The sequence below is a fragment of the Alosa alosa genome, chromosome 10 (assembly GCF_017589495.1).
Source record: "Alosa alosa isolate M-15738 ecotype Scorff River chromosome 10, AALO_Geno_1.1, whole genome shotgun sequence".
Lineage (NCBI taxonomy): Eukaryota > Metazoa > Chordata > Actinopteri > Clupeiformes > Clupeidae > Alosa > Alosa alosa.
The window spans coordinates 16,751,910-16,822,760 of record NC_063198.1 but is presented as its reverse complement, the minus strand read 5'-3'; the positions used below and the strand labels follow the sequence as shown (position 1 = coordinate 16,822,760).

Genomic DNA, 70,851 nt, shown 5'->3' with positions numbered 1-70,851 from the left:
GTTTTAGACATATCGGGTACCCCCTTAGCGCTAAATGTTAGCTTGAATGCTAACATTCAAGCTTCCTATTCAAGATTCCTACTCCTACACTGCGTTACTTTAAGGATTATGCTGGAGTAAGAATGAACATCAGCTATTAGGTACTCAAGGTCATGGTCATATGGGTTAATATATCATAATGCTCTCCATTAGCGTTTTATCTATAGCATTATGACATTTCCAGTCCTGTAGCACCTGACCTACTTGACCGTTTAGGCTCTTGCATTAGTTACTTTTTTTTCAGCTTTCGGACATGAAGGAAAAAGAGAAAAGTTGGATCTGACTTTTAAATTGGCTACCTACAATGTAGCATACTATTGCAACAAAAAGTAAAATGGGTTTGCATTTTATGCTGTCCTTCCAAGACAGCCATACAATTGGTGTTTTTACAGAAAAATCACTATTCAGGTCAACTTTAAGAGCTTAAAGCTTTTAAATAAGAGCGGTTTTGAGATTGTAAGTGCTTCACATTTAAAATCACTTCAGAACAAAAATATGCTTTTTCCAGTTGCTGTAAAAAATGTATCTGGGTTTGTTTCAATCAGTAGGACATCACTGGTGGGTAGGACACTAATTCCAATGTTAAATTCAGAGCCGGACAGTAACGGAGTACATTTACTTAAGTACAGTACTTGAGTACAGTTTTGAGGGATCTGTACTTTACTCGAGTATCATTTTTGGGGAGTACTCATGACTTTACTCAAGTACATTTGAGAGGCAAATATTGTACTCTTTACTCCACTACATTTCTATTCATAACCGTGAGTACCCGTTACTTCTAAAAAAAAAAAAGGAAAAAAGAAAAATCTCGGAAACCCTCAATTTGTTGTTTCCCTCTTAAACGTGATTGGACTGTGCAGGCGCCACTGATTGGGACAGCCTATCAGCAATCACCTTCAGCTTTCCGCCAAAGTCAACTCCATGGTCAGATTTAGATAAGAGACGAAACCATGGACGAAACAATGGATGAAGACGCAGCAGGTCCATCCCGGGAATGTGCCAATCTGTGGCCCCATCTCACCAGACTATTTCAATTTTCTGAACAAGTTAATGATAGTTTTCGCTTCAAGTGTTTCAATTACAAAGTAGTATTTTGTATTTGAAATATGTATTTTAAATACATGTATTAGAAATACTGCCCATCCCTGGCAACATGGTAAAAAGATCAAAATGACTTGATTTTACTTTCAATTCCTTTTACATTCTCCAAGGTATTAACATGAACATTTTTCATAATTCCATGTAGGACGTTTCTGTACATAAATGTAAGCACTCTGGCAGTAGTAATGCAATATTTAGAAAATGTAGGCTACTCTTGTACTCTTGATACTCAAGTACTTTTAAAAACAAGTACTTCAGTACTTTTACTTAAGTAGACATCTGACTGTTGTACTTTTACTTGTACTTGAGTAAAATTTAGCAAAGGGTATCTGTACTTTTACTCAAGTAATGAAGCTGTTTACTCTGTCCGCCTCTGGTTAAATTAGAAATCTACAAGCAGAGAGTAAAGTATTGGCAAAAAATATGATTTCGTTGAGAGGAATATTTAAAAAAGTGGTACACATAAAATACTGGCATTTGGTGCAGTTTTCTATATGCCATGTCAATCTGTAGTTGAAAATGCATATCTCCGTAGCGAAATAAGATGCCAGGCTGAGAGGTTTCTGAATAGCTATCACACAGGAAACTCTAATTTAGTACATTTTATTGGAATTGATTTGCATTTGATATGAGTACTCATCTTGAAATTAGAGGTATTACCTTTTTTTTTTCATGATTTTGGCACATAGGGCTTTAAGGGTTAATATATGAAATTGCTGAAGGGATATCACAGGCACCCTCCTAAATCTGAAAGAGCAGCTACCCCTAGTCTACAAGATTGAGCAAAAAAAAAAAAAAACATTAACCATCAAAACCAGGTCTGACCCCATGACCAGACTATAAGTCCTTAGATTTAATGTTCCCAAAAGTCTCGGTCGGATCCCCTTACATATCCATTTAATATCTTGTATTTAAACCTTCCTTTGCCTTTAAATCTGCCTTTGACTTGTAGCAACATACCGTCTACTGTTGCAGCTGCATGCTTTGGTCAGTTATGACATGGGAGGCATTTTTCAATCATTCCACAGGAAGTAATTAAACCGCATCCAGCGAGAGATTACAGGCGGACAGAAGCTTAGGGGGGGCCTCCAGTTTTGGCACCCCATGTATGCTCACAGAAGGTGTGAAGTTCAGCAGAGGGCAGGGAAAAGGGGAGTGCGGGTTTATCTGGGAGAGTTAGTCTGAACGGTCGTGAGACCCCCAGTGAATATGAGTGTGGCTGAATCATCCACCAGAAGTAGGTCACAGCACGAGGGTGCTGGATTACCCCTCGGCTATAAATCCCTCTCTCACTCTCTCTGTCTCTCTTGCGCTTTATCTCACTTCTCTCTCTCTCTCCCCCTCCTTTTTCTCTCTCGACTTCTTTTTCTTCCTTTTTCTTTCATTCTTCCTCTTCTCGTCAGTATCGGTATGTAGGGGGAGGGCTTTCTCAGACGTTGCCAGCTGTAATGACGCAAAGAGAAGACTGATTCTCGCTGGAGGGAGTTTATTTTTGAGGTTGTACTGTAAAGACAGTGACTAGCTTCTGATTGAGAGTTGAGCTGTGATGAAGTTTTGTGGCCGGGGTTTTGGACTACTGCTTGGGATTCCTGCTGTTATTAAGCTGATTGAAATGTGTGCCTCTTAGGAAGATTTCCTCCAAAAGACTCTCTTAGTGATGTCTACATAGCGCAACAAAATCCTCACCAACTTGTCAAAACTGTCTGTTTTGTAAAGCCTGCAAGCACATGAAGCGGCTGAACTGTCCAAACACATTATCAAGTGTGTGTGCTTTTTGGCCTCGCAAGATGAGGAAAAAAAATGCCTCAATGGTGGAAAGCTGCAGGGGGCGTTCACTCCTGTGGTTAGATTTACAGGAGGCCCATTCACAAGAGGTCAATTGATTCCACTGTCAAAGGACCTCGCAACAGTGGTCATCTCTCTTTGAGATGCTTGGGCTTTGGCATTTTTCCAGGTGCACTCAGGACTGTCTCTCTCTGTCTGCCTCACTCTCTCTCTCTCTCTCTCTCTCTCTCTCTCTCTCTCTCTCTCTCTCTGTCTCTCTCTCTCTCTCTCTCTCTCTCTCTCTCTCCCTCTCTCCCTCTCTCTCGGGCACAGGGATGTCCCAGCTATTATAAACAGGCACACAGCAACTGGCAAATGCCATGGCCCATGGATAGAGCAAGAGAAACTTTGTCTGTCATTTGTTCAATCTGTCATTTGCTTCCCGACAGCTGGAATGTTGGCCTACGTAATCCTTAAGTCAAATACTAAACATTCCTTAAACTATGTGTGCACTTAAGGCCTCCATTGAATCAGTGAAAGAATAATGTATTGATTGTTTTGTAGCCATGTGTTTGATAAATCACTTTAATAGGTCCTGTTTCTCTTCCAACTGGTGCTTCCAATTGCTGCATTTGTTGTTGGGTTTGTATGGAGCTGCCAATGCAGCCTGTAGATGAGCGGCTGAGTGTGTGTGTGTGTGTGTGTGTGTGTGTGTGTGTACACCTCCAATACTGCCAGTGGAGTAAATTTGCCCCTTCCCTCCCTCCTTTTTTCCAGGGGCCTACTGCCTGTCTGTGATGGACTACGACAACACCAAAGGCCTGAATGTAAAACACTACAAGATCAGGAAGCTGGACAGTGGCGGCTTCTACATCACCTCGCGCACTCAGTTCACCAGCCTGCAACAGCTGGTGATGCACTATCGCAGTGAGTCTCTGCCCACTTCACTTAATCTCAAAGTGCAATGCTTCTGTTGGTCTCACATTATATTCAGAGCAAGAATACAGAAGTTTGTACATAATCTCCCAAGGGAACTATGTCATATTCATATAATTTTAAAGGATGCTTCATTTGCACCACCTCAGCATACCACAGTCTTCATATTTTAGTCACCTAGTTTTAAATAACTGCAGGCCATCTTCATTTCAAAGTCAAAGTCAAAGTCAGCTTTATTGTCAATTTCTTCACATGTTCCAGACATACAAAGAGATCGAAATTACGTTTCTCACTATCCCACGGTGAAGACAAGACATATTTTACCAATTTAGGTCCACAGACAAACATAACATTCAAGTAAACAAAAAAGTAAGTAAATAAGTAAATAAGAGGACACATATAATAATGAAAAAATAAGAGCAGCAAAATGTGGTTGAAATTGTGCATAGACAGTCAATAAAAATACTAGTGCAAAGTCAGGCCAATAAAAGGCTTGGGTAGTTCTGTTTGACCTAAGTAAGAAGAAAGTGGCATAGTGGTGCAAGTGGTGCATAGTGGTGCATAGTGGTGCATAGTGGTGCATAGTGGTGCATAGTGGTGCATAGTGGTGCATAGTGGTGCATAGTGGTGCATAGTGGTGCATAGTGGTGCAAGTGGTGCATAGTGGTGCATAGTGGTGCATAGTGGTGCATAGTGGTGCATAGTGGTGCATAGTGGTGTTTTTATTTGTAGTCCCCAACAACAAACAATGGGGTCTTCAAACATTATGTGCATGCTCTTAGTTAAGTATACAGATCTTAAAAACTTAAAAACCACCAAGCCAGTGAGGCAACTCAAGAAGGCCCACTCTTGTAGCCATACACTGGGCTGTAAAATATGAATTTAGCAGCATCTTTAGGTTTGATTGCTGTCTTTGCTAAATTAAGGTGATTAATGTTAACTGTGCAATGCAGACTAAGGCTCTTAGTCCATTTTGAACATGGTATATGCATAAAGCAACTGTGTATTTATTTGGTGAAAATCTCACACACAAATGTATCTCACAACACATTGTGTGTGAGATATTCACCAAATAAATACACAGTTGCTTTGCATTTGTATCTCACACACAAATGTATCTCACAATCCATGATGTATTTCAAATAATCCAAGCATAAACCACGGCTCTGAGTGGTGGTGCCAGCTCCTCTCACAAACCCAAATGCTTCCCCCACAGAGCACGCCGATGGTCTGTGCCACATCCTCACCGATGTGTGTCCGACGCTGAAGCCCCAGACACAGAGCCTGGCACGGGACGCCTGGGAGATCCCACGGCAGTCTCTTCGCCTCGACGTCAAACTCGGACAGGGCTGCTTTGGGGAAGTATGGATGGGTAAGTGCATATCTATGTGAAGTACATGCTGCACATTTTTACTTTCATTGCAAGTTAATAATGTGGTGTACAGATTCAGTAGTGCATAGTATAGTATTTTGGGCATTTTATGTGTGAGATGCAGATGAATGCTGACCTCATCAGACTATTTTAACCAACAGCAATCAATAACAACATTCTTGTTGACATGAATCAGTGATATAATTAGTACTTGTGCAAATTGGTCCTAATAAATCTATCAAATAATGCTTTTTTAACCCACATGGCTATTTATTTGTGCTGAGGTAGGTTCATTGGGATGTTATCCTTAGAATGATTAGAATAACTTGTTTTAAGGAACATCACAGTGGCAGACTAATTACATTTGCAAAACCATTTCATTAAAATGTGATTAGCATCCTGGGAAAATGGTAAAACTGAATGGCCTAAAACTGTTTGACTTCTATGAGTTCATGGTGTTTTGGACATGGTGTTTTGCAGACTATCACACCCACCCTTTACCCTATTAAATATGTCTTTCTGTTTACTGAGGTTTTCATGGTTTTATGTGTAAACAAATGGCCTTGCATATATTCATGATTAACGGTTGCAGCCTTTACTGAGTATTGCGGTTGCAGCCTTTACATGAGGATTCAAATGTCAGTTAATGGATTTAATGCCTCTAACTGTGACCCCTGGATTTAACCTTTGACCCCAGGCACATGGAATGGCACGACACGGGTAGCCATAAAGACGCTGAAGCCGGGGACCATGTCGCCTGAGGCGTTCCTAGAGGAGGCGCAAGTCATGAAGAAGCTGCGCCACGAGAAGCTGGTGATGCTCTATGCTGTGGTGTCTGAAGAGCCCATCTACATTGTCACCGAGTACATGAGCCAAGGTCTGGGAAATACAAATATGTTAATTTTTATGGTTCTTAGCAGATGCTTTTGTCCAGTTACTTACAAAGACATCATTAAACACTACAGCACATTAATGTTAAAAAGTTTATAGTAAAGTAAAGTGTAAATAATAATAATAATAATAATTTAAAAAAAAAACAATCATTAATAGGCTAAATAGAATTAACTGAATCATTCTATCAAATATCATTCACTAAACATGTTTTAGTGAAGCAATATTTCATTTTATTCATAAACTAGTTTCCCTCTTTATTTGGCTTTTCTTTTTCTATCTGCTGTCCTTGTCTATTGTGGTCCAATTCTCTGTCCTCTTCCCCTCCTCAGGGAGCCTCTTAGACTTCCTCAAAGGTGATGCAGGGAAGCTCTTGCGTTTGCCACAACTGGTGGACATGGCTGCACAGGTATGTGCGATTTTGCGCAGTAATGTTGCTTATTGTCATTAGAAGCTAGAAAGGCTGACCTGTCACCTGGCAGACTCATTTTTGTTCACCCCACACCTTTGTCTACTTTGGGTAGATTGCTGCTGGAATGGCCTATGTGGAGAGAATGAACTATGTGCACAGAGACCTCAGAGCTGCCAATATCCTGGTTGGTGACAGCCTGGTGTGTAAGGTAGCGGACTTTGGCCTTGCCCGTCTGATTGAAGACAATGAGTACACAGCCAGACAAGGTGAGGAATCCCAGTGTGTTAATTGTGCGAATATAAACAAACCTGCCATTCTTAGGTTAATGCTAAGCTAACACAACATACTTGTAACTATACACAAGGCCTGGACTGTGATTTTTAAGAATTGTTTTGAATATTAGGTGCCAAGTTTCCCATTAAGTGGACAGCACCAGAGGCAGCACTTTATGGACGCTTTACCATCAAGTCAGATGTGTGGTCGTTTGGCATACTTCTCACTGAACTAGCCACCAAAGGCAGAGTTCCATATCCAGGTACCACTGTCTATGTCTAACTTAAATCTGCTGCATCATGTAATATCCGTCTTTGTATCTAAACATACAAAGACCTAGAATGTTTTACGTGGTGTGAAGCAGTGTGGTTACTGAACAGGAACTGTCCGGTCTGTGCTCTCTCTTCAGGCATGGTGAACCGGGAGGTTCTGGACCAAGTGGAGCGGGGCTACAGGATGCCCTGTCCCCTCGACTGCCCGAGCTCCCTGCACGAGCTGATGCTTAACTGCTGGCGACGGGAGCCAGAGGAGAGGCCCACTTTCGAGTACTTGCAAGGCTTCTTGGAGGACTACTTCACCTCCACTGAACCTCAGTATCAACCAGGGGACAACCTTTAGGGTTTCCCGCAGGCTTGAGTGTGTGTGTGTGTGTGTTTGTACATGTGCGTGCACACACAGGACGCAGGCGGGAGGCACTTCCAGTTAGGGAAAGCGTGTGTGTTTGTGTGTGTGTGAGAGAGAGAGAGAGAGAGAGAGAGAGAGAGAGAGAGAGAGAGAGAGAGAGAGAGAATGAGTGGATTTGGCAGATAAACCTGAAGAAAAAAAATCACGCCTGTAGTCTTGATGGATTGGGAATCAGAGTTGGTTTAGGAGGAGAGGGAATTGGCTTACATATCCCCCTCTATCATCCACAGTTGTGGTGGTAGAACTGTAATCCACCTCAGACAGAGCACCTGGATGTGCCAAAAGACTGATGATTACTGATCTGGCCCCTCTCCCCTTGCCAGTATCTACAGGGCCCTTTGCATAAGCAGCCAGCAATCTGACTCAAACTGAGAGTGATGTTATTTGTTTATTTATCTTTTTTTTTCTCCTGACATTGGAAATGGAATGGACCTAAAGTGTGGGGCTTCTTTCTTATTGACTTTGATGTAGCCGCTGCTACTTCTTGTCTCTCTTTTCATTTCTCTCTCTCTCCTTCGCCAATGCCCGCCCGCTGTGCTGTGAGCTACTTGCTTTCATGGCAAACATGCAGGGCAGATGGTCCTCTGATGAGAAGTGTCACTACAGGTTCTGTGCCATACCCAAATAGTAGCTGGCTGTAGGCCAGATTCGGCTCATAATCCAGGAACAGGTTCAGGGCCAGTCCGTCTGCCTGTTCTCTGGGTACTGATCTCCCACTTCTCACATCCCATCTACAGGGTGTGGCCTGTCCTCTTTTCAAAATTTTTGTAGGATGTATTTTGTACTTTTCCGAAACTTGAAGCACCGACTTAGGGGTGTTTAGTGCTGCCATGCATTGTCGTTGTATTGTGTTTCTGATGCCTGAACCCTAAATAGGAACAGAGAGAGACATGCAATTTAGTGTTCAGAAGGAAAAGTTGATGGATTCATTTGAAGTGGTCTATGGGGAAAGTAAAAATATTGTTGATATTGTAAATGGGATGGACAGAATATGTAAAAGTATGTGTCAAATGGATCATGTGCCCCAAACAAGCATTTATGTTTTGTTTTTTGTCTTGTTTTATTTCATTTTGTTTGTTTTGGAATTTCCCTATGTTTGTTTTCAACTCCCCTCTCCTAGCAGTGGGACACTCAGCAGTTACCTCACGGTCACTGGGAGAAAAATGGCCACACTGCCAAAGGTTGTTCACTGCCTTGCTCTTCGCCTTCACTGCCCACTCACCTGTCCAGAGTCTTACATAAAACAAAACACAAGCCAGTCTTCTCTGAGAGTAGTGTTATTTGAAGACTCATATTTTTTAGACGACAGTATCATTAATTAGTGCCCTTGGCAACAAGTACATAAGAACAAAAAACAGGCATGAAGAGTCAAATAAACAAGATGTTAATAATGATTTGTTTCTTTTCTAAAGCCTGTGAGGTGTTCTCTACATTACTCCTTGTTCAGTGTGGTGCCTCTTCTTTTTTCATTTGTCTATTGTATGTTTTGCATCTGCCTTTCTACAGCCTGTATCAGCTGGTGTTAAAATCTGATTGGACAAATTGACACTTTGTGCATTACATCTGTAATGGCAGCTCTGCATGGGACACAAGATAGCAGCCTGGTAGAGCAGAGTCCTTTATGGTCAAGTAATGGATCTCCACCTCCAAAATTCAGACATAAATTGAAATAAAACTACTGTCAATAACTACTTCATTCTAGTGTGTCAGTGAAAGCCATTTGTATTTTATACTCCTGTCTGCATATATAATCTTGTGCTTACATGTACCTTCAGAATTTGTCTGCCCGTATCATAGAAAACATTACAACCATATCTGAACCTGACCAGTGTCCATAGACCTGTCTCACCATGAACCCAAACTGGCCCTTGTTTGACTCTGCACTCTATCTGCTGCTGGGTTCTGTACAGGAAACAGTACTGGTGCAGTCCAGTATTTCATGATGTAAGAAGTGCATTCTGGGATGTTCTAGCGTGTGTTGTGATTTTTACTGTATTGTGCCTGATGTTGTCAGGTTCTGTCCACTTCCAACCTGACATAATGGACAGCATGAGCTGATGTTCTTGAGACAATATCCTTTTGCTTTCCCTGACAAAAATGTAGGTTTAAACCGTGTGTGAGAGTGAGAGAGAGAGAGTGCGTGAGATGTTGGATGAATTTTTCTGATTTGATTTTTACTGTTCTGCATGTTTTGTTTTTTCACACCTTATGATTTTGTTTTTGTTGTTTTTTTTATCATGTGAAATATACATTTGTTATGCTGTATCTAGTGAAGACCAGTTTGTACTTCCCTGCTTTGGTATCTTTGGACAGGAAGCAAAATTAGGACATGCGACTGCTTCTGCTGGCTTTGTGTCCTTTTGACAAAATATGGCACTAGTCTACTGTGAGTTCTGAAAGCCAAACGAGTGATCTTTAACATCTGTTCATGGTACCAAATCTATTGCCTTCTTTATGAAATAACTTGTGCCTGCTATTCCATTAAAGGTACAGGGTTGAAGGATAGAAATACCCTTGGGCCCATTTATCTGTGAACGTTCACTTCTCAATCCATCTTGTAGATGGTTGCCATGCTCACCAGCTCAACAGTGTAAAGAGATCTGGCCTTGTACATTCTTGAGAAACAGAGTACAATGATTTAGATCATATCATTGATGCAGACATGCTAATATAAAAAATAATTAAATTTCACACTAAAAATAGCCAGATAAGAAATAGTGCCAAATGCGTATCATATCATAACTGACCCTTGAATGGTCAACAATATTTTTTCAACATGGTGCGTCTTGTGGCAAAGGATATACCAAAATTATTTTCCCCCTCCTTTTAACAATTCTGCAGTAGCTGTCTCCATAGAAAAGCTGATTCCAGTCGCACACAGATATCTCGTTTGTGCCTTTTTCAGATGACTTGACTCAAAAGAATATCTGGATTTAATACATTGTATTTTGTGTTGCATGAAAATTGACAGCAGGAAAATTACTGATTGGTTTGGTGATTAAAGGGATTTTCTGCATGGATAAAGTAATGCTTTTATACAATCAGGAAGATTAAAATGCCTTCAAATTATATGTATGAACTGTGTATGTCTGCCTCAATGTGTATATATTAGACAGGAGTGTGTATGTACTGTATTATTTTTATATGTCTGTGTCTAACTTGTGTTACATATAAGCTGCTATCATTTATTCTCTGGAGACAGCTTCTTAAATCACAAATTGGTTGTGAAGGACATTCAAAATCGGAAAAAAAAAGATGAATTAGTGGCTAACATAAGATGCTAAATGAGACATCCTCCATTTTAGCCTGATGTTTGGAGCGTGTGGCTACTTTTTTTTATGTAGTTTGAGGTTTAATTGAATTTTAGTAGCCTACATTTCTGTGTTTTCACATACATTACTATAGAAAATGCATTGATGATACAATACCACATTTGTTGTTGAACAACAGAAATTGAGAATCTGTCCATTTCCTGTTGGCTATACACTTCAACAATTGGTTAATTCTCTTGCAGTGTTGCAATGGCAACGATAGCAATAAAATAACATGCCTGTAAGTGCAAAAATAAGATTCTTCCATAGCTGTTCCAAAAAGCTTGCAGGAGATATGGAAGCCTGCTGAAATGAGATGTTGGTCTTCAAACACATTTTGGCATTCTTTTTCCTCTGTACATAAATGTAGTCACTTTTGATCCTCTATAACTTTTTTTCTGTAAAAAAAAAAAAAAAAACCCTTGTAGATTTTCTTACCAACAATTATAGCGGTGTGGAATTAGTCTTTCTTCTCCTAAGAACCTGATGAAATTGTAATTGTTGATGCTTAAAACTGACCAGGAGGGAAGGACTTCCCACATAGTTGAAACCAAGACAATTTGTTTTTGTTTCAGCTGAGAAAACATGTTTATTAAATTGGTCTTGTCAGTTCAGAAAATTAACTGACCAAGAAGAGATTAAATCTGTTTTTTTTTTTTTTGTCCATGTAGTGCTGCAGTAACAGCTTAGTTACAGGACCTGTATTATGTTTTAGATTTTTGTTTATTTGTTGTTTTGTACAGTTCAACAATCCAACTTCAATATTTTTTTCTAAACCTATGCAGTTTCTGGTCTGCTGTTTCTGTTTTCTGTAGCCCTTCTGAGGGGACAAACAAATCAGAGAAGAATGACGATTTTGTAACAATCTTTTTGTGCACCCAGGTTGGTTTGAATCATTGTGGAGCTCTGTTATCTGTAAATGTGCAATAAATTATATTTCAAGAGTGTTCTCTTTAATACAACATTTTGTGCTCGTGTTTTGGTGGCATCAGCATCCTGCTCTGTTTCCCAGTTTGGTAGGCCCACTGACAGCTTTGGCAGACAGTATTGGCAGACTTTAAAATATATATATTTTGGAAAGGCATTTTTGCATTTATTATTATTATTTGTATTTTTTTTACCAAGAAAACATGTATATAAAACATAACGTATAAATCAATGGACACTTGCAGGACCAGCTCTAATAACAGATGCAGCTTGAGTTACCTTATTCTTCTGTGTTGTAACATTGAAGGGACATTGATGCAGAGGACTCTGGGCCAGTGGATGTGCATATTGTTGATCAGCTGTTCGCTTTGTCAGTTTAGTGCTGGCTTTGTTGTATTTGTTTGCCCCTGACAGATCAGACACACGCAAATGATAGGCTATACTTAACCATCTGCCACCACATGAGGGCAGTAACAGGGCACTTTTTTGCTATTTCATTTGCACATTGTTTTTAATATGATTCATGTAGGTCCTGATCCTGACCATAATATGTAGCCTAGGCTAAACTTGACACCAAATAGGATACAAGATACTGTGTCGTAAAAGCATTGTCATACTGAATGTGTTGTTGTTTAGGCCATCATACCCTCCTCAAAGAGCTCACCTCACAGGAATGGTGTAGGAGCAGAGGCTTGGGCAAAAACATGATAGGCTATGTCCTGTCAGATGAGCCAAACCTTAGGCCTAGGGGCGGCTACCTACCACAGTTAAAGCTCTACACCCTAATCAGAATCAGACTTTGTCCTCTCACTTTCAATTAGCCTACCTTTGTAGGGTACAGGGCAGGCCTAGGCTACTGCAGCTCATTCCTGTCCTTTAACTCTTTTTTATATGTATTTCCATGACATTTTACAATCGCTAATCCGGCAAGGACGTGTAGGCCTAGGCTACTTCTTTGAAAATGAGTGAACAACTGCATAAAACTATTTACAATATTGCTACACTGAAATGATTTGGTAAGAACGCACCAATTAAAGTTTAATTTCACTGCTAGGCCTAGTTGCGCGCCTCTGCTGGAAGTCAATGAACCTTTTCCACTAAATTCAGAAGGGTCTGGTGTCATCGAGGCTACAGTTACCCATGACTGCTTACGAAAAGTTCGTTTGCAGAAGCTGCATTTCAGTAGGCTACGCCTACTACTTGTTCAATTGAGCCTTGCAATCACTGGATGTACGTGCGCGCCCCCGCTCTACAGCGACAAGATGGCGGGTGCCGCCGGATCAGGTTAACGAATATCAATTTTTCTTTAAATATTGTTGTGTCCGTAGAATCATATTGCATTCGAACTGATTGGACATCATTTCGTCTAGTTGTTGGTGCATTGATATAAGAAGCACATGTATTTGTCCAGAAAAGCCCGGAATATATCCCAGTCGTTTCACAATGTGGGTGGGTTGCTTGCCTCCGAACTTGCCTTGCTGCTGCCGGGTGTCTTGCGGCACCAACAAGCTGTTGGCGGTGTGCAAGTGAAACGCTCGCAGCTGGGCGTTAACATGTGTTGCTATTTGCAGGTGGTTTGTTTGATATAACGTTGACGTGATATTGTGTTATTTATGGTTAAAATACTGTTGTTCAGATTGTGGTCATCCTTATATGTACTGGAAAGCTAGCTAGCAGCTAAATAGTTAGCTTATTCAACTGCAGCGTCATGACAGACCGACACAACCTGCAGAGCGAGTTGCTTAGAAATGCATTAATTCTCAAATGCGTGTCTTGCACTCAATGAAAATGACTGTTACAAAATAATCAATGCGTTCCATTAAGTTATAATAATCGGTCTGGTGTTCGAATGAGCCGCACTGTGCGGTGTCGAATGTAGTTCTGTGTACTTCATGGGAATCCAAGGTTTTGTAGTTAATTTGAATCGGTAATTTATATGAAATTATTTTAAATTGAATTGAATACGTCTTGTCAGTTCGCTTTTCGGCACTGATTAGTCTGGGATCAGCTTTTTAGTGTTGTGCATTCCTCTGGAGGGGATAATGTGAACGATTTGAGTTAAATGTTAGTTCATGGACCAGGACATGCAAATGAGAATCTTGCACGTTTGTATTGCTTTGTTTCGTTTAATTGCTGAATAGAGACCTGCTGTTCATTGTAATGCATGGCTGTAGTCTGTGAACTGAGGAGTCACATGGACAGGCAAAACACCTCGAGTCAGGTGGCAGAAACAAGGAACTGAAGGAAGACTCAGCAGTTTTCAGTCTCTGTAATATAACCTGTAAACGAACAAAAAATGTTTCATATGTTAAATGAATTTATAATCTCTTGCTGTATCGCTAGGCCAAATCCTCTTTCATCTGAAAAGAGAGAAAAGAGGCCAAACAGTACACCCTGACTGCAGTATTCTTATCGGTATGCCCTGTGTTCCATTTTGGATATGCCTGGATTCCAAATCCTCTTTCATCTGAAAAGAGAGAAAAGAGGCCAAACAGTACACCCTGACTGCAGTATTCTTATCGGTATGCCCTGTGTTCCATTTTGGATATGCCTGGATTCTCTCCAGGAGGTTCCCCCTCCCCTCTGCAGAGATGTCCAGTTCACAGTTGAACAATTTAAGTGTCTATGTTCTCCCCAGGCATCAAAGTTCCACGAAACTTTCGGCTTCTTGAGGAGCTGGAGGAGGGCCAGAAGGGTATTGGTGATGGGACTGTCAGTTGGGGTCTGGAGGACGACGAGGACATGACGCTCACACGCTGGAATGGAACCATTATAGGCCCCCCCAGGGTAAGGCAGGCCCTCACTAAACTCACTCTCAGTCGCTCATGTTAGTCACATCTCTGGATCAGAGTGGTGAGCCATCACTTGACCCATGGCAGTGTGGTCTGCATTTACTTTAGCGTTGGTGTTCATTAAACTGTTCTTTCTCTGCCTTTCCTAGACAATTTATGAGAACAGGATTTACAGTCTGAAAGTGGAATGTGGACCGAGATACCCGGAGATACCCCCGTTTGTCCGATTCCTAACCAAGATAAATCTGAATGGCGTGCACAACTCCAATGGAGTGGTGAGTTCTCCTTATGTTGTAAATTCCAGTGATTGTGGGTTTGTTAACTAGGCCTACCCATCACATAACCTTTTTGTCATTAGTAATCTCTTACTAGACCCTCTTAATTCACCCTTTTAAGAACCCACTCGGCATACTAACTAATCTGAATTGTGCATTGGATCATCTCAGCCCTCGATGGTCTTCCTACAGTGTGCATACTTGTTTATGTTGTTTGCTATATTGGCTGCACTGTAGGAATTAGTCACTCTTCCCTCCTTGAGCAACTCTGAAAAATGGCCAGCGATAGACTGTGGCTTTCACAGAGAGTATAGAGGTCCTTTTGTCTATGGTTGGTTGTTTTGCATGTCAGTCAAAGAGGTCCTTCTTGTCAACGCAGACAGCTCCTCCTGAATAACTTAATTTACATAGTGCACCAGAACATTTACTGAAGTGTGTGTATAGAGAGAGATTTTAGATAGATATACTGTATATGGCTACTCTTTAGGGTGCTTCTTTTGATAAGAACAAATTGGGATTGCTGTCTTTCTTAAGAGCATCCTTGGTTTGTGTTGAAATTCAGCTTTTAGATTCTTTTTTTGTCCTGACTCGGGTAGGTTGACATACGTGCGGTGTCCTCGCTGTCCAAGTGGCAGAACTCGTACAGCATCCGCGTGGTTCTGCAGGAGCTGCGGAGACTGATGATGTGCAAGGAAAACATGAAGCTGCCGCAGCCCCCCGAGGGACAACTCTACAGCAACTGACCCCTCGTCCCCTGCCCCCTGCTCTTCGTCCAGACCCCCTAATCTACAGGCACCTTCCTTCCATACTGTTCAGCTCACTTCTACAACACATACACACATACGCACACACACTCGCACACAAAAACATATTGCATGACCCCACTCATGCACACAGACACATGACGTCCCACCGGCATATGTATGCACAGACTCTTCCAATTTTTTGCAAGACTCTTGAAAAATTAAAACAGATCCATCCTCAATACCCTTGCCCTGCTTCCATGCTATGCCCACTTCCTTTTTGCTGCAGCAGCCACTGAGCGCTACCCCCAGCAGGAGACTTCACTGGACAGAAGAGATGGATGCACAGGCGGGCAACACCCCCCCCATGCAGACCAGACATTATAATACGGAAAAAAAAGAAAAGCAAATACTGTACATCTTACTATTTTCTTTTTTCTTTTTTTTAATCTTTATTTGTTATACATGCAGATTGTGAAAATAACATAAATGGTCTTATTAAGTGTGCTTGTGTGTGCTGTGTTCTTTGTAGTGGTGAAGGTGGTTTCAGATGAGCAGGCAGCCTCAGCAGAAAGTTAATGACATTTTTATTCACTGTCAAAGATCCAGCTGACCCATTTAGGTCTCTTGAAAAGTCATCAGAATTTGGTCAGAGCCCTGCAGTTCATGTGCCTCGATCACTTCTGAATGCGGACATTTTACTTAGAGACCTGTGCTTTTCAGACTATTCTTAGCCTAATCTGGCTCCTCATATAGAACCTGAGATCAGGATCAGAGGTCAGCTGTTCCACAGCTGAAGTTACACACAGTTTAGTGTACCGAGATCACTGTTGGTCACTACTAATACCGTCTGACATAATAATCCTATGTCCTACAGAAAAGACATTACATTCATACATTTTGCTTTTGGTGATTTTTTTAGATGGACATTTTGGACGTTTTTATAAGTTGTCTATACCTGAACAAGACAGACCATAGTGTTGTAGAGGAAAATCCATATACGTAAATACAGTGATGAATTATTTATGTGTATGATTTATGAGATCTTTATCGCATAGGAAACATCCAAGGTTTAGGTTATGGCCACCTTACACCAAACAACTTTGACAAGATTTGGGAAAGACTCTTGAAGGATTGTAGTCTTTTAACTAATGCCCCCCATTCAAGCTTTACTGAAAAGACTCCAATCTTTCAATAATCTTTCCCAAATCTTGTCAAAGTTGTTTGGTGTAAGGTGGCCATTAGTTAAAATTCAAATAAAAGGGCATTCTCCTTTGTATAATATAGAACTATTCTACAGGAGACACAATTGAAATGCTTCATTTATTACAGTGCATGTATGTGTATCTGCTTTTCAATATGACCTAGAGATAGCATGTTTCAATGCTGGGAGACTTGAATTTGAATTCGGCTACAGGGATGAGATGGTACACGGACCAGTTTTCCCATGTGAGACCTCTGTCACTGTCTTGACTGTCCATGCAGTGGCTGGCATGCACATTTTAAATAAATCCAGTCCAGTGATTGCACTGTCTCCTTGATTATATGTGAACAAAATTATGAGAAACTTTGATGCAGCAATATGGATGATTAAACCTTTAGGCATGGATTGGAAGTACAGACTGGCTGTCCCCCCTGTGGAGAAAAATAGAATGGCAGCTTCTGCTGATACAGGCCAGTAATTGCATATACAGTCATGGGCTCAAATGGACCTCCAACCCTTTGCCTGTGCAAGAATGTCTGGAAGGACCTATTGGTGAAGTTGACATTTGACCTCCTCAAGGAGGTAAAACACATTTAGCACATTTGTTTGTAAACATATGGAGTGTAATTTGTGTGACAATTAATGCAGCCAATAATATAAAAGAGTCTGCTAAATGAATAAATGTAAATCTAGTGTAGCAATATGAACACCGTTCACACAATAGGGGGAGTCCCTGTAGTATTGGATTTGGATGCGTAGATCATGCAGTAATTGAGTATATCAGCTTATGAACGTCATAACGTTCATGTGTGGGCAGCCGTGGCCTACTAGTTAGCACTTCGGACCTGTAACTGGAGGGTTGCCGGTTCGAACCCCGACCAGTAGGCAAGGCTGAAGAGCAAGGCACCTAACCCCTCACTGCTCCCCAAGCGCCGCTGTTGATGCAGGCAGCTCACTGCGCCGGGATTAGTGTGTGCTTCACCTCACTGTGTGTACACTGTGTGCTGTGTGTGTTTCACTAATTCACGGATTGGGATAAATGCAGAGACCAAATTTCCCTCACGGGATCAAAAGAGTATATACTTATACTTATATAACCCAATAACTTGTGGATAACAGGTAGATGCCTGTCTGCTGACTGAAATGTTATACACACCATACTCTCAGAAATAAACTGTGTCCTTTTCAATCATAATGAGTTGAATCATGTTGACGATCATTGTAGCTGAACATTTTTGAAAGAGGTTACACTTAGTACCTTTGGCCTCCATTTATCTATGTGGCAACATTGCTCCCTACTTCATCACTGAGTAAAGCACATTGACAGATTGAATAGTAAGATTGCCAAATATATCAAATGTTTTTTGATCGCTTTGATGCATTTCTCAAATCAACATGGGCACAACAGTGAGTGTATTTCCTGAAACAGTTTGAACAAACTACACTAAATTACCTAAGACTTAGCTTAGTTTATGTCTCAAAAGCAAGGATTTGAGCCAATCTCAAAAGCCATTATAAGGACAAGTTCTTGCACCTTCCTTATACGAACAGGATCATCAAAATGCTTAGCCATGCTATCAATATAACTGTTTACTCAGCAACCATTTTCTTATGTAATGTTCGTACTGTAGTTTGTTGCCAGATCTGGCATGTCATTCATTGTCGAGCAGTAAAAAATACCTTTTTTGCAGAACAGCAATCCTTTCCGAAAAAGTGAAACAGTCGAAAATATACTTGACAGATTACAACTTTTGCATGTAATGACTCAAGCAATGAACTAATGCCTAATTTTTTTGGAGGTAGGACTAGAGAACCTGTATACATTCTGACTGTCATGACTGATATGACATATGATAGCAATTGATGATGTAAAAAACAGGCGACAATTGTGCACAAAATTGCATATGTGACAGAATTTGCTGTTCGATGTACTGAGAAATTCCTTTTATGATATGCACAAGTGACTGTGACTAGTTTAGAAAATTTTAATTCTAATTCACCAAAGTGACTGAGAAAAACTGTAGAACATACCTGGAGGGACTGGAGGGACAAAAGGGACACGGTGGGAATCTTATTGAGTTGGGAATGTTGCCTTCCCGATGCAGTGTTTCAAGTCAAAAGTAAGAGCACAAAATTTAGTGTGAGAGAATACAAAAGTATTGCAAGAGGACGCAAGATGCAAAAGGAGCTCTAACATTTCCTTCTCTAAAACATAATTCCTACCATGGCCCTTTGGGGGCTCCGTAGTACAATACTTGAGGCACAATGGGATTTAATTTGGGAGACAGAAAATGATACATCAATGAATATCCCAGAAATCAGGCATAAGGACTACAAGCATGTCGTTTGTAAACAGTCCCACAAACAATGAATTCTGCCGCATTTTTAATTACATATTTGTCTATAACAAAAATGGCCAAAAAATATCAGCAACCTTTTCACAGAGATAGATAAAGATAATTATTAATATTGCTGCCACCAACACTCAAAGATTTTTATTGCACAGGGTTGGAATGTTCACCAGAATACCCTGTGCAGTGGTGGTGTATTATTTGGTCTGATCTAGAATTTGGGTGAAGTGTTTCAAGGTAGATAATGGAGCTATTTTGACAACAGACACTGCGCCAAATTTTCCCACATGCCTGGAGGAGGGCGTAATTACACTGTACTTCCGGAGACATTTCAGAACCTTTCCCCCAACAACAGGAAGACTTCTGACACGCAACCATTCTTCTTCTACACCCCTCTATCGGTGCTCTCACCCAGCCAGGTGATTGGTTCCTGTGGCCCAGATTAGCACGTCTTCCTCCCTTAACCCCCAGGAGAGCCCCTTACTCCTGATCCAGACCTTCAGGACCTCACTACTGCAGTACAATACACCTCCGACCGGTCTTAGACAAATACACCCCCACAATCAGGGCTTGTTGTTGGCATGGCTTGTTGCTCACTGGAAATGAGTTGCTCATACTCTTCATTTGTGAAGTTTTCTGAATGAAAATGAGTGACTTCATAAAATCCTGTATGCAGTGACGGTATTTTCTCATTTAAGATTGAGATGTTGTAACCCTGTAAGTCAGGCCTAATGTGTTATTGTGTGCTCTCTCCCTGATGCAACGTTATTACAGACGCCTCAGAAATAAACCAAGCAACAAAAAATATTATTTTATATTTTAACAAAAAATATTATACCCCAAAACAGAAAAAGTTGGGACATTGTGTAAAATGTAAAATATAAACAGAATGTAATAATCTGCAAATCTCTTAAACTCATATTTAGTTGCAAAAAGGACACAGACAACATGTCAAATGTTGAAAATGACAAATTTGACTATTTCATGGAAAGTATATGTTAATTTTGAATTTGATACCAGCAACATGTTTTAAAAAAGGTTGGGACAGGCATAAAAAAGTTGTGTAATGATAAAGAAAACAAAAGGAGAAATGTTCGATAACTAATTAGGGTAACATGATTGGGTATTGGGAAGATGTAGGGGTATTAGTCACTCTGTGTAAACCTGTGTGCACAAATGATGAAACAGTGTAATGCTTCTTAACATGAAATTGTGAAGTATTTGGGGAGCTTCTCATCTACAGGACATAATATTATTGAAACATTCAGAGAATCCAGAGAAATCTTTGTAAACAAGGAAAAGAGCTGAAAAACAAATTGGCCATGGTATTTTGGACCTCAGATGGCACTGCATCAAAACCAGACCTGTTTCCAGACCTGTCATTGTATGGACTCAGGAAAACCTCTGATAACCATTGTCTATGTGCACAGTTTGATACTCAATTCAAAACTGCAGCCAAAATTGTAACAGACAAAATTGTATTGAGACTTGATACAGAAATATCTGGGCCTGAGCTTGTTTAAAATGGACTGAGGTAACATGGAAAAAGGTCCTGTGGTTAGACCAATCAAAATTCGCCATGCTTTTTGGAATCATGGACTCATCTGGGCTAAAGAGGAGAGGACCTGAAGTATCCAACCTTTACAACTTGTTTCAGTGCTCAGTTCCAAACCCAACATGATGGTGTTGGAGGTGCATTAGTGCCTACAACATGGGCATATTGCTCATTTGGCAAAGTACAATCAATTCTGAATAATGTACATATTTTGAGCAACATATACTACCATCCAGCCAATGTCTATTCCAGGGCAGACCTTGAATATTTTAGGAACCAATGCCAAAATGAATTCTGCACATATTTAAATAGTATTCCTCCATAGGAAGAGTCCAGGTGCTAAAATGGCCTGTCTGCAGTCCAGATTTGGTTAGAATTAGGTGCATAATGGAATGAAAAACATGACTAAGAATACCCCATACTGTTGAGCAACTGAAATCCTGTATCGAGGAGTAATGGGACAACATTTCATTCTCAAAACTCTAGCAAATGGTCTCCTCAGTTCCTAAATTTACAGATTTTTGTTAAATGAAGAGGTGAAGCAGCACAGTGCTAAATATGCACCCAACTGTTTTTGAAACATGTTGCTGGCATCAAATTCAAAATTAACATATATTTTCCAATAGTCCAATTTCAACATTTGAAATGTTGCCTATGTCTTTTTGTGGCTAAATATTTAAGGGACTTGTATATCACATTCTTTTTTTATTTGCATTTTACACAATGTCCCAACTTTTCCTGTTTTGGGGTTGTATTATATTTTTTGTAGCTGCTGGACTGAAACCTCCAAATGAGCTCAGGACCTAGTGAAACCAATATAAAAAGTGTGTGTGTGTGTGTGTGTGTGTGTGTGTGTGTGTGTGTGTGTGTGTGTGCGCGCGGGCATGCTTGTGCATGCTTGGTTTGTTTTTGTTGGAGTTTTATTGGAGGCTGCAGGTCAGGTCAGCATTGTTGGTGCAGCTGAGCCCTTACAGAGAGTTTAGATGTGGCAGGGGGGTGTTTGTGAAAGTGTCTGCTTTGATGGCACCAGCTCTGGGAAGCCTCCGCAAACATGCAGACCATTTGGTTTCCCCACAGAAAGTGTCACTCAATCACACTCAGCATCTGCAAACTGTTTGTTTAAAGATAAACCCATTACCCCACTAACTTACTTTTAGAACACCACTGGGTCAGCCCTGCTACTGAGAAAAATCAACCACAAATATTTAGGTCACTTTCATGAGAGAATAAACATTTGTTTTTATATAGTAGCCCACAGGGGACCAGGATATAATGGCTTCAATAGTCATTAACTGAGTAATAGGCGTATAATGGATCTCTTGGCCAAAGTGAAAGTGTGAAAAGTGAATGCCTCTTTTTGTGACCCTTACAGTACAACAAACTCCAGTAGTCTTTATCTTAAATGGGATCTGATGCAAACCTTATGATGAACAGAAATTAAAGTGAATGGTAACTCTGGACACACCAAACAGACAGACAGACAAAAAGATAAATAGATAGATAGATAGATAGATAGATAGATAGATAGATAGATACAGAAGATAGATAGATAGATAGATAGAAACCACAAACGCTGTGAGTGACCATATCTAATGATAAGCTGCAGGCTATCTGAGGGAAGAGACCTCATGTAGAGAGACCTAGCAGCTCCTCCCCTCAGAAGGGTCAAATAAAAAAGCCACCTCCTCAGACTCTGTTGTCATACTTTGTGCCAAGACACGTGGAATAACTTGAGTAACATTTTATGGTAAATTATTTGAAACTTTGGGACATTTTTTATGTCGAATATAGTTGAACAGACACGTTATAGCTAAGACATTCTTTGCGTTTTGCTTTTTTTTGCAAGAATCGCAGTCATAATGGCTTTCACGATGCTGAGGACAATCGCGTCCCACTACTCTTATGCGGACTTAAGTTTAATGTCAGATGATGATGAGAACCACAGTGGAAGCGACAGCAGTTCAGACCAAATGTATGGATGCTACGCTGTTGCTGAGAAGAAGCGGGGAGCTGCGCTGATGCCAGGCACTGGGGGGATAGTAGTGGTCAGGCAACGCAACTCGGCCAACGCACGGGAACGCGAACGGACACAAAGCGTCAACACAGCCTTCACCGCCCTCCGAACCCTAATTCCAACGGAACCTGTGGACCGAAAGCTCTCCAAAATCGAGACGCTTCGCTTAGCGTCAAGCTACATCTCTCACCTCGCCAATTGTCTGGTTACTGAAAGTGGGCATCTGGAGGGCCAGCCATGTCTCAGTGCGCCCGTGATTGAGGGAAAGCAGCCTCGGACCATCTGCACCTTTTGCCTGAGAAACCAACGCAAAGGGGTAAGAAGCCCACCAATTTTTCTTTACAGCACAAATACAATGTAGGCTACTTACAGTGCGCACACCCAAGCGTACCCAAGGTGTGCGGCAAGTTTGGAAAGGGCATTGACTCAAGGCCAGGCCTAATTCAAATGTGTCTTAGCGCTCATATTTGCTATATGTTAACACAAATGACATGGACAAGCCCAGAAAAAAAATTATTGGTGTTGTGTTTCAACCAATTATTTCCTCTTCTAGGGGAAGGATGGAAAAAACTGTCAGAAGCTACACTGCAAGACGCGTATCAGTCAACGGTAGACTAAAGAGAAGTTCAAGTCTACAACCTACTTTATGTCTTAAGCGTGGCATCAGCTCTTCAGGTGGACATCATGGAGGATCTCATCGGATACAGTCCACCAGCTCTTCCACAGAACTGAATAAAGCTGCATCTCACTGGATTTAGTCAGCCCATGAGCTGTCTGGACCTCTAAATGAAGGGACTATCTGTGACTATTTGAATGCAATCCTATTTGTTGTGATTTCAAGGATTAATCATTATGTTTTTATTAAATATATATATATATTTTTACATGAGGATCATTGTCATTTAATGTTGCTTTCCAATGTTGCTATGGTCAAAAACATTAACATGAGATCATCTTTTTAAAATGAATGAGTTTTAAAGAAATCGAACTGAAGCTCAAAGACTCATTTACAAAGTGTAAACACCTTGTGCTTCTGTGGTTAAAAAAAAAAGGTTGGCCATATTGTTGTTTCCATGTGTTCATCATGTGATGTTTAGGGAAATGGCGGATTGAATTCTATTTTCTGAGCATTTAAGACGGTTTAAGAAGACATGAAAGTTGTATGAACCATTTTCTGCTTTTCATGTGTCACAGGCAAGAAAACATGAGCAACCGTTTTAATGAGTTACAATGAAGTCACAAGACAGATTTATGCCGGTCTGCTTTTGATTAGTCACAGCCAATAATACCTGTACTTTTCAGCCTGAACCCACAGCTGCTGTTGTGTCAAAGGTGTGAGTCACTGATCACTCTGAGAGAAAACATGTGGAGGGAAAGGAGTGAGAATCAAGAGACCATGGAGTATGTGTGAGTGCATGTGTGCCTGGTTTGATTTGAGAACCCCCATGGACATATTGTCTCCTGTGTATGAGGTAAACTGATGAAATCGTCCAATCGAATAGCAGATCACTGCATGAATCAAGACTCAGTCAAAAGTTATTCACCGTGTCCAGACCTTTGCAAATGCATTTGTTTGTGTGCATTTTAGCAGTGTGTATAAACAGAAAACGTATGAACGCAGTTTGTCTCCAGCTCAATTACTTGAGGTGTCAAAGTGTCCTAAAAGTCATGTCACCTTTCCATGGACCATTTGACCCCGCAGCTGCCATGGATGGTTAGGGTCTCAACCTATCGCCTTGGCCCTTCGCCCACAGCAAATTGCTCCCAGGGGTCCCCGCCACCGGAGGATGTTGTAGAGCTGCAGGAAGGAAAGCATTTGTGTGGACGAGCCCTGAGGGACAACTCCTGAGGTGTCTGGGTCCTGGCCAGTTCTGACATCATGTTGAGCCCTGTTCACTAGTGCATGCCTGCCCCATTTAAATCTGGAGTGGGAATTCTGTTTTCCAAAGGGGACCAAAACACAACAGAGCAGATAAGTTAACTGAAATTACTGGGGTTAAAGGATATACACACGGCTATGGTTTGTATGGTGTATGTTTACAACCCCACTCTCACTCCTTTCATATTTCTTAAACATAGATGTGACAGTATGGAACAAGTCTATCAAGTTTATTCTAAAGTGTTCTTGTCACATTATTCCCTGACTTTATTCTTCCTAAAGGGTCAGCAACATGAGGCACACTCTTCCTCCATCGAACATGGTAATTATCATAATACGTGATTGTAAGCTTATCTTGCTGCAAGCAATGCACCATAATGACCATAGTGCACCATGTAGCTTCTGAGTGTAACAATTATTCCAATCACCAAATCAGATGCATATAGGCTATGCATAATAAATCTGCTTCTGGACCACACAATGGCTTGACAAATCTTGGAAAATATTGGATGGAACAAACACCACTGTTCTGAATATTGGGATGTATCCACCCATCCCATGAATAATGGCTATGCTTATAGACAAACCTCTGCCATTCATTCTTCAGAGGAACTAACACTAACATTTACTCAACATAGAAATGAGCATGTAAAGCACATAAAATGAACAACATCCAGTGGCTATAGCCTATTGTTACTGTTAGGCATTGTTTCCCTGTGGTTGTAGGTGCAACAGAATTTTTAATGACAGCATGAGCCAGTGTCAGTGAGGTTTATCTGATTGCAGGGCATTTCTGGACTTCCCTCTTTTTTCGTCCGTGAAAATGAGAGGTTGTCAGGGATCCATTGGGCTAAGATGGGGGGGCAGAGGTGAAAATTCCCAGATCCGGTGATCCCTCCCATTCTGTTCAAATAATAAAACAATACCCCGGGGCAAGTTCATGTCTCATGGGAGGATCAGCAGCAGCTACCTTCCTAAAAAACGGAAACAGGAGCATTGTCACTGTTCTCAGTTTGAGCATAGGGGTCATGAAGTTGAGGGGAAATTGCCAAGTAACACAAATTAGTGAGAAGATCCTTCAGAGTGAGTTATTTCTTATAGCTGCAAAGTTATACTCCATCCAAAGACAACTGACCTAATGAAAAACTGTTAATGAAAAAAAAGAAAGCGAGAAAAAATAAAAGAATGATTTATGCAGATATATGAATAGAAGAGGTAAACTGTTTCAAGTAGGTATATGCTGGATATATTTTAGTTGGAACACATGTGAAATCCTCAAATCTAATAAATTGTGAGACCATTTGAAACATTAAACACCGTTGAATGTCTACAGCTCAGGTTTTGCTCCTTGTCTGCCACTTTACTGCCACTACAGACATTGGCACTGCTGAAGAAATTCTATATTTCTACTGTAACAGCAGTGGGAGATAGCCTATCCTTAATCAAAGGCCCAGAAAGCCAGTCAGCTATCAGTGCAGAGCAGACACACAACTTGAAATATGAAAGACATAAGCCTAGTTGTTTTATTTAGTTTGATTCATTTTGCTAATTTAGGCCTATCTCAATGTCCTGTATCTGTTTATAGTACAGCTTATTAAGCCATGTTTAATATCCTAGTGTATTTGCACGTTCTTGGATACCATCTTCCTAGGTAAACACTATTCATCTGTATCCTAGGCCTACATAACGTAGGTCTATAGGCTACTTATAGGTTGTTCAGAATTCACTATTTGCAAATCCATGTCAAATTCAAACTGAAGCTTTCCCGTGGTGACTGACTATGGTTATCTTGTAAAATAATAACACATTTGTGTGTGTGTGTTGCTGGTTTCTTAATGTAACATAGGTTACATTAATGTAACATAGGTTACATTAATTGTGACAGTAGCGAATGGGACTGAGAACGCATTTTCGCGGATCTTGATGGCGGAATTTAGATGATTGCGTTAAACCAATCATATCACAAATAACAAATCCCCAAGGCGGGAAGTCCCGTAAGGTGTCATTTCATTGGACATTAGATTCGGGGGAGTGTTTCGATACGTCGGCCATATTGTGTCTGAGACAGCAGAATAATCTTACTACACTACCGAAAAGGAGGAAGATTTCAACGACTCTTTTAATTAAGAGTGGTTTGCCTCGCAGGTTTCATCAAAGGTATATGCAACTAAAGCGCTGTGTCGCTTTTAAATATTTACCTTGAGCAGCTCGCGACTTTTAATACAGCATCAGTAACGAGCCAGCCAACTGCTACCGAGAGTGGAACCGGCTTCAGGCAGCTTGCTAGCGATAGCATGTTGCAGCCATTCGCATATTGGTTTAACGCTAGTTAGCTAGCTAGCATGTTGGGTGCCCTCAGGCAATGGGCGAGGTGGGAAACACACTCCAGTCATCATAGCGGGAGCTTTAACGTTACCTGCCAGATCTTCACAGAAATCTGTGCTGTGTTCCTAGTCAGAGTAACGTGACTTGACAAATGTGTCATATCCCTGTTTCACATTTGTCTTATGTACTAGACGTAAATAGCTTGAAGTCGGGATGTAATAACGGCTAACGTATGAGCAGTGGGAATGATGACTTGGCTTGGTTTTTGTAACGCTAACGTTAGCTTTGTGTGGCTACTGCTGGTTTGGTGGCCAGATAGCTAACACACCGTAAGCTCAAATCCTTCATTTGAAACTGGCCAACTGCTTACTAGTGCTTTCTGGTGGGACTGGCCCACGTTACTAGCAATATAATAGCCGATTAAACTAACCAAATATTATGGGGTTTCAGCTTTGATGCATTACTAACGTCAGCTATAGAGTATTTCCTCGCTCGTTCGCCAAGACCGAGAGCATCACGCGTGCTCCTGTGACCCTAGCATCAAGCCTTCATCGCCTTTCTTTCGAGGCCGGTTGGAATCAGTGGTTTTACATGACCGTTCCTTTATTCTGGACCAATTATTGCTGGTCTCATTACTACTGAACCTGTCGATGCGTTTTGTGAATCACCATGCTCAAGTTAGGAGGATACAATTGATGATGCAAACGCTTGCAAGCCATGGTGAACTTTGTCCATGCCCATTGCCGATTTTGTCGTCATAAGGTTGAGGAATTGCAGGTGTTACAGGACGGACAGATCCACAGTGTCATTAGTTCGAGCTAGAATTGTGTTGATTTGCTGGAATTATACCCCTTTCAACGCATGTTAGTGAGAGTGGGATGGGATTTTTTTTCAATGCAAACCTGTGTCCGAGATGTCAACGCTGCTCAGTGATATAATTGTGCTGCTGGGTGTTGATTACTGCATTCATATCGGAGATCTCAAGACTTTTGGGATCATAGATGAATGTGTCCTTATGTGCATTCTCCATCCATGGTTTTGGTACAGCCACTGGTATCAAAGCTTTGCTGTGTCGGAACTTGTAATGTAGAAGGCTACGAGGTTGGAGGTGGATGTGTTTTCCCTGAGATTAACCTCAACAGTTGATGTGTGGATCCCACAGAATCGGCTTGTACCATGTCAGAATGACCCAGGCAAAATGGTATAGCGATTAGAAACCATATGAATGGCTGTTGTGAATGATGAATTGTATTTCTAAGCAGGAGCATTTGTGTTTAAGATGCCCTGGCAAGCAGGATGACTAAATCAATTACATTTGTGTTTCAAGCATATATGTGTCCATTTTATGCTTATGGGCCTGTTGGGTGAATGGATATGTAAAACATTTGCTGGATTAAATGCACATGAAACGTCAATGTTCTCTTCCTGTCTCTTTGTGATTCAGTAACGGTACAGAGGTGCCACAACTCCCTCGCCGGTGGCCCCCTGCCCTCCACAACCCTACCCCTGCACTCCAGTCCTACCCAGCTGCAGTAAAGTCCCACTCCTTACCTTGCCAAGCTGTCGGACATGTCTGGTCCGGTTCCGAGTCGGGCGCGGGTCTACACAGAGGTCAACACACACCGGCCCCGCGAGTACTGGGACTACGAGTCCCACGTGGTGGAGTGGGGGTACGCAAAATGCTTTCCATTTTAAAATAAACTTTTTGAAATTGCATTTTGAAGGGTTCTAGTATGTAGTTTGAGTATATGTTTAGAGTCAGTCAGAATAGGGGAATCTCAAAATATGTGAGGCCAAGAAAAGCATGACCATTCAAACAGTAAAACTTATGCACTAGTGATAGTGATGTGGGAATTTGCCTTGGATGTAATTTAGACCAGTTGCACATTGCCGTTATTAGTGGGCCAAAGTATATTGGGTGGCAGAGCCGGACAGTAACGGAGTACATTTACTTGAGTATAGTACTTGAGTATAATTTTGAGGGATCTGTACTTTACTCGAGTATCATTTTTGGGGAGTACTCATGACTTTACTCAAGTACATTTGAGAGGCAAATATTGTACTCTTTACTCCACTACATTTCTATCCATAACCGTGAGTACCCGTTACTACTTCTTCTAAAAAAAGAAAAATCTCGGAAACCCTCAATTTGTTGTTTCCCTCTCAAACGTGATTGCATTGTGCAGGCACCACTGATTGGGACAGCCTATCAGCAATCACCTTCAGCTTTCCGCTAAAGTCAACTCCATGGTCAGATTTAGATAAGAGACGAAACCATGGACGAAACAATGGATGAGGCGCAGCAGGTCCATCCCGGGAATGTGCCAACCTGTGGCCTCACCTCGCCAGACTATTTCAATTTTCTGAACAAGTTAATGATAGTTTTCGCTTCAAGTGTTTCAATTACAAAGTAGTATTTTGTATTTGAAATACGTATTTTAAATACATGTATTAGAAATACTGCCCATCCCTGGCAACATGGTAAAAAGATGAATGACTTGATTTTACTTTCAATTCCTTTTATATTCTCCAAGGTATTAACATTAACATTTTTCATAACTCCATCTAGGACGTTTCTGTACATGAATGTAAGCACTGTGGCAGTAGTAATGCAATATTTAGAAAATGTAGGCTACTCTTGTACTCTTGATACTCAAGTACTTTTAAAAACAAGTACTTCAGTACTTTTACTTAAGTAGACATCTGACTGTTGTACTTTTACTTGTACTTGAGTAAAATTTAGCAAAGGGTATCTGTACTTTTACTCAAGTAATGAAGCTGTGTACTCTGTCCGTCTCTGTTGGGTGGAAAAAGCAGATGAAAGTTTTGTATAAAACCAGGAAAGAGCTTAGAGTGCTCAACATTCTTTGCTGTTTAACATTCCAAACGGGTGCTATTGCTACTTTGTGTCATGGTAGAAGGGCTATGGCCAAGAACACATCAAGACATTGTCAATATTGTTAGACCATTAACTGCGGAAGAAAGCACTTTTTTGTTTTATGATAAGTTGAGATGAGCAGTTATATTGAGACTATTACCCTGTTTGACAGCAGTGTTTGGCAAATTTGGCGCATTATGAAATTCAATAACTCAATAACTAAAACATTCAATAATTCAGCAACTCAACAAAAAGGCAAAGCATTGTGCACTGCTTGGGATTTGATACCATTCTGTTTTCACCTCATAAAAATACTTGTTTTTGTTATTTCTGTGACTACTGACACCAGGTGGCATTTGTAGCCAGCTGAAGTAGGAATTCACAAGTTCTTTTGCATTTGGCAGGTATCTTAGTTCCATTTGTGACGACCTTCACAAGACGTTGTCTGTTGAACTCTGAAAGGCTTTGTGTCTGAATTCATTAGCTTGTTTGGATACCTTTTGATGAATGACCGTTCTTGGAACAGGATGCCAAATGTTACATACTGTAATTGTGTACCAGTTTTGTAATGCAAATTCAAAATCCACATGAACAAGCACTTTTTAGTTGAGTGCCTTGCTTTGGCTATAACTGGTCACTTTTATTCTTTATTCTCTGGTATGCATGTACTATAACAGAGAATACAACCCATGCTGATTCGTTAGTGGTGTGTAATGTATTCTTCCCTCCGACAGAACAGTCCTGCTTAAGGCAAATGTTTATCATATTACGCTGGACTAACCTGGTGTGGTGTGGGGGGGCATGGGGGAGAAAATCCAACAGATAAATCTGCAAATTGTCACAGAAAGAGAATAAGACCCCAGTGATGACCTTATCATCTGTCCCACAGGTGATTGTGTGCTGTGATTTGAAAGTGGTGTTGTATCCACAGAAACCAAGATGACTTTCAGCTGGTGCGGAAACTGGGGAGGGGAAAATATAGCGAAGTGTTTGAGGCCATCAACATCACCAACAACGAGAAGGTTGTTGTCAAAATCCTTAAGGTAAGACGGCTCTGACTCCATGACTCCATGCGTCTGTTACTTTATGCTCAATAGCATACTTTTTTGTCAATAACTGATGTTTCAGGAGGATATGGTGGTTATACTGTGGTTTTAAAGTTCATTACATTGAGTTGTTCCTAATTTAAACACCACTCCTAATTCCAACACCACTTGGCAGCTTGTTTTCATATGGTACCTACCTGCCTAAAAAAAAAAGATGTGCCTCTTACTACCTTACTACTTGCATTCCTACGACAGAGTATTAGGGCCACACATGAAGAGAAAAAATATTTTTGCCATGGCGAGATTAAACTTGACATGTTGACTTTAAAGTCGACATATCGACATTAAACTTGACATTTCGAGAATAAAGTTGAAATATCATATCTACTTTAATCTCGACATGCCGACATTAAACTCGAAATACAGTTTAAACATAGCCTACAGTTTAAGCTATGTAGCCTACACTAACACACAATATGTGACATGAATAATATCCCTACTTCAAATAGGTGTTATTTCAGATAGATTGCAGATAGATTCAGATAGATTACCACTTGTCTGTTAACTACTCATTGGCGTCATCGTGAAGCGCTGTATCTCGCGGTTATGGAAATACCATGCACTAAGCCATTTATATAGCTAGAATAATACATGTTTTCAATGATATAATGTTTCTATAGTACAAAATGTTATTTCACTCTGTTTTACGTGGGTAAGGCCACCGCACATCCAAATAACTGCCCTTCATGACCCACAGGCTGTCACTCTCCATAGGTTAACATGGCAAAACTAATTTTTCTAAAACTGCTTTTCCATGTCTCACCTGCAATAAATATAATAGGCTATAAACACAGATATGTGTGCATTTACTTACGGCTCCTACACACAGCTGCGCGCGTTGCATTGCTGGAGACGCATCCCATTCACTTTACATGGGCTCACGTCATCCGTTGCTGAACTGAATTGTGGGTCCGTCGCGTTGCGTTTCTCCCCTCGCTCGCGTTGAGAAGTTCAGCTGTTGCTGCACCTCACATTACGGTTTTACTTCAAGTCATTTGCATAGCTACCGTCGGGAACACCCACTGGCATGCGTTGACGGAACGCAACTGTGTGTAGGAGCCGTTAGAATACATCTGGTTGCCTGGTCGGGAAGACCGCTTCATTCGTCCCTCCATTGACATTCAACAATAGCCTAGGCTGTTTTGCATCCATTACAAACAAACATGCAATGTGAAAGTCTGGGATTGGGGAGAACACTTAGTATGCCTAGTCTAGTAAATAAGCATGAAGTTGAACCTTTAGATGAAAAACACTCTTTAATAATAGGCCTACAATAAATAAATAAACCGCTAATGACGTTTACTTTTGACCATCGCATTTATCGCCTGTAACTCCGTGATAAAAGGACCTAACAAGAAAGTATTTGGCTGAGCAACGGAGGTTAATATGGTTATGTTTTGTCCACATGATGCAGGCCTATGTCTATCGTTGTTGCACTCGAAGAAAACTGGAATGTTTCATTCGTCCTCCTTTTCAATCGCCCACCTTTTCAATGTTTTGTTTTTTTCTTGTAGCCAGTGAAGAAGAAGAAGATCAAGCGAGAGATTAAGATCCTGGAGAACTTGCGCGGAGGCCCAAATATCATCTCTCTTATAGACATTGTAAAAGACCCTGTGGTGAGTGTAGATGAAGAGACCGATCGATTTTTTTGTATTCCTGTATCTCTTTGGGGACACAAATCAAATTGAGGTTTGATTTGCACTAGTGTTTCGGGTCATATTTGGCAGTATATTATTCCACTTATTACTTATTGTTTTTGTATACTTTTTTGTATAACTTATTGTATAATTTTTCTTCAAGTGTGCGATAATGAGCAAATGCTAAAAGTGAAATTTTACTTGCAGTCTCGGACCCCAGCTTTGGTGTTCGAGCATGTTAACAACACCGACTTCAAAGTAAGTGATGCCATACTAGTCAAGGCTTTTACGTTGGACGCTGCAGTGATTAATCTCTAGTTTGAAACAGTTGTAGTGAAATGCTGCTCTTTTATTTTTCCCATAGCAACTCTACCAGACGCTGACTGATTACGACATTCGCTTCTACATGTATGAAATCCTCAAGGTGAGTCTGCTTGTATCTGCTACCTAATGACATATAGAACATATTGTGTTACACCGACATCGAACTGGCTTTTTGCCTAATAATGTCACTATCATTAACTACATATTTTATCAGCACATCCAGTGTTTTTAAATTTACTTTCAGTTTTGCGACCCTATCAGTTTGCATGAACATGAGTATGTTAATGCTATGCTGGCTTTGTCTGGAACAAAGGGAGATGCCATTTTGGTTCTTTAAAATGTCCCCCTCCTGGACCCACAGGCTCTGGATTATTGCCACAACATGGGCATCATGCACCGGGATGTGAAGCCGCACAATGTGATGATTGACCACGAGCACAGGAAGGTAAGGACCGAGGAACGGACTTATCCTTCAGGTGAAAAGTGTGATCCCCAAATATTTGTTTTAACTGACCAAGTATTGACCGTTTTTGTACCATAAGGTAATTACATTCATATACATTAAACCACACCACATTAAAAAGAAAATGTGGGCGGCATGGAAAACTTTAACCTCCAGTCATCCAATAGTAAACAGGAACAGCCTACATAAGTGTTTGAAGATAAGTGCTAGCAGCCCACATACATGCAAATTATCTCATAGACTGTCATTCAGCTAGTCTCACAAACCCTTACCTCCCTTTTCAAAATGGGAAACTGTGTATGTCATTTTCTTATTTCAGCAAAGTTTTCTTTCTACCCAGTTAATTTATACAGCAAATATTCAAATGGCCTCTTTTGCTACAGTTACGTTTGATTGATTGGGGCCTGGCTGAATTTTACCACCCTGGACAAGAGTACAACGTCCGAGTCGCTTCACGCTATTTTAAAGGGCCAGAGCTTCTAGTGGATTACCAGGTGTGTTTTATTTTGTGTGTCTGTGTGTAATTTTTTAACAGAATAGATCTGGTTTATCAGTCTTATGCACCCTGTGGGTAAGACCGTTGGGTTAAGGTGCAAATGCTATAAGGCAAGTGTGATCTGGCAACATCTGCTGCCAGTCAGTTACTATTGTGTCAGTGTTTCAGAACTGCTCTCTCTGCAGATGTACGATTACAGCCTGGACATGTGGAGTCTGGGGTGCATGCTGGCCAGTATGATCTTCAGGAAGGAACCCTTCTTCCATGGCCATGACAACTATGATCAGGTTTGGAAGATCACTGTTACCCAACATTTGACCTCTTTTCGTGGTTAAGTGGCCTATATTTGCTACAGATGACCAACTTCTTTTGCATTATTTAGTATTATGGTCCTCTGATCAAACGTTGAGTTTTATTCCTTCTTTCCTGTATAACAGTTGGTTAGAATAGCCAAGGTTCTGGGCACTGAGGACCTCTATGATTACATTGACAAGTACAACATTGAACTGGAGCCACGTTTCAATGACATTTTGGGAAGGTGAGTGGTGAGCACTTCCAGAACCGTCGTTTTTGATTGGGTTTTTCCACAGCTGTCCACTTACAGGACCTGTTACTCTGCTCCCATAGGCATTCCCGGAAGCGGTGGGAGCGCTTTGTGCACAGTGAGAACCAGCATCTGGTCAGTCCTGAAGCGCTGGACTTCCTGGACAAGCTGCTGCGCTATGATCACCAGGCACGGCTGACTGCACGTGAAGCCATGGAGCACCCGTACTTCTGTGAGTTGACCACCAGTCTCACTCCCTTAGGGCAGGGTAGCGGGTGTTCTCCAATCTTTCTCAAGAATGTTCTGTGTAACTATGCTGTTGTAGCGTGTGATTCATAATATTGTATGATTTATTTAATTCTTTGTGTTCTTTTCTCACTTTCTTTAGAAAAAAAACAAGAAGTAATGGACCCATATATTCACTGCATTTTTTACTCAAGGCTCCATGTTTAGCTTTCCTGTAACTTCCAACCAATCTGTTTCCATTTGAGCTTTTTACAGATAAAGAAAGCATGATAATAAAAAAAAACCCTGCTGTGTCATTACAGACCCCATTGTGAAGGACCAGTCTCGTATGGCCGGATCCACTAATGTCCCTGCTGCCAACACAGCTGTGAGCACCGCCAGTATGATCACTGGTGAGTATCCCCTTCATCACTCCTGTAGAGAAACACTGCCCTCTGTGGATTGAGTGGGAAACTGTTGTTTGGACCAAATGTTACCTATGGAGTATTATGCAGCTGTATATACTTGCTGATTGGGGACTACATGTGCTGGTCATAAAATTAGAATATTAGGGCTGTAACGATATGCGATTCGAAACCGAAATCGCGACACTTATATCCACGATACTGTGTCGCGGTGTGAAAAGCCAGAACCGCGACACACCCTTTCTAGTGTTTCATGCAGTGCTTTGCAGCTTACACGGCTGCATAAGCAACACACATCTCCCGCTTTACTTACCGGTAGCCTACGTTGTTCAAATATAATTAAATAAATAATTTCATACCTCTCGTTGCTTTCATTGTAGACTATGTGTTCAACTTTACCAAACAGTATAGAAGTAAAAACCCCTCTCCTTGCCCCACTCTCTCGCTCATGCTCCCTCCCTCTTCTGCTCAGGCATAAAAAAAAAAAATTCTTGGGTTCCAGTTTCCGACCGACCCTGTCAATTTTTGTGCGACCCAAATTTATTTTATGAGCTTGGGGAAGAAAAAACACTAAATAGTCTAAGCTACATTAAATAAATCCACAAATAAAAGGCTAACTATAATTACATAGGGGTATAATTACCCCTTGCGTTATGTATAGGGATGAGCGTATTCTCTCTTTTACAAAGTAGCCTATGCACAGCTGTTCACCTAAGACGATTGTTTTCGGCCACTTACCAAGGCACTCCTCGCACTTTGTCCAAACACCGCAACTTTTTCACAAATTTGACCAATCATCGTAGTTTCACCGTGAAATTTCACCTACCACAACAGTCCCTCGCACAGAATATTGAGCCAGATGGCACACTTACTTCTGCACCTTCTGCATATGACACCAAAGACTGCCCTAACGTGTTCGCTTCCTCTGCAGTTTTATGACAATAAATAGAAGGCTATCTGCTTACTTGCATCTCTTAACCTGGTGTTGCTAACCTACCTAGGCTATGAAAGTAAGTTAATTAAGGCCTACTTGGTTTACTGACATTTGAGTAGGCTATGCAACCCATTGGCAAACGTTTACCTGGATATGTCCTTTTAGCTTATGTCATGTTTGCTAGCTTGTGGGCTTAGTTTGAGTAGTGCTACCAAAATCATAGAAATTAATAAAATTGCAAGACATTTACCTCTTCTATGAGTTGTTTTTTTAACATTTATTTTAACTAATGACAGAAGACATTCCCAATTGCATCCACATATCGTAATGCACTATGCAAAAAGTGATTTACACTCGTAGCCGAACACAGTGAGATGCAAGCTATCCAATCTACTCAGAAATGTGATTAGGCTACTCTCACGTCCTTAAAGGGGCAGGCAGTCAATTAGACGTACACCACCAATGTAATGACATTAAACAGAAGTGTAGTCAAATAGTTTACATCAATATGAAATTACTAGATACTTACTTGGCTATTAGTCTGTGGCCTGCATAATTACTATGAATTATTAAAAAGATATGAACTTAATATGAATTACAAAATATATGAATGTATTGAAACATATGACATGATGCCATCTCTTTAGGTGACTGTCTTTTTTGGACAGTTCTACGAAAGGTTATACTGCTTTGTGAATTACCTCAGTCAAAGCATTTTCACAAATAAAGCAGGCCTACTTTGATTTTCTGTAATCCTTACTGTTTACCTTTGATTATCCTTTTTTAATAAGCATCAAGATTATCAGTGTGATTTTGGTCTTACTAACCTTAATTGCCCTAAATGTAAAAAAAAATCAACTATTTTTGCAATTTTCACTTCCTCCCGCTAAAAACACCGCAACTTCCATCCAGGCATTTTAGGTCGAAACAGTCTCAAAAAACCTCGTGAAATCCTGGAGGGACTGATTTTCTACCTATCCCTTACTGCCACTGGGGAAAAAAAAAAAAAAAAAAAAAAAAGGTTTGGTTCCTGTTGGTTGTCAGTTGAGGCCATGGGTCGGTAGGGATTTTTTTTTTTTTTATATATATATATATATATAAATGCCTCAGTGAACACGCGCAACTCGGCCAACACAATCCAAATAAAACAGTCACAATCGTAAAAGCAAGGACGCATAGAAGACGGCTAGCTAAATTACTATTAAATCCGCTTAGCATCATTAGCATGCTGCACATATTTGTTTAAAACTCTTGCAATCAAGTTGACTGTATTAAGTATATATACTCTTTTGATCCCGTGAGGGGAAATTTGGTCTCTGCATTTATCCCAATCATGATCTGATCATCTCAATACCAACGTCCCAAAAGGGCCTGTCCCAAGGAGAACAAGTATTAGGCTACCTTGAAACTTAAACACACATGGGGAAACTGAACAGTACAATCAGTAGACTATGATAAGCTAGCCAACTATGATACTTTGTTTACAATATTTCCAGGCTTCAACCAGACAGCTGAATTAAAGAGGTAGAGTTGTAATAAAAATAGTAGACCTAGGCTATAGGCTAATCTGCATAAAGTGTGCTGTCATAAATATCAGACATTCAGTAAAATGTTTTTATATCAGGATATAAAATAATACAGATATATTATAGCCTACTATATATTATATTATACAGTGTTGGGGAGTAAAGGAATGCATGCACCGGCGTTACGTATTCAAAATACAAATTATGAGTAACCGTATTACGTTACAGTTACAATTTAAATAGTTGGTATTTAGAATACAGTTACATTGTTGAAATCAATGGATTACATGACGATACTTCTGTTTCATAAGATTATTCACTCTCTAAATAAATTAAGGCAACTCCATTTCCCAGAAGCTCCTGAAAGCAATCATATGATTAAATTGTTTCCATGTTTAAATCCAAGCCCCGCCTCACATTGCACCCATCAAAACGCAGCCAGCACGCATTATGGACGCGTCATCGGAGACCCTGAAATGACTGTTTGCACAGCAAATTAGGAGTAAAGTAAGTGGAGGTAACTCCTGTTCCTCACTGATCGTGGTTCCTGATGTCTGTTCAAAGTATATTTTTCCAAGTATTCATAGCTCAGGCTACTTCGGCCAATCGGTTACAGTTTGCTAATCAATAAACAAAGCCTAGTTCACGTGTTGATTTGGACCTACAATAAAACCCATCTCTAAAATAGGCACTGAATTCTACGTTTTTTTATTCTAACTTAAAATAGCTGTATGGCTTATTTTTTATTTTTTTTTGTAATTAGATCTACTTTTACGTTTTAAAATGAATTATGGTGCAGCCTCTGAAGAATTATTCTTGCGAGTAGCATATTTTAACGTGCGGTTTTTGATTGTCATTACGCGATCACGTTAATTTTGAGAACATTGATATACAGTAGCCTATAGTGTTTACATTTGCAGGTCATTTGCGTTCCACCTGTCATATGTGCCCCTCACTTGTACTGGGTTGATGCCACCTAAAATCTCACAGGCACACCTTAATCAGGCTATAATTTCTGGCTACGAATTTCTGTTTGTTTTAATTAGCCTAGTCGCTTGCTGTAGTTTTAGTGGTCACCTTGCTATTTTATAGTTGTATCAGGTAGCTTAGTTGACTTTACATTCTCCTATGTGGCCCTAACACTTCAGCCATTTGGAACAGAAGATCACACCAGAATAAGCCGGTTTAGTAAGCAGGATTTAATTGAGTAACGTAACGGAATACGTTTCAATGAAAACTTTTCAATGCCTCGTTTTATGAGTAAAGAACATAGTTGTACTACTACTGGGTGTTTGGCTCGGGGTCATGGTGCAAAGGACCCTAGGGTGAAATTACTCCGAACCATCGCTTGAAAGGCCTTTGCAGGTGTTTTGAGTTAATTAGCTGATTAGAGTGTGGCACCAGGTGTCTTCAATATTGAACCTTTTCAATATTTCACTGCGAGAATTTGGGGTTTTCATTAGTTGTCAGTTATCAAAATTAAAAGAAATAACTTGAAATATATCAGTCTGTGTGGAATGAATGTATACATTATACAAGTTTCACTTTTTGAATGGAATTACTGAAATAAATAAACTTTCATGATATTCTAATTATATTACCAGCACCTGTATGTACTGTTCCAACCAGGCCAGAGAGAATTTGGCTTGTCACACACTTTCAGCTTTCTTTCTTTTCACCCCAACTGAACTTGTTGTTTACCACCAGTTACAAACATCTAAGGGGAAACGGACCGGAAAAAGGCAGGATAAGATCTAGCATGTACATGGCATCATCAGTGGGTGCTGAAACAGCTATGGAATTCCTCCAGTGCTTGGAAAGTTCTAGCAGACTTTCCTGTGTTCACTGAGGTGGAATGCGTGTTCTAATGTATTTTTCACGGCTAACTGTGACTTGTCTCCCTGCTCTCAGGCATCGCTGCACTGCCTGCCTCCACCGCCTTGGGTCCACTGGCCGGCTCCCCCGTCCTGGCCGCTGCCAACAGCCTGAACGCCCCGGTGCCAGCGGCGGCCGGTGCCCCCCAGTGAGCGCTGCCGCGCTGTGCCGTGCCCTACCCTGCCCGCCCACACACCCATCCCCTTACAAACCAACCCTCTGAGCCTTGGCACAGAGTGGGGCAATGCCAACCTTTGCAGTGGTGACAATTTTCTTTTCCTGGGTCGTATTGGGAGGAGGGTGTGAGGTGGTGTCTGGAATCAGAAGACATGAGTGTGTGTGTGTGTGTGTGTGTGTGTGTGTGTGTGTGTCTGTGTGTTTGAAAATCACAACTTAGTTGCTTGACAAAAAACAATGCGTCTGATGGATGCATGTGTGTGTGTTGTATGTTTATGCTCCTGTTCTATGAGACATTATACACCCCCACAGATGAGCTGGTCAGAAGATTTTCCTTTTTTCCTAATGGAAAAAACATCAACACTCACAGGTGTCAAAATCACAGTTTAGTTTAGTGTTTAGACAAGGCGAAAGGAGAAGTCGTTCGGACCAAAAGTAGCATGTTTGCAAAGACACAAGGAGGAGGTCTAGTTGTTGCTGACTACCAGGGACTTTTGGCCGTGACAGCAGCTCTTTCTAGCTCAGTATTAGCGTGATGGCTCCCTGGTTCAGTGGATGCCACAGTGTTGGGCTTTGGTAATGGTGCTTTTGTGCTGAATCGGAGGGCTGGACTGCAGCCCTACTCACATATACTTGACCTTAAAAAACACTTCTGCCTGTGCCGTATGTCAAGCCTGTATACCAAACATCATGCTCATTTGTTTTTCTTATGACAACTTGAGACCTGTACTCCTAATTTCACGAGTCGGGGTTTGGGACTTGAGTGCACTTTTGCCTGGAGTTACGACTGCGCAGTCTTGTTGGTCAGTCAGTTAGGTTGCTGGCGTAGCCTTCTGCTAAGTGTTCCGTTACAAAGAGATGTTTTCAACCTGCTGCTTTTCCACTTCCTTGAATTCATTCAAGTAGTTTATGAAAACCAAAGTTTACGCAAATGCTAGGAAAAAGAAAAAAGTACAAAATATCCTGTTTTTGTTTCTTCTAGCTGAAGGTGAATGTTTTGAAATCTTCACGGGTTGAATATTAGGTTATTTTTAAGAGGGAGAAAAAAAGCAATTCTTTCATTATGGTAATAAGGTAACAAGAACAAACGTAATACTTGTTATGGTGGATATAGCGTGAAATGCTGTATCTGTTGCATCTGCTGTCAAATACCTGGAAAGTGTTTTTCATTTTAATATTTAGTCAGGACTTTGTTCTGTGCACCTGTTGGCTCACACTTGAATACTTAAGGATGTACTGAACTTGAAGGGATGAAATATTTTTCCTTGCATTTATAGTGACCAAGAGGTTACTGTAACTTAAGACTCAATGTACATATAAATATGCATTCTTTTTCATTTGAAACTTTAGTCCAACAGAATACATGCATACATCTACTCAAATAATGAAGTTGTATGAGTCATTCACTGTATATATTTTTATGTTCCAATGTAGAGGAGTAGTCTTTGAGAATAATTGTGTAAATAAACAAGTGTTTTGTTTATTAAAACATTTGGTTGTATTTTTCTGTTGTAGGTAGTTTCACAGCAGTTATTAAAGATATGCCACTCATCATTTTCACAAAGTTATTAATTATTAAATACATAATTGTTAAGTGTGTGTATATATAATAATAATAATAATAATAATAATAATAAAAAATATAGCCGCAAGCGGCAATGGCGGGCCCGAGCACCTGCGGACCGCAACCCGTGACATGTCGGAATCCAACAAAGCACCGACGTGGTGCGTTTGTGAAATGTACATAATTGATGCGTGTGCTATTTGTTTTTGTATTTTATTTTCTGCCACATGTACTTGCTTGGCCAGGTGGGGGTGCAATGCAAGGCAGGCCCATTGGGTGTCATCATCATTATAATATATATTAACCTGAGAAATTTCAGACCATTCATTTTAAGCAAAGAACATTTCTGATACACTTTTTGGCCAGATGGTGGCGCTATATTAGGCATTTGAATTAGACATGTGAATATCATCACAATAATGATATCCAATATTTTTCAGATAAAGTTTCAGATCAACCAATATAGGCATTACCAATTTCTGGCACATTTTCCTGCTTGGTCAGGTGGTGGCGCTATGACATCCAGAGACCCTATGGCCTTGCCTGTCATTATAATATCTATTAGATCTGAAACTTCACAGGTTGTCATTCAAAGCATAGAGCATTTCTGTCATATTGCCTGTTTGGCCAGATGGTGGCGCTATGCTTGGCATATGAATTATATGTGTGAATATCATCACAATAATGATATCCAATATTTTATAAAGTTTCAGATCAGTCACTTAAAGCATTGTCCATTTCTGGCACATTACCTACTTGGCCAGGTGGTTGCGCTATGCCAGGCAGGCCCATTGGGTGTCTGAATATCATCATAATCATAATATCTAGTAACCTGAGAAGTTTCAGACCATTCAATGCACTGTGACTTTATGACACATTTCCTGTTTATGTGGTGAGATATTAAATCATGACATATTACAACATATCAAAAATCCCTTCGCAATTTAACATCAGCAACATCTTGGCATCATATTTGCCAAATTTCAAATGAATCTGACAAACCGTCTAGGAGGAGTATGTAAAAATTGATCATGTGACATCAGTGTAATTGCCATTCTTTCTGTTGCCAGGTGGTGGCGCTATGCCAAATATGCATTATGGGCATGTCAATATCATCACTCCCATGGTATTCAAAGACCTGTGAAATTTAAAAATATCAAGCCATGCATGGTGAATTAAGACACATTTATTGTTTATGTGGAAGGGTATAAAAATTCAGAGTTTTGCCATTTCGTCAAATTACAACATATCAAAAAAAGCTTCACAATTTAGAATCAGAAGCATACTGGCATCATGTATACCAACTTTCACATGAATCGGATCAACCGTCTAGGAGGAGTACGTTAAAATTGATCGTGTCCACAATGCACAAAATCCTAATTACCTCACTTCCTGTGGGCGTGGCTAATGGGTTGTTAATACAAAAGTGGAGTGTTTTTGGGAGTTACACACACCCACCAAATTTGGTGTGTGTATCTAAAACTATATGCCAACCACAAGTCACAGTGACATAAGGGGGCGCTATGGAGTTCCTGGGCCAAGCCCAGTGCCAAGGCTTTTCCCCTGTGTATTCATGGTACCTCATGACATGTGTGCCAAATTTCATGCGTTTTCACCGATGGGAAGATCCTCTTTTGGCATCACAATTCATCACATTTTAGTCCGCACAAAATCCCAAATACCTCACTTCCTGTTGGGTGTGGCTAATGCATTGTACATACGAAAGTTGTTCATCTTGAGGAGATACACACACCTACCAAATTTGATGCGTCTAGCTGAAAGTATGTGCCAACCACTGCCTCAATCACCTAAGGGGGCGCTACTGAGTCCCTGGGCCACGCCCGGGGCCAAGCTCTTGTACCTAACTGCTTTGCGTGACACCTGATGTGTGTGCCAAATTTCAAGACTTGTCACCCATCTTAACCACCTCAAAAAAGGAAAACGCTCTGAGACAAAGTTAATATAATAATAATAATAATCCTTACAAAAACAATAGGGCCTTGCGCCCTTCGGTGCTCGGGCCCTAATAATACAAAATATGTATACAGTAATACACAAGCTCCATTTGGGTTCAATTGATTCAAGTATGAAGTATTCATGTGAGAAGGAGCATTTCCTGATTTAGTACAATTCATGATCACATTATGCAAAGAGGCTTTCAACAGTGGCTGCATCCTAACATCACTATGGTAACCTTGCTTCACAGGTCTCTGTGGGCCACTAGGGTTTGCTGTGGACTGCTACACACTAGAGTTTGAGATGCTACACACCCTCTGATACCCTGGCGAGGATACCCTGGTTATCCTCCGGAAGCAGTCAGATCGGTCATGGAATCTGGAAAAAAGAGCAATGGATAATTGGGCGACCATCTTGCACTGTGGCATCATCAGATGGGTGATTTGTAAAATAATTAGAGAAAGAAATTGCATTACATCAATAGCAGCTCATACAAGTTGCATTAACTATGGTGCTACAAACTGATAAGAACTGGTACTTTGATTTGAAATATACACAGTCTGATTAGATGTAAAAAGAATCCAAATGCTTTACCTTTTCTCTGAGAGCTCCCGGTCAATCTGTTGAAGTGACTTTCCTTTTGTCTCTGGAAGCATGAAAAAGATGAAAACAGTGGATGCCACTGCAATTGCTCCATACATTAGGAATATCCCAGACATACCCATTACATCTGGAAAAAGGATGTAGAAACCACAAATCAGCATCCACTAAAAACCACTTCACAGTTCTGTTCCAGGCACAAGGTTATCTTAATGTAGTCTCACAATATAGTGCATTTCAGTTTAGTGTGAAAGTGTGAAAATGGGCACAGGATCCCAAAGCAAACTTACCTAAGACATTGAGGAAGGAAAAGGTCACTATGAGATGGGCTGCCCAGTTGAAACAGTTGATGAAGGCAAAGGCCCTTCCTCGCACTCCAGCTGGAAATATCTCGCTCAGTACAAGCCAAGTCACTAAACACAACACGCAACACTATTTTATGGACACCCAAAGCCTGATTTTAACCATCATCCGTTTCACTAATTGATACAAATTGTACAAATATCCCATTTGCAGCATGAACAAATTTAGAATATTCCGAGGTATCAACATGCATATTACAATTCTATTAATATATACCCAGTGGACTTACTTGGTCCGAAGCCAACTGAAAAGGCACTCACTACAGCCATCATGCTGATTAAAATGACCCAGTTCACTGCTTCTTGGTCAGTTCCCCCTGGAGCCTCTGTAGGAACTGGGATAGCATGGAGTTGGGTGAGGGGCCTGGGGTCTGCTGATAGCTGAGGAGTCCCTGATGCGGGTAGAGATCTGATCAGGCTAGCATTGCCATAAGTATTGAGTGTGGCATTGGCAGGTGAACTGCAGGGCCTTCTGGCATCCAGCACTGAACTGCCACTCAAAAACCCGATGACCAACAGGCCCACTGCCATCATTGCACTCCCACCAATCAGCAACGGCCGGCGACCCGCGCGGTCAGCACAAACCGTGGATGCCAGGGTGGTGAGGACTTTGACGATGCCGAGCCCAAGCGAGGCCAGCACCGCCGAGTCCGTGCTCTGAAAGCCCAGCGTGTGGAAGATGGTGGAGGCGTATAGAAGCACGTTGGGCTGCCCTGTAAACTGCTGGAAAAGGACCAGCCCCAGCCCGATGCATGTGCGTGTCCGCATGTTGTCCTTGCTCTGGAACAAACACCACGTGCTGTACGCCTGCCTCTCTTCCTGGTGAACCTCCCCTGGAACCTCAGTGCCCGCTTCCTCCACTAGCCCTCTGTGGCTTTCCCGTGACAGGCGGCCTGCTGAGGCCACTTTGGAGCGCAGGAACCAGATTGAGATCAGCTGGAGCATCGTGGGCACCATGGCGAAACCAAACATATACCTCCACCCCTCAGGAACATCGGTCAGGATGTAGTTGAAGGAAAACGCTTTCAGGATGCCCACAGTGATACCCACCTCATAGAGAGTCACCATCAGGCCCCGGCGCTTTGGGGGCACCATCTCAGACACGAAGATGCAGCAGGACATGGAGGAGATACAAATGGCAAAACCTGTTATCGCCCGGCCTGTTACCAGGATGGCAAAAAATCCGCCAGTGGACATCAAGCTGGTCCCGGCTATCACCAAAACACAGCTCAGCAGAATAGAGTTCCGTCGCCCTCGCCGATCAATCAGCCAGCCACCGATCAATGAGGCGCAGAATGCTCCCATCAACAGAGCACTGACTATGGTTTCTTGTTGCACACAGCCCAGATGGAACTGTGTTTTGAGCTGGAGGAGTGCTCCAGAGATAATGCCCAGCTCATAGCCAAACACCAGCCCTCCCAATGTGGACACAGATGCCGCCAGCATTGGAGTAGGGCAACCTGAGAGGGAGGGAAAAACATCATGAGCATGGTCCTGCACCACCTAAAGCTAGCCTATGGAGCCATTTTTGTCATGAAATATATGGCAAACCCAGGTGTTACTAATGACATTAATTAAGGTTCTGATTCTGCTGCACTTAAATTGAAGAGACTTCTTTCACATAATTAGTAACACCTATGCTTGCCCTACTATTTCATGTCAAAATGGCTGCTGTGAAAAAGATCTATTGCCTTGCCACCGACCACACCGGCCTACACACACACACACAGGTCACAGATAACATATCTCACCCATTTTTGAAAACGTGGTTACTCAGCTGTGCTTTTGGATCAGATCATCCTATCTTCATCGAAGATCCCACTGTCAATCAGGTGCTGGCAATAGGACAACTTAGGCCAACATTTGAGTCAATAATTCCATTTCAGTGTCCAGGTGTCATTGATAATGATACTTTAATTGGCAGGGTAAAACGTTTCAGTCTTTCCTTTGTGGACTGTGCTGTTCCAGAGGAAGTCGGGTTACACAGTAGCGACATATTGTAATTGGCTAATTAAAGTATGAAAGGTCTAAATGGAAACATTTCAGGCGGGCATCTCTCTGCTGCTCTTTGATGTCAACCTCCATGTCTTCTGCGTCCTGCAGCAGGGAAAAGAAAGCAATTGAATCTAGGTCTGTATCCATGACTACACGAGCTTGTTGATGCCCATGATTTCATTAGACAAGTGAAGTCCACTTGAGATCACTTGATGACCAACGCGCGCAATAGAGAGCTTAAACGCGCGGAATAGAGAGCTTAGATTTGTTTTTGCTATGAGCAAATTTCAGCCCATGATTTACCGTGCATCATGTATTTACAAACAATTAGAACTAGCCTATCTGACTTTTTATCCCTTGTTTCACCGATAGCCTAAGTCCGTAGCCTATAACGATGAAACCATGCATAGCCGTTTTTCCATGTAGATAGGCTATGCAGTCTCTCAAAAATGTTAGTAGCCTAGGCACTCGGCTTCTCATCCATTTAGCCTACTATCTCAGTGTTATAATTGTATGCGCTTAATTTGGCACCAAATAAGCTACGAGGTGCCCGTTAGATTCTACTTCACAAAGGGAGCGAGTGGGCTATATCGTGGTATCGTAGCAGGCATTTTATTTACCGAGATAAATAAGAACCCAAACTTTTTCACGAATTCTGGCTTGTAAGTCAGTCGCAAAACATTCCGTTCTCTGAATAGGATAGAATATGCAGACTTCATAATTGGCGTTTTCCAGGTCTTCGAAGGTGGAAATATATCCAAATATCAAGAAGCGACAATCCGAACAGCATAGTGCCTTACCTAGTTTAATCGGTGTAAACAAGTATGTTTCCCCTGCGATGTAGCGGTCATTGTTGTAGGCTACAGACGGCATCTGGGCACCAGGAAGTGGGACCTACGTGGCAGAGTCTTCTCAAATTGCATCAAGTTTCTCACCAACTTGACAGGACTGGGGGATACTTGCACTCTCTTGCTCTCCTTGTTCCATCCAATGAAATGTCGAACGTTTGTTTCGAAGCACAGCCCTCTTCACTGTGTTTTGGTCACACAGCCAGGCTACTGCATGCCTTTGCGAGGAAAGAACGCTCGTCTGAAAGTTATAGGCCTAGCCTACGTTCAAAATGCAACCGTTTTACATGTCCTTAATTAGACCTGCGCAGAAACCTCTGAAAGAAATTATTTTCCGACCTGAGTGTATTGTATACCTCGTGTGCACAAGTTCTTATCTTGTGGAAACTATCTTGTGTGCACACATTATTCATGTGAATTTTAAAAATGGACTAGAAAGGCTTTAAATACTTTTTTGTTTTGGAAATTAATGCATTAGTCGACAAACTGCCTGAAAATATATGAAACGACTGGATGATGTAAAGAAATGTGGAGCTGGACCTTTAAATTAGGCCTATTTCTGCTTTCATTTTTTTTTTTTAGAGCGATTCAACACTCATAAAATGTCCAGTAAGGAAAATGTCCAGTAAGTAGCCTAACCACTGTCTATGAGCACAGTTAGATGCTACATGCTGCCACACATGCTGCTTAAAATTATATCATGCAAAAGAAACCATAGACATGAGCCAGAAATGGGTAAACCAATCAAAATGTGTAATTCTTTTTGGAAATCATGGACATAGACAAATTCCCCTTGGGGCAAGATTCATTCATTCATTCATTCATTCACTCACTCACTCGCTCACTCACGCTAGAGGAGCGGGACCATCCAACTTGCTATTATAGTGCACAGTTCAAAAGCCAGCATCTATAGCATGGAGGTGCAATGCCTATGGTAGCTTTATCCTGAAAGGATGAATAATGCTAACATATGCAGACGTCCAGAAAACTTCTTTGTCAGGGATGACGTTGAATATTTCAGGGAACAATGCCAAACTGCACTCTGCACATTACTCTTCTATGATGCCATAGGCTACTAGAAGAGTCCAATTGCTAAAATGGCCTGCCTGCACCTAATTCAAGTTGCTGTAGCTACAATGCTACACTCTGGGGGCATGATTTTACAGCTACAGTGATACACTGTGGGGGTATGATTTGCAGGCAGCTACAACAGTGCTACACTCTGGGGGCATGATTTTAAAGATGCCTCAGATATCTCAGAAGTAATGACGTGAATATGTGAATATGTAGTGAAGTACTACTTACATTGGTAACACTTTACTTGACAGTCTCGACATAAGAGTGACATGACACTGTCATGAACACATGACACTGTCATGACACATGAAAGCTAACCCTAATCCTAACCCTAACTCTAATCCTAACCTTAACTTGTTATGACAAAAAACAAATGTCACTTAATAACAGAAGCGTTATGTCATAAACGTTTATGACACGTTCATGACAGTGTCATGTCACTCTTATGTCGACACTGTCAAGTAAAGTGTAACCCAAAAGTATCGTCACCCCGTTAGAAATGTTGTTTTTTTTAAGCAAAATAAAGTATGGCATGTCACACAGCCTACCAGTGGGGTGTACTACGAGTCTTGATTAGTGGGTTAGCGAGGTATGTTGCGCTCAAAGCCAGGCTATGCTGTGACACGAAAGTGGATCTGTTTTAGTGTCGCTATATCACCATGGTATCTTATGCTGTCAACCAAACCTGGTCGGGAGGAGGTTATGTGCTAAGTTATAGCTCAAATCGTGTAATCTACCGCACACTGACCAATCAATTGTCTTAAAAACGAAGTTCTCACGTGTAGGATTCTGTCATATATCTTACAGGTGGAGCTCCGCCTCTACTAACATTTTGGATCTCGAATGCGCTTTAATAGTGCTGTGCGTGCAAATATCCCACTATGGACGTCCATACCATACAACAACTGATGACAATTGATTTATTTGATGTTAAAGGTTAGACACAAAAAATGACCGCAGTGTAGATTAAGCTCATGAATGCGGAAGTAATTGTTTTTAAATAGAGGCGGTTTAGTGCGTCTCCACGTTACACGATTGGCCATAAGTCATCCCAACACCGAGAACGCGCACAGATCTGAGCTATGCTAGCCTACTTGCAATATTGTATTTTTGAAGGTTCTACATTGGTGTTACTTTTGCACTATTGTCACTAAAGGCACCCGCCGCAATTTCGTGTAGGCAACTTCGATTACCTTTTGATGCGTTCACAGAATCCTGGCTCTGAGCCAAAATGCGAGGGGTGGGGCCTGACGTGAGCTGTTATTGGATCAGTCGAGTGTCAATATGGAAATGTAACCAATGGGCCGCTGATTGTCCTTCCTTTGGGCCGAACGTTGGCAAAAATGATTAAATTATATATATATATATATATATATATATATATATATATATATATATATATATATATATATATATATATATATAGCATATTCTATCGGCCCAAAAGGTGCGTCGGCCCACCGGGAAAATGCCTGGTATGCCAGATGGCCAGTCCGCCCATGACTACGACCAATGTTTATTGACTGACTCCAGACTTCGATGTTGTCGTCATCTGTTTAGCTCTCCTCTGGCCCACCTATATCAGATACACCAATGTGATTGGTACTCCACGATACAAGGGACATAAGCTATGAGCATCATTACTCATTGCCAGAGTGACTCGCTGAGAAAATTCAATCATGCTCCCGCTAGAACTCTGGATTTCCAGGGTATGGGTTCAGAGGGGGGAGCTTGGATGGCAGAGGAGGGAGTATTGATGGCAGAGGAAGGAACTTAGATGGCAGAGCCAATGTCACAGCACATTTTATTGTTGATAGAAAAATAGCATCTTGTAAATGACAATGCTACAAGGATGATAGCCTAGTATTCTGACACTAATGCACCAACCTCAGATGAAAGGACAGGAGCTGGGGCGTTATTTTCCTCCTCTAGACACTTCATAGCATCTGCAACAGGAGATTGGACTACCGCATGCTCCTTTGACGTAGAAGGGGAACTCTGACATGAGAAAATGGTCTTCTCCAGGGGAGCCTCTCTCACAGATATCTGAACAATGTTACTCTGAATACAGACAGACGGCTTTGGACAGCTCCAAAGTGGGTAATCAAGGGTATGTATCACACTGGGTAATTCATCAATTGCCTCATTGAGCAGTGAAACAGCACACTCTCCTTCTTCCTGAGTGTGTTTTGATGGGAGATGTTTCTTTTCCTCCTTCCATTTATCCATTTTTGTGACCCTCATCGGTCTACCCTCCAGCAGGACTGCTAACTTCCTTTCTCTTTCCCCGTCTGCAACTCAACATTTGCTTCAGCTCTCGCCTCATGCTCTCTATGGCCACCTTCAAAGCCAGTTCTTGACCTGTTGCAGCGTCCTGCACAACCTTCAGAGTCTCAGTCCTGAGGTCCAAATTAAGTCTTGGTAAGCTAACAGTGAGAAAGGGCCTGTGAGGTTCTGAATAATGATGCATGCTTTCCAGAGCCTTAGCAGAAATGAATTTGGAAGTGAAATCAGTCAGGTCCTGCAAGTAAAATGTGAGGTGATTACTGATGATCAGTAGTGTGATTCACATAACCAACTCTATTCTCAGTTTGAAGAAAAGTCATGGTCATTGATGTCTCTCTCAATTTCATCACTGATATCTGCACTGGTGCATGCTGAAGTACAGGACGGTACTGAAGAGCTTCTCAAAGTTTCAGTGGGGATACACTGTGAGCTCGTCTCATTACGGGGGTCCTAGAACACACAGAAAACACATAAGGCCCACAAGGCAGGGGACATTCTCTGCTATAACACCTTCTTCCTAGCCTGACGTAGCCATTCTCAATCATTCTCCAACCCGTGACTCCGAACTGCCCTGGTTTGGGCATAGTTGCTCCACAATGGAACATGTCCAGACCGAACTTCCCGACCTCAAATTTTGTGTTCGCTGGCTTGGCTGGCTTCCAGGCTACCTTCTTCCAGTCTTCAGCAGTCCATTGGCGGTGTTTCATGGCCTAGGCAAGCCTCTTTTTCTTATTCTGACGTCTTTGCAATGGCTTTCTTGCTGCAACTCAACCTGTCAAACCTGCAACTCAAAGGGTCCGTCCCATTTCTCCCCCCTTAAAGGAATTATCCGGAGTAAAATGCACTTTAGATCAATTTACGGATGATTGGGAGTACATACGTTGAGTTGACATCAAAATCATGTCATTCGGATGTGTTTTGAGAGTTTGATTTTACCGTTTTTAGTCAACTCGTTAGCCTGGAAGTGACCCGGGCATGTCATTTTGCCGCTACAAAACGCTATTTTTATACCTCTTTCTACAGTTCCAAACAACATTACACTTACATGGTAGTGAGTAGAGGGTCCCTAAAGCCAAACCGGAGTATCCCGAGGTCTTTATGTGGTCGGATAGAGAGTCCAGAATGAATTTCATCAAGCCAGTACCTTTCCGGAAATGTTGCTGCTGCAGCTGCCATCTTTAAGGGAAAAGTCCGTAGGATTCGATTGCCGAGTGTGGAGTAACACGCTCTGGAAATTCACAATTTCGTCGCCGTTTCTTTTTTTTTAATCCAAAATATTCCTCTTCGTAGAGATCCTCTGCCATCCTGCTACGTGTTTTATTTCCTGCTCTTCTCTGCTGCTCAATCAGAGCCTCTTCCGTCAACAGGAGGCTACCTCACGCGAAACATCACGTGACATTTCAAAATTCCAACCTGTTAGTAAGCTAGGGTTTGCTGTTGCATACAACTTCATTTCAATTTCGAAAGAAATACTGGACTATGTTTTTTTTTTTTTTTTTTTTTTTTTTTTTTTTTTTTTTTTTTTTTTTTTTTAAATGTTTGTTTGGAACTGTAGAAGAGGTATAAAAAATAGCGTCAAATAGCCTGTACATCCATTCCGCGAAAACACAGCGGAATCACATTAATCAATTTGTCTCCATCTTTTACTCCATCCCCCACTCTTAAAACTTTTGTGTATGCTTGATTAGCATGTGTGTTTGCGGGCCGCACAGAAAGTAGCCTACTGGCGCTGCAAAGGTGAATAGATTTGTAGCACTTGCCAAAAAAAATGTAGCATTGTTTAGAGATTTTAAAGGTTTTATAACAATCACAAGTAGGGCAGTTCATCACAGTCCATCCATTGCAACTGGACTGATGAAAGGTACACCTGTAGGCTACATTGTATTTGAGAAAAGCAGAAGGCAGCATTATGTCTGTCTGTCTGTAACAAAACGATCCCTGTCAGTTCCATGCAGTTTTCAACAGCTTTCAAGAAGAGAAGTCATGTCATGGATTTTTGTGAATGTTTCTTCTTCTACATTATGCAAGAGTTTAGTCATCTAGTTCATATGATATTCAACTTTATTGTCAATGCACATATTAAATACCAGTAGTCGAAAACAAAATGCAGTTTTACCCAGTGGTGCAAGTAACTAAATAATAAATAAATGTCCAAAAGGGCCTTCATGAAATGCGTCGCTAGACTGTTCATACACATTTTAACGGGCCAATTTGAAGAGCTGCTGTCCGTTATTGTTTGTGCAAATATAGGCTGATTCATGTTCCCTTGCATTTTGCAACTGTGAGGTCCATGATTAGTCTGGCTTTCGCCAGACAATCCTCAATCTTTTAAGAAATCGAAAAAGAAATCGCCGGCAGATTAGGCCTTGTCCATGGTAGGCGCCCGATAGAAATATTGTTTAATTTTGCGATTGAGATATCCACACACTGGCGCCCCCTCTGCGACGTGTTTGCCCCCCAGTTTCAGAGCTATTCTAAATGCAAAAATGCATAGAGGGAGTTATGACAAAACCGTGACCGTTAACAGACTATAAGCTATATAAGGCAGGCCCTATGCTAGGTCTATTACACAACATAAATTGTCACTAGGCTATGCTGGCGACCCAAATAAAATCTCCTTTGGGAACCAATGGCAGTATCAAGCGGACTTAAGATGCCACCTCTTGGCGAAAAGTTAATAGTTTTGCATATAGTACGGTGTCTTGTGTAATCTCGCTGGATTCTTTGCATATTTTGCTAGTATAGAGTCTAAGGAACAAGATTTTTTTTTTTGTCTTCAAATTTTCACGATCCATTTTCACACTTAGATGACATCATAATTTATATAATGCATAATTAAGACTGGGACTACTATCACTTGGGGGTCAAATGTGAGAAAACACTGCTAAAGAGGGTATTTTGACTAATTTTTGGGTGCTGATTCTGAATATCATATTTACTTAGCTGATTTTTTTAGTTTTAAACCTGCTAATTAGGATTTGCGGCCTAAAACTGGCCTCCATAGAACGGGTGAATAGGGTAAAAAATGTAACTCCTTGATATTCTTATGAAACTTTACTAGTTGATTATTTATGTAGAGACACTATTTCTTTACATTACACATTTTCTGAAAATATGTTTATGGATGTAATTTAACAATATCTCATTAATTATGCACTAATTTGCATACATTTAATTTACAAAAAAAGAGACATCTGTCCAATCCAATAACTATCCAATATTGGATATAACATTGAATGTAGTCAGGTTCAGGTTATCTTCAGAACTATTTCTTGACTCCGAGCAGGCATGGACTGGCCATCTGGCGTACCGGGCCGACGTACATTTTTGGGCCGGGGCTGTCATAATTTAATAATAATTTTAAAAAATATCCACCGCGACGGTATTTGAGACACGAAACGCGGCCCATTGGTTGATTTTCTTGACTGACATTGGGCTAGTCCAATGACATCTCTCAGCCCTCCCCCTCCCCTCCCAGGGTTATCAAATGTTGCCATTTGAGCTGTCTGACCGCGGAGAGAAGTGAGTTTCCGCCTGTGAAAATGGATAGTAGGCCTAATAAACCACAAAAGCGCAAGGGGGGCGCATAGAAGCTGCAAGACAAAAGGCTAAAAAGCCTACAAGTGGACGCAGCAAAATGTGTCAATCACAGAAATGTTCACCCCAATGTCGACTGTTACAGCGGGTGCAGGGCCGTCGACATCGAGTGCACAGGCTGAAGGAGTGGAACACAGCTTTGATGTGCAGTGTAGTAACAAAGTGGAAGGCGAAGTACAGGTGGATTCGGAGGAGAGAGACGTTACGTTTGATGTACAGTGTAGTTACACAGAGGAAGGAGAAGTACAGGTGGATTCGGAGGAGGTGGACAGAGACGTTACGGAGGAGGAGGAGGAGAGAGACGTTACCCAGCAGGGACAAATTGAGGAAGAGGTCAGCTACTGTAAATGTTAGCAGAATGAAGAGGGACGTTTCATGCAGGGAGGGCTGATGTGTGCGTGTGTGTGTGTGCGTGCGTGTGTGTGTGTGTGTGTGTGGAGGGCTGGGTGACCACCTGCTCCTCCGCTTTCGATTGACATGCATTTCAGCGTTTCTCTACAACATGCATCAGTAGCAAAGAAGCCATCTGCATTTACATTGCGCTATTCGATTGTCGTCGACGCGGAGAGGAGAACAAATAAAATAAGTTATCCACAACAAATCAACGAGTGGTCGGCCTTAGAACGCAATCAACTCTTTGAGATCTGAAGTCAGTCATGATTGGTCTAAATTGTTGTCAATCTTGAAGCAGTACAACAAGCAAACCTATCACATTTCTGTGCGCGTACAGGCAGGTACACACACACGTAGGCCTAGGCTACACACGCACGCCCTCAGAAAGACACTAGAATGACACAGAATTTATGATAGCCCGTAACAATGAAAATGTTTTGGTATGTGTGTATCTTCACTTAATAGTATCTGGGGAGATTGTAGGCTAAAACTGTGTAAATGCTCAACATAGGAAATAATTACAGGACTCATTTTATTCAGTCAGACTTCAAACATGCATAATACTAGTAGCCTATAGAGTTTTGTGCACAACCTCGTCCTTGCTGGTTTGGAGGTGGTCACCCTTGTGTGTGTGTGTGTGTGTGTGTGTGTGTGTGTGTGTGTGTGTGTGTGTTTTTTAATAGCCTTTGTTTTCAAATAATGCTATGAGTAGACTCGGTGTCCAACTTAGTGTTATTTTAGCTTGCCATAAAGTTATAGTTTGCAGGTGTTACAGCTTACAGTTATTATTATCATGTAATATTAGTGAAACATTGCTTTCCCGAAATGGATGATAAATGTGCGCATATATCCTTTGGTATGTCGTGTGCCTCAGCATATCGTATAAATAATCATGGTGGGCCGCCATGGCCAAAAATGCCCGGGCCATTTTTTGGTCCAAGTCCAGCCCTGACTCAGAGCCTTAAAAGAACGGCTTGTTCAAGCGCCAGACTTCGGTTATGCAGATTTCAGTCGTCCCTTTATCTTAGAGACGGATGCAAGCCATGCAGGATTGGGGGCAGTTCTGTGACAGGAGGATGGGTTACGGCGACCAATAGCCTTTGCTAGCCGGGGCTTGCGGCCAAGTGAGAGGAACATGTCAAATTATAGTGCCATGAAACTCAAACTCCTTGCAGTCAAGTGGGCAATCACGGAAAAAAAATGCGTGAGTATCTCCTGGGCAACAAGTTCACTGTGTACACTGACAACAATCCCCTCCAATACCTGCAGTCAGCGAAACTGGGCACTCTGGAACAGTGCTGGGTTTCTCCGCATGCCCTCTGATTACAACATCAAATATCGTCCTGGGACAGCTAATTGCAATGCCGATGCCCTTTCTAGGCTTCCCACAAGCCCCACTAACACAGTGCGATCTGTGTCACATGGCCTGGATGTCCCCCTGACGATTGTCATAGCCAACATGTAAGCCTCGAGTGCACCTAAACTCTTGGATGACAGAATCGTGTATGGTGGACACCATCCCTGGTCGAACCAAAAGAGACCTGAAAGTCCTGCAAGGGACTGATCCCTTTATTTTCAGATACTGTGGTTTTGGCGACCGGGACGACCACCTACCAGTTAAGACCAGTGGAGTGAACCAATGGAAGTCCAGCAGCTGATAAACCAGTGGTCTCAGATACAGGAAGTGGATGGGACCTTGTACCGAACGATCCAGGCTCCTCCTTCCAGGGATCCAGTGCTGCAACATTTACTGCCCAAGGTGTTGCGAGTCGAAGTGCTCACTAGTCTACACAACAACCATGGCCATCTGGGGGTGGACAGGACCACAGATTTGATATGCCAGAGGTGCTACTGGCCCCAGATGTGGCATGAGGTGCAAAAGTGGTGTTCTGAGTGTGAGCACTGTGTGGTTGCTAAAGCAAGACAACCAAAGCCGGAAACTTCTTGGGAAATCTGTTGGCTACACAGCCTTTGTAGATAATCTCCATTGATATTACTCTCTTGGATTGCATAGTGGCTAGCACAGGACAAGAGAATGTTCTGGTAGTCATAAATGTTTCCTCAAAGTTGACCCAGATCTTTGCCCCCCCTGATCAGAGAGCTTCCACCGTAGCTAAGATTTTAACTGAGAGATGGTTCTATGTGTATGGCGTGCCATGGAGAATCCACTCTGATCAGGGGCGCAGCTTTGAGGGGGAGCTGTTGAAGCACCTGTGTGACATCTACAGCATAACAAAGAGTAGAACCACCACTTATCATCCAGAGGGGAATAGTCAATGTGAACATTTCAACAGGACACTTCATGACTTGCTCAGGACTTTACCCCTGAAAAGAAGCGTAAATGGCCCCAGTAGCTCCCTCAGCTCCTGTTCGCCTATAATACCACCATGTACCAGTCCACACAGCACTCCCCATACGAGCTGATGTTTGGTCAGAAGCCAAAGTTACCAGTCGACCACCTACTTGGAAAAACTGGAGGTGACCACAGGGACAGTCCACTGACTGATTGGGTGGTGCAACATCAAGAGTACCTGACTTGGCTAGACCTTCTGTCTATGCTAGTGCTAGGAGACACTTAGAAGAGGCTGCGGCATATCAAAGGCATGGTGGTCCTGACACCGTACCCATATTACCACGTCATTCTAGTCTTTTTCTAGTGGACGGTGGTAGTGTAGTGGTTAAGGAGCTGGGCTAGCGTGCAGTAGCCTGAAAGTTGTTGGTTCAATTCCCGGCTTCCACTATTATGCCCTTGAGCAAGTCACTTAACCCCAAGTTGCTCCGGGGACAATGTGATCCCTTGTAATATAGCCGACATACAGTATGTAAGTGACTTTTGTCAAGAAGTGTCTGCTAAATGTAATGTACATGTTAAAGGTCTGCGCGGGACTGATTTTTCAGATTTTTCCGCTCCCGCAATATTCTGTCCCGCTCCCGCATTAATGTGTCATTTTTAGTCCCGCTCCCGCCCGCATCTGTAACATGATGTCCAGCTCCCGCCCACTAAAGCCCGCATGCAGGAGGGATAGCCTATTCAGTTTTTCTTTCTTTCTCACGAAAGGAGCACACACACCTGAGAGACTCCAGATGTCAGTTTCTTGGTTCTGAATGTAGGCTAACAACTGAAGTAGGCCTAGTCTGGTGCCCTCTTCCTCTGTCATGCTTTTTTTTTTTTTTTTTTTTAGTTTTGACAAAAAGCAGCAGGAACAAATTGAACCCACGTAAACGACAATATAGGCTATAGGCCTGCTATCCGTCAGTTATGCTTAAACCCCGTTTTTTAATGCTGCCTAACAGAACATCCAGCTGAACTATAGTTATGAACAGTACTTTAATCATTTCCATATTTAATTTTACACACATATTTAATTTGCGGGAGTGCAGTGAATCATCGGTTTGTCCCGCATCCGCGAACGCACTCTTTTGCGTCGGGACCTGCAGGTCTACAGCGAGAGTGCAGACCTCTAGTACATGTACACTCTTTTGCAATTTAATTTTCACGGTCGCCACAAAATCCAGGATACGTGGAGTGTCTGGATGGAATTGGCACACACTATAAGATCAGGCCATATGGGGAGGAGGGCCCCCTTAAGACCATGCATCGCTCCGAGCTTAAACCTGTTCCCACCAGTCAAGATCCATCCAGCCCACCAGCACTGGCTGCTCCACAGCCTCATGGGGGTATCGGGAGGGAGCCAGGCCTCAGTAACCCTGTAGTTAGAGACTCATTGAGGGTAGCCATAGTCCACACCAGGACTAGTGCTTAGCATCACAGTGACCAAGATGGTGTTAACTTTAGCCTTGACCAACTCCCAGGCTCCCCGGCTCATTTGGAGAGCGTACCAGATTAAAGAGAGCAAATGCAGATGGTTTAGTGTCTGACCAATGTTTTCCCTTGAGTTATTTGTTTTTTGTATTAGTTCAGGCTGTGAGCGGGCCATCCGTGGTTTGTCTTTGTTTGTTTGTAACTTTTATCCATGGTTTGTCAGTTTGTTTGTACCTTATATTATTTTGTTTGTTAATTTTGCCTACTGCTATTTACAGCGGGGAAAATAAGTATTGAACATGTCAACATTTTTTTCAGTAAGTATACTGAGGCTATTTGCATGAAATTTTCCCCAGACATTAGTATTAACTCTGATAAGCCACCCATATGACAAAATCCATTAATTAATGTCCATAAGAACAGTTATGTGTAATAAAGTGGAATGACACAGGAAAAAAGTATTGAACACGTCTACTGAAATTTCTCAAATACTTTGTGGAAAAGCCTTTATTTGTAATGACTGCTTCAAGGCATTTCCTGTATGACAAAACTAATCAGTCGCAGTATTCAGGTGTGATTTTGGCCCATTCTTTTAAACAGAGTTTTTTTCATATAGAAGATTCCAGGGGTCCCTCTTGTGAATCCTGATCTTTAGTTAACTTCCAAAACTGTTCAATTGGATTCAAGGTCAGGGCCTTCATTTCCTTTCTGAAACCAATTGAGAGTTTCCTTTGCTGAAGGCTTTGGATCATTGTCCTGCTGGAAGGTCTAGCCATGTCTCATCCTCATCTTCCTCCTGGTGGATGTAAAGATTCTCCCAGAACAAAATGACTCCATTCATCATTCCTTCAACTGTATGAAGTCTGCCAGTACCATGAGTTGAAAAACAGCCCCACACCATGATGCCTCCACCTCCAAACCTCACTGTTGGTATGGTATTTTTAGGGTGATGCACAGTGCCATTTCTCCTCCAAATATGGTGTAGTATGACATCCAAAAAGTTTTGCTCTCGCCTGACCAGAATACATTCTCTCAGTATTTCATAGGCTTGTCCAAATGTTGTTTAGCAAACTTTCAATGAGCTTTGACATGTTTTTTTTTTTCAGTAATAGTCATGCAGGGTGAGCGTGCATAGAGGCCATGGCGGTGGAGTGCATCACCTATGATTTTCTCTGTAACAATTGTACCTGCTGCCTCCAAGTCTTTCTGGAGCTTTCTCCGAGTGGTCCCTGGCTCTTGGGCTACTCTTCTGACTATCCTTCAGACTTCCTGGTCAGAAATCATGTGAGGAGATCCTGTGCATGGCCGGTTGATGATGCAGTGATGTTCCTTCCGCTTGCAGATAATGGCTCCAATACAGCTTACTGGATGATTCTGAAGTTTTGAAATGCATCTGTAACCAGTTCCATTGATATGTTTTTCAACAATAAGGTTGCAAAGGTCTTGGGAGAGCTCTTTACTTTTACCCATCATGAAATGTTTCTTTTGTGACACCTTGGTAACGAAAAACCTTTTTATAGCCCATCAATATTTACTATAGTTTATATTAATTTGCACAGATAGGAGGGATAATTACTCTCTAACTACTTATAGATTCCAGCTTGTTCCTTGCCATTCCTTGCCTTTGTGTACTGCTTTTTCTTAGCGTGTTCAATACTTTTTTCTTATGCCATTCCACTATTCACTCATGTGAATAGCTCACTGGAAGTATACCTACTGAAAAAAATGTTGACGTGTTCAATACTTATTTTCCCCGCTGTAACTACCCATGCCTATGACACCTACATGTAGTGGTGTACTGTGTTGCCTGTACTATTATAGATTATTTCCAAGACAAATTTATCTTAAGGTAGACAATAGAATGACATGGCAGGTCAAGGAAAGCATCAAGAAAAGCAAAGATTAAGAAATTGTTTTTGACATAGGCAACAAAGGAGGAGGTGTTTTTACACTTTTCAGACACTCAAAGTTTGAAAACTATGGATATTATTTTAGAACCAACAACCTTTCTACATTATCTGGGGGTTTTGTGTGCAAAAAGTGGAATTAATTGTCAAAAAAGTAGAAGAAAATGTGAAAATCACTTTTCGGACTAGAATCGCTTATTTTAAAACATACAGATAAAAACACTAAAGACTGATCGTGAAAATTTGAAACCAAAATAAATCTTGTTCCTTACACTATATTAGCAAAATATGCAAAAAAAAACAATTTTTACATGAAAATCTAGCGGGAGTCTATTTTCCAAACACAGCGTACTGTACTAATATCAGTAGTAGGCCTAATACATTTCAGGCAGCTGCGTGAATCACGGAAAGCGCGAATTAAGTGGACACTTCTAAATGGGACCCACTGTACAGTAACTGAAGTTCTGTGGCTAAAGCAGCCATAATGAAAGTGTTCATTATGTTTCATTGAATCATTGTTTCATTGATACTTCACACACATGTGCTTTTTAATCGCATAGACTACAACTACCAAGTTGGAATCAAAGCACATCGACTCCCCTCTCAACACGTGCAACAAATATGTGTAGGTACAGCCGTGCCCTGGATACATCTCTTAACGTGCACTCTAAAACATTTGGTTTAAATGGAGATCATCACGGGTGCGTTAATAAATCTACATTGCGGCAAGTTGACACAAATTATCAACTTTGACGAATTTATGTAGTTTCAGTCCTAGTTACTTTACTTTGAGCCATGCTCTTCCTTACTTCACCTTTGAAAATAGAGGATTGAAGTAACCTAGTGGGTGTTTGGGAATGAACGTTAACTCAGATGCTTTTTGAGACTTTGAACAGAAATGTCCCAGCCTGATGTTTAGGATGCATCATAGACAGGTTATCTTTCAGGTATACAGTATATACAGTATTTTCCATTAGAAAACCATCACATTAGCTAACGTGTTGTGGCTAACTCGCTGATAAGTAGGCCCTATAGCTCCTGCTAGTAGCTTAGGTATGGTCAGAAGAGAATGGGATGACAGTCGAAAGATACCATTAGTGCTGTTATCAATTTGCTTTGTAGCCTATAACCGCATTTATGGTTTTCTACAAATACATCAATAATCAAATTGGCCTCCATCACTCAACCAATGCTAACGGTAACATTATTTTACCTATGTCCTAGGCTATTATAACTTTTATATAGTTAATTATAACTATAAGATTAACGTAGCCTACCTGCAGTAAAAACCAAGCATGTCCGATAAACATTCTCAGATTTATTTCGGCTTCAAGAAGAAATGGGAATTACATTTCATGTGGAAATCATCCTACCCTTATTAGACGTTCTCTGCGGTAAACTACCGTGTTGTCCTTGTAGGAAGCGTCTATTGTCTTTCCAACCCACTTTAGATTAACTTGCAACGATGCGCCATCTGGTGGACAAACAACTACGTAACGCCAATACTGGAAATGCAGCCAAATGATGATCATATTTGGTTTTCCTTTAAAGGGACACCAGGCAACGTTTTCGTGTTAATTAATCATCTTCGTAAGTCGGTATATGGTTAAATGACTCATTACGGGGCGAATGATTGCTCTCTCGCCCGCCCCTACTACCTGTAGGAAGAATATCCCACTTGCAAGTTCGGTGTATCCTACCCGCCGACCGAAGCAGGATCAGTTTACAGCACAGAGGCAGGCTAACGAAACGCTAGAGATTGTTGCAAACGTGTGTATAATGGCAGAGCCAGCGAAGAAGCAGCGAAAACCCTTGACGGAAGACGCAAAGAAAAGGAAAAGAGCTTCAGACCGAGCGAGCTGATAATTATTCTACCTTGTCTTTTATTACTGTTTTACTACTTTTGCCTTTGTTTTTGCTTACTAATTATTCTTTATTTTTAAATGATTTTACCTTGTGTTTTATGTTTTCTTTTTAATATGATCTTTACCTTTTGAACTATTCTTTGACTATATTGCCCTTCTATGCTTTTATTTGTTATTATTGTTTGGTTTTGTTTATGTAAAGCACATTGAATGACCTGTGTATGAAATGCGCTATATAAATAAACTTAACTTGACTTGACTAAAAGAACACTTACCAAGTGTCCCTCTACCAGCTCCTCTCGAAGGAAAGTCCGTATAAGGCATTACCTTTGTAACCTGACCCTAGCCAGATGAATTTCGCTCCGCCTAGCTCCACTCATCCATCTGGAACCGATCCATTGAAGTGTTGCTTCAGAAGGCTGGGCCTAATCAAAAAATGCTTGCATATGATTGAATAAGCCACTTGTCCGTCATCTATTGACGTGCTACTTCAACCACTCACATCGAAGCCAACCCGTGATGCTGATAACAGTCTCACAGTCGCTTCTACGCCATGTCACATCTATGAAACTCCCGCCCTGCGTCCTGATTGGCTGTACCATAATATCGGTTGCAGAAATCACTCTCAATGGAAGAGGTCCCAGATGGATGTGAGTTAAGCTAGGCGGAGCTAAGCGGAACGAAATTCATCTGGCTAGGGTCAGGTTAGCTATATTGTTCTTTTGAGGGCAAAAAGTATCCCAAACAGTAGGCTATAGAGTTGTTATATAGCGCGCTACCTAATGTAGCCTAAATACACAACTGGAACAAAAGCAAGTCACAAACTCTGTAACTCCACATTACGGTTTTATTTACAGTATGCTATTTACAAAGACAAATAGAAACCGACTGTATTGCTCCCAAATTATGAGAATTTGAGTTGTAACATGCCTTGTCTCTCGACGACTTCTTCTTCTTCTATTAGGTTTTACGGCAGCTGGCATCCACAATGTTGCATTGCTGCCTCCTGCTGGACTAATGCTCTACAAAATTAAATTCTCCCATACAGCCCAGTATCAGATAAAAACTTAAAGAAATAGCGCTTTCCCTTTACACTTGTGCCCACATCAAGCACACTTTTTAGGGACACTTCGTTCAGCCCACACCGCTTTAGGCACCTGAACAAGTCTTGCCTATGTGATTCATACTTCCTGCAAAATAGCAATACGTGTTCAACAGTCTCCCTCTGCTGGCAAGAACACAGTCCGTCCTGATGCTTTCCTAAAATACACAGTGTGCTATTCAGACATGTATGGCCTATTCTCAGTCTTGCAATGATAACATCCTCCTTACGCTTACCACTTGCAGGCCGTAACTGTGTCAGAAACACTACCAATAATGGAATAGAGATGTCTGGCCTTTGTGTCTTGATCCCAAAACTGTCTCTCGACTTCACCTGCCAACACTAACGTTAACGCATCCCTGCCTTGAACTTGAACCACTTCCTGTCAGATCGCGACATATGCTGTCAATCAAAAAGAGTCCAGCCTCTATGACGGTTCCTCCAATCATCATACAGAAGCTCGGTGTCCGGGCCATCCCACTGTCCCATTCACTCCCAGAGACGCCGGGCTTCCCTGGAAATGACGATTTTGTGGCGCTTGTCCAATAAACGTGTAGCTTTTCTGCACTGAGATCAGCCCACTCTGTAGTGCTATTGAAAGTCCAGTGAAGCCGAGCGTCTATGGGTTTTTTGCATGTTTTTTTTGATGGATCGTGTTGTTACAGCAATGTATTACGGGTGCGAAATCACGATAAATGACGGGCAAAACCTTATTGCTGAACAAACTAGCCATGAAGTTGAACATTTTTTCAGCATGTTCTAGTTGTAATAGTAGGCTAGAAGCTAGTAGTGTTATTTGATGCGATTTTCCGTGATATTTTAGAGGAGGCTGAGCTTCCCCTGTAGTCTTAGAGCAATCGCCTCTGGGTGTAAGATGCTTGTGAAAGATTAAGGGTCTAGCTATGAGTAATAAAAATGGCCCAATTCGAGGGGCGGCACCAAGCATGCATTTGAAAATATCACTGCACACAATTGGAACACTACTACCAATGTTTACTGACTGATTCCAGACTTCAACGCAATTGGATAACATTACGACCAATGTTTACTGACTGATTCCGGATGTTGCAGCCAGGGGGTCAAGAGCGTGCAGATTAGCTTCGGCATGTTAGCATATGCCATTTTCAAGTATGGCGCCGCATGGAGCATTTGGAACCAGCTCCGTGCACGAAAGTCCGTGTTGGGCACAACCTCTCATGCGCGTAGCCTACTGTACATGTTGGTGGACGGGTACCTATCCGGCAGCTACAACCAAACGGGCGACTCCACTCGGACTTCACACGCGTTCCCGAACAACTTTTTCTTCTTCTTGTTATGTGGCAAGCAAGGTATGTGCACAGGGACGGCTTAAACAAATATGGGCCCCTGTGCACAATATCAAAAAAGGCCCCCCTTCCCCCTGACCGCGACACGCGTGTGCAGCCAGCACTTCTTTCTCTTTGCTGTCACTGTGCAGGCTGGTGCACAATTTCACACAATGAAAATGTAGTACATTATGTCATATATAATAACTCAGGCCCACACAGAAATGAATTCCAGCAGCTGTTTTTATTATTAGGCTGCAATCTCCCTTTGCTGTCCAAACAGTCTACAGCAACATTTTTCACTAAACGGACCGGACACAGTTGTCATATCTGACGGACCGGTAGCAGGGACGTTGATAGTATTTTGTGAGGTGGTGCAAATTCTGAAATTCTGGCTGTTAAATATACCCTTTTAACGCAGTTTGGAAGGGGCATACAAACAGAGCAAGCAGGGCCCGTTTTCTGTCTGACTCAGGTGACGTGAACATTGGCTACCTGCATGATAAGGTTTTCACTTCACTGCTGCTTGACACTACCTTGCATGGGGACATATTTTACGTTAACAGTGGAGATGTTAGCAAAACTATAGCGTTTGGTAAATGAAGATGCAGATCATGTCCCTAATTAATTTCTTTGCGCAACAGCCCACATTATGCGCTCACTCCAGCGAGACGAGTGAAATAAGTGTAGGCCTATCTGTCATCGGCATCGCCATAGGCTATTTGCTACGATATAAGCTACTGTTAGGCCTACAACAAGTCGCGATTAATTAGGCTATCCAATCGCTATGCTGTTTTCATGAACATTGCAGGAATCCACTTCATTCACCTACCCATGAGTGGGTCAGTTTCACTTTCGCAAACACGCATACACATTGAATGAGCACTCATAGCCTACCACTTCCACCTAATGTTATGCCTCTATATTTTATGAATTAAGAAGTATTTATTTATCAGGAAAACATTTAGTTTATTTTTCTTTCGGTCCGCGGTTCCATAACACCATTCAGTTGTGCCGCAAATTAACAGACAGAAGCACCGGGTATAATCTAGCCTAAATTCATGGCAATTTTTTTTTAAATCCGAGGGCCCCTGTGCACGTGCACACTTGGCACAAGCCATGATCCGTCCTTGTATGTGCATTATCGCTACCCTCTGAACTGGAGGACGACTCTCTTTTTACAGTATGTCTAATAAAAATCGACGTTTGTCCATGAGTCATTTCCAGCTTTGGAACTTGGCGCATGGTCAGAGCCGACTGGCGTTGGATCCGAGCCCCAGTGTTTAATATGGCGTTGACTATGAACTGGCCTTATTTACTAGCCTTAGCCTCCGCCATTCATTTGTATTCACTCTCAAATTATATAGGCCTACCTCCATGGTTGCAGCGCTGTTGTCATCCGTTTAGCTCGCCTCTGGCCCGCCTACAGTATATCAGATACACCAATGTCCCATGTGCATGAACGCACAGTTTTACCAAAGATAAGCCTCCAAGCCAACCGTCTCTTATTACAGACCCTCTGTAGATATAAAGTGCTCATTCTAAGCATACGAAAACACAATAACTTGTATTTACAGGTAATTATATTCAATTATTAAAATATTTTGAACAACAGATATCATATATTTATGCTAATAGTTAATTATATATATAGGCTATAATAGATAATATAAGCTAATATTTATGCTTTATGCTAATAGATTGTCCAACAAATTTGATCTTTCAAGTCCTATAGGTGCACCAGCAGAGCTTGTGAAGATGTTTCCAGAGAGCATGTTTCCAGAGAGCATCAACTTATACTACTTTGTATCTTTTATCACTTTTAATTATTTTATTTTATTTAATGTTATGCACTTTATTTTTTTTTAAAGATTTTTTGTTCCTTAAACTTTTGCCCGCATGCTTTTATGCTGTTATTCAGTGTGATCATCATTCCTTCTGTTAATGCCAAAACATGAGAATCTTTAAAGGGACACCAGGCAAGCCTGATTCTTTTTCTCTACGAAACTCCCCCTCGCTCGGTCTGAAGCTCTTTTCCTTTTCTTTGCATCTTCTGTCAAGGGTTTTTGCTGCTTCTTCGCCGGCTCTGCCATTATACACATGTTTGCAACAATCGCTAGCGTTTCGTTAGTCTCCCTCTGTGCTGTGGATGCAGGATGGAAACTGAAACTGCTTCGGTCGCCGGGTACGATACACTGAACTTGCTAGCGGGATATTCTTCCTACAGGCAGTAGGGGCGGGCGAGAGAGTCTTCATTCGCCCTGTAATGAGTCATTTAACCATATACCGACTTACCAAGATGAGTAATTAACACGAAAACGTTGCCTGGTGTCCCTTTAAACTATTGCTCTTTTATACTTTTATGTACTATTACTTTTAGCTTCTGTTTATGTAAAGCACATTAAGTGACCCCGTATGAAATCTGCAATATGAATAAAGTTGTCTTGCCTCGCCTTGCCTAAATGAACATAATAGCTTTTGGATTTGAACTGATCTCACAAAATAATTCTAATGCCAGGGTGAAAATGATCCGCTGAGGCGTGTAAATCCTTTCAGCAATTATCTATAATCTAATTACAGGCTAATCCTGCTCTCTGAGAAAGAAATGACACGGGGAATGAACTCTCAGTTTCCGAAAAATTTGAGGTGTGTATGTTTGTTTAGGGTATAAAGCCCTCTGGGGTTCTTTGGATTTGTATGTGGCATTTACTTTAAATTTGCTCTTTGTTGCATACATGTTGGAAGTCACATGCAATATGCAGCCACTGACACAATGATTAAACACAATGAAAAGAACTTGACCCAACTGCCATTGAAATTGCAGAAATTATATGTGAAAGATAATTCAGAGCAGAATGGTCAGAGAATGGCCGTATTGCTTCACTTACTGTACAACCATAGATTGAATGAATAAAGTGGCCATAACACTTTGTACCACCAGGTGTCATTGTTTACCCAATTATTATTCAGTGCCTTCTCACCAAAAGGAGGCAGTATTGTTCAGCAAACATGCTGAAACATGCAAAATACAACAACATACAAATACAACAACAAGAATTGATGCAAAAAGGTTAATGTTATCAACAGAGTAGCTTAATATTTTAAACAACAAAATCCACTCCCATCAATTTACATTAATTCTGTACACATTCTTCACATTTGTCACAACTGAATAGAGAGCAGAATACACAAATGCTTTATTATAGGACAAATTTGGCGTTTTATTGCAGTTTTACTGTCTGTGGCGGAGTTGTATATAAGCCATTACAGATGCAAAGATTTCCCCCCAGAAATTATCCCAATTGAGACTAATCCTAGCCTGTGAGAAATGAGTCCTCGGACGCAGGCCTGCCCTCTCCATGCAAACATCTGCTGCTTGCTGCAGCGGGGTAAAAACGGCCATCAGACATGTTCATGCATCATCCCTAAATTCCCCAGATAAAAGCCATTTATGAGAATTCAACGAGACTGCCCCTCATCCAGGATAAGTCGTTCCACAGACTAAATATATCCAGCTGGGAGCCGTTTATACCCAAATATAGCCAGGATTGGGACAAAGCCAGAGCTGAAGCCATCATGTACCATGTGAACATCACTGAGTGAAACAAAATAAAAAAAACACCCTCCTCTTCCCACACCTCTGTCCTACTGCCAAACATCACATACCCCCACCCCCCATGCAGCCTGGGAAAGCAAAGCAACACTGAACCCTAAAAAAGCAACGGAGCCATAATCATGTGATATCTAATTGGTGGTTATGCTACACGCATGCTTAATTACTGTGGTGCAGCTGTTGAGGTTTTGACACTGATATGGGTGGGGACGCTGATGTCCGAGGTGTTAGTGGTCTGTGGGCCCAAGACCTCAGGTATGGCTCCTCACCAGAAATGAGTCAGATTTTGCCAGCATATTTCTTCTGACCTCATTGATTTAGTGTGGTCAGGTGTGCTGCGTATGCACTTAGGCGGGACAAAATATTTGGATTGAACTGAGAAACAACAGGTCTTTGCTTGGACATTTTCATGGTTGATGTTTCTGACTGTGTGGCTGTGGAATTGACCATGGAACTAAATGAAATCATCTTATATCATAACTGGTCCATGACATTTTTTAATTTCTCTCATGAGATCCAGTCAACCTCAAAAGCATATTGCCATGATGGCCAACTGAAACATTAAACAATGGTGCATAATTTCAGGTATCCCAGATAGGTGAAAACAAAGGGCCCCCTCCGTTGGCATGGTACTGTCTCTTTCCAATCACATGCAGACTTGGTCCCTGTGTGCTGATCTTTGCCCTGAAAAGCGTGCTTGTGTTCAGCTTCACCACCCTAGGCAGAGCCAGTCACTTAGATGACATTTGCTTCCTGTGCCAATGTTATCTCTGCTGTGGGGCCTTCTCCTCCCCTCTTGCGTTTCTGTGCGTGGAGTGTGTGCTGGATGGGCAAGCTGAGGCACAAAGCATTTGTGCTGCGGAGCAGAGAGGCTCAGTGCGGTCACACACATTACATAAGGTGGCAGCGGAAGCAGCTGCATGATGCATACATGTGAGAGCCGATGACGAGTCAGCCAGCCAAAATTTACTTATTGCTCATCAGCAACATCAGCCATGGGGACTGCTCTGTGTGTGTGTGTGTGTGTGTGTGTAAAAGTATGTGTGTGTGCTTGTGAATGTGTGTGTGTGTGTGTGCACGTGTGCCTGTGTATGTATGTGTGTACTTGTACGTGTATGTGTACGTGTTGGTGGCTAAAATTGCATGTCTGTATGTGCATGTGATTGTGTTTGAGAGAGAGAGAGAGAGAGAGAGAGAGAGAGATGTGGCGTGTTGGGAATATGTGTGTGGAAATATCTCGGCTGTGCTTTGGCATCATCATAAAACTATCTTTGCTTAACCTCATTTGGTCTTTATATGCCAGCCTGACTCCTACTGCGACTGCATCTTGGCAAAAATTTGGGTGGACCAGAACAGCAGATGCGTGTCTAATTGCTTTTGAACATTATTATCCATCATTGTCTGAAACGTCTATCTGTGCTCAGCAACGCTATTTCCCTTGGCCGTCAGTGAAATATAAAACACTGGAAATATGTCCCTGTGCTAAGCATCTGCTGATTTTCTAAGATGTTTCATGGATGAGAAGCCTTAGATATGTCAGAGGAAGAGATTTGTTCCTTAAGTCAGATGAACCAGACAAGTGTTGACGAGTATGAATTAGGGACATACTCAAGTCTAATTTATAATGGTCAGCTGCTCTGTGGTTGTGAAGAATGACTAATTGATCGATTGGGTGTTGGCAGAAAACGCTGTGTGTTTGTATAACAACGATAATTACACACACTACAAATTCATTAACAGGCCTGCCCATTTAACACAGAACATATTTCCTAAAAACATTATTCATGTGTAGCAATCATTCAATTACACAATAACATATTATGACCTCCACATTGCCTTGTAGGTTGCAAAGAGCTTCATCTATAGCTCTGGGTTATCAAGCATCCTGTGATGAAACAGCCAGTATGACAATCCATGGACTGACTGGCATAGAGAGAGTTCTTCAGCTGCTTCAGCTGAGGCCCAAACTCTCAACAGCTGAGTTGCTGACCAGCCAGCACCTTAACAGGGGCCGTGATAGGATGGTTGTGGCCAATGACATCAAAGCATTTTCCAGGAAAGACATGGTAAACTTCAAAGCCGCAGATAGCTGCAACTGGACAAAAATAGACCCCTAGTCTTTCTTACAGTTCTTACAGTCTCTTCCACAGCAAGTCTTATAGTTGCAAACACTTGAATTATACCTTACATGTCTTGAAAGTATAAGGATTTGTTTGTGTATTAACACAGGCTAAAAATAGTTTTTGATTTTTACAGTGATTACACAAAGACAATGTTTTTTTCTTCTATGATTACAGCATAATGCATGTCACTGTACATCTTAGTATGCATATAGAACTGAGTAAGTTCATCTTATATGATTCTCAAACTAGCTGGTTTCAAAACATCTAATTTCTTCTCTGCTGTCCTCAAATCTAACAGTCTTGTCAGCAACTTGGCCTTTTGGCATGCAGTGGCATTTTACTGACCTAGTCACACACCAAAGCAATGCAATGCAGTGCGATTATCACATTTCTATGTGACGTTTTCAGACACTGGAGATTTGCTGGGGAACATAAAAATAAATATGTCTAGATTTGATGAGAGTGAGATTAAAGGAGGGTGAGGATAGAAAAACAACTATCCGTCTCCTCACATGGGAATCATGCTTACAGGATGGTGGCTGATAACCACACTTCCTGCGTTTGCTCAGACCCAGCAGATTATGCTGTAAAAGTTTCAGGCCATGGGTCGGGATGGTGGTGGTGGTGGTGGTGGTGAAGTGGGGGGTGTTGCAGAAAAGGAGGAAGTTCAGCATTGTGAGCTATTCGCATGTGGATGAGACATGGAGTACAGGGTAGTTTCTGAAAGAAGGGAAGGAACAGGCATTATACATAATGATATTTGATAATTCAACGGTTTGTTTGTTTTACAGATTTATAATTTCAGTCTTGTAATGCTTTATTTGCTATTGTGTAATTGCATGTCTATGCTGGCTCTGAGAAGTATTGTATTGCTTCAAACTTTATAATGCATAGGCCTATGTCCATCATTTGGACTTCAGGTTTCATGTGAAACTTATTAGGCTAGGTATGTAACAAATGTTAACAATGAGAGGGTGGGGTGTGGGGCATATGCCACAGGAAGACTATGTGGCGAGGAATACTAGTGTTCATTCAAAC

At 41.5% G+C, this 70,851-nt stretch overlaps 5 protein-coding genes across 14 annotated transcripts in view; 4 read left to right on the top strand and 1 right to left on the bottom strand.

The window, feature by feature from the left end:
* The window catches only part of LOC125301492 (proto-oncogene tyrosine-protein kinase Src-like), a 23,381-nt gene extending 11,636 nt beyond the window's left edge, over positions 1–11,745 (top strand). For all 3 annotated transcript variants that reach the window (XM_048253957.1, XM_048253954.1, XM_048253956.1), the window contains 7 exons: positions 3,682–3,831; positions 5,057–5,212; positions 5,910–6,089; positions 6,436–6,512; positions 6,628–6,781; positions 6,919–7,050; positions 7,198–11,745. In XM_048253957.1, coding sequence (XP_048109914.1) covers positions 3,682–3,831; positions 5,057–5,212; positions 5,910–6,089; positions 6,436–6,512; positions 6,628–6,781; positions 6,919–7,050; positions 7,198–7,406 — 1,058 coding nt within the window. In that variant the 3' untranslated portion in view covers positions 7,407–11,745. The remainder of the gene's footprint in view (positions 1–3,681; positions 3,832–5,056; positions 5,213–5,909; positions 6,090–6,435; positions 6,513–6,627; positions 6,782–6,918; positions 7,051–7,197) is intronic.
* A 1,142-nt stretch (positions 11,746–12,887) lies between these two features.
* Positions 12,888–16,027, top strand: LOC125302640 (ubiquitin-conjugating enzyme E2 variant 1-like). 6 transcript variants are annotated; one of them, XM_048255934.1, is made up of 5 exons: positions 13,692–13,815; positions 14,054–14,125; positions 14,349–14,497; positions 14,652–14,777; positions 15,374–16,027. In XM_048255934.1, the coding sequence occupies exons 1-5, from the start codon at positions 13,773–13,775 to the stop codon at positions 15,518–15,520; spliced, it is 537 nt and encodes a 178-aa protein (XP_048111891.1). In that variant the 5' UTR covers positions 13,692–13,772; the 3' UTR covers positions 15,521–16,027. The 6 variants fall into 6 exon arrangements, with proteins under 6 accessions (XP_048111897.1, XP_048111893.1, XP_048111895.1 ...); XM_048255940.1 differs by lacking the exons at positions 13,692–13,815; positions 14,054–14,125 and adding an exon at positions 12,888–12,994; XM_048255936.1 differs by lacking the exons at positions 13,692–13,815; positions 14,054–14,125 and adding an exon at positions 13,022–13,159.
* A 6,288-nt stretch (positions 16,028–22,315) lies between these two features.
* On the top strand, positions 22,316–23,471 carry LOC125301884 (transcription factor 15-like). Its single transcript, XM_048254716.1, has 2 exons — positions 22,316–22,960; positions 23,198–23,471. The coding sequence occupies exons 1-2, from the start codon at positions 22,490–22,492 to the stop codon at positions 23,255–23,257; spliced, it is 531 nt and encodes a 176-aa protein (XP_048110673.1). The 5' UTR covers positions 22,316–22,489; the 3' UTR covers positions 23,258–23,471.
* A 3,090-nt stretch (positions 23,472–26,561) lies between these two features.
* On the top strand, positions 26,562–40,528 carry LOC125301882 (casein kinase II subunit alpha). Of its 2 annotated transcripts, XM_048254714.1 has the most exons (13): positions 26,562–26,680; positions 28,293–28,518; positions 30,658–30,769; positions 32,347–32,448; positions 32,677–32,727; positions 32,834–32,893; positions 33,155–33,238; positions 33,640–33,750; positions 33,938–34,039; positions 34,190–34,290; positions 34,380–34,528; positions 34,845–34,934; positions 39,318–40,528. In XM_048254714.1, the coding sequence occupies exons 2-13, from the start codon at positions 28,418–28,420 to the stop codon at positions 39,431–39,433; spliced, it is 1,179 nt and encodes a 392-aa protein (XP_048110671.1). In that variant the 5' UTR covers positions 26,562–26,680; positions 28,293–28,417; the 3' UTR covers positions 39,434–40,528. The 2 variants fall into 2 exon arrangements, with proteins under 2 accessions (XP_048110671.1, XP_048110672.1); XM_048254715.1 differs by lacking the exons at positions 34,845–34,934; positions 39,318–40,528 and adding an exon at positions 34,685–34,836.
* Positions 40,529–43,009: 2,481 nt separating this feature from the next.
* On the bottom strand, positions 43,010–47,014 carry slc2a10 (solute carrier family 2 member 10). Of its 2 annotated transcripts, none has more exons than XM_048254712.1 (6): positions 46,736–47,014; positions 45,692–46,037; positions 44,171–45,400; positions 43,869–43,991; positions 43,573–43,708; positions 43,010–43,356 (listed from the first exon to the last, which is right to left on the bottom strand). In XM_048254712.1, exons 2-6 carry the CDS (start codon positions 45,693–45,695, stop codon positions 43,263–43,265), a joined length of 1,587 nt encoding a protein of 528 aa, XP_048110669.1. In that variant the 5' UTR covers positions 45,696–46,037; positions 46,736–47,014; the 3' UTR covers positions 43,010–43,262. The 2 variants fall into 2 exon arrangements, with proteins under 2 accessions (XP_048110669.1, XP_048110670.1); XM_048254713.1 differs by having other exon boundaries at positions 43,573–43,624.
* Positions 47,015–70,851: the final 23,837 nt, after the last annotated feature.

Coding starts and splice junctions, on each gene's coding strand:
- slc2a10 (XM_048254712.1), bottom strand. Junction 43,992..44,170: donor TTCAGTTGGCTTCGGACCAA/GTAAGTCCACTG, acceptor TGTTGTGTTTAG/TGACTTGGCTTGTACTGAGC. Junction 43,357..43,572: donor CGGGAGCTCTCAGAGAAAAG/GTAAAGCATTTG, acceptor TCTTTTTTCCAG/ATTCCATGACCGATCTGACT.
- LOC125301884 (XM_048254716.1), top strand. CDS start 22,490: ATGGCTTTCACGATGCTGAGGACAATCGCGTCCCACTACTCTTATGCG. Junction 22,961..23,197: donor TGAGAAACCAACGCAAAGGG/GTAAGAAGCCCA, acceptor TTCCTCTTCTAG/GGGAAGGATGGAAAAAACTG.
- LOC125302640 (XM_048255934.1), top strand. CDS start 13,773: ATGTTAGTTCATGGACCAGGACATGCAAATGAGAATCTTGCAC. Junction 13,816..14,053: donor TGCAAATGAGAATCTTGCAC/GTTTGTATTGCT, acceptor CTGTATCGCTAG/GCCAAATCCTCTTTCATCTG. Junction 14,498..14,651: donor CCATTATAGGCCCCCCCAGG/GTAAGGCAGGCC, acceptor TGCCTTTCCTAG/ACAATTTATGAGAACAGGAT.
- LOC125301882 (XM_048254714.1), top strand. CDS start 28,418: ATGTCTGGTCCGGTTCCGAGTCGGGCGCGGGTCTACACAGAGGTCAAC. Junction 32,728..32,833: donor TTAACAACACCGACTTCAAA/GTAAGTGATGCC, acceptor TTTTTCCCATAG/CAACTCTACCAGACGCTGAC. Junction 33,239..33,639: donor TTGACCACGAGCACAGGAAG/GTAAGGACCGAG, acceptor CTTTTGCTACAG/TTACGTTTGATTGATTGGGG.